The sequence below is a fragment of the Cricetulus griseus genome, chromosome X (assembly GCF_003668045.3).
Source record: "Cricetulus griseus strain 17A/GY chromosome X, alternate assembly CriGri-PICRH-1.0, whole genome shotgun sequence".
Taxonomy (NCBI): domain Eukaryota; kingdom Metazoa; phylum Chordata; class Mammalia; order Rodentia; family Cricetidae; genus Cricetulus; species Cricetulus griseus.
In genome coordinates this window covers 90,703,512-90,775,600 of record NC_048604.1, presented here as the reverse complement: position 1 = coordinate 90,775,600, position 72,089 = coordinate 90,703,512, and the positions used below count along the sequence as shown (strand labels likewise).

The window sequence follows — 72,089 nt, the reverse complement described above, 5'->3', positions numbered from 1 at the left end:
CAGTCTTATAAAATGAATGTCCACCATAAATCTTGAGTGTAACCTTCAGATGGTGCTTGGTAAACAATAGTATTTGTAATACTGTTACTTGGGTCAGTTGCAGTCAGTGATGTAATCCCTTGTAAAACTCTGTTAAAGATTTCTGTATCCCATTCCTGTCTCATATGATGCTTTCTGTACTATTCAATAAAAATAGAACAAAACCCCTTGTGAGGGATAGACACAGAGACAGAGACACACATAGACAGGGCAGAGGAAGTAGATGAGGGAATAATAACAACTACAGATATTTAAGATGCCCATATCAAAACCTACTATTTTATAAACTTCCACACACATTCGTGAACAGTCTGTCTGTCTGTCTGTCTGTTAGTCTGCCTGCCTGCCTGTCTGTCTGTCTCCTCTCTCTGACACACTGAAATGTTGTGGGATATTTGTACACTTTGTAAGGTGTATTGCTATGATTGGTGTAATAAAAATCTGAATGGCCAATAGTTATGCATGAGGTATAGGCAGGACTTCTGGGAAGAGTGAGGTAGCAAGAAGAGGAATCTAGGCACTCGAGAGAGAAATAAGGAGACACAGGGGAAGCAGGATAGGCAGTGCATGACAAGAGACCAGACCTGTAACAAGTCTTCTTTGTCCCACCAGCCAGTTCCCAAATAATGACACAGAGACTTCTTATTAATTATGGAAGTTCAGCCTGTAGCTTAGGCTTGTTCCTCACTAGCTCTTATAACTTAAATTAACCCATTTATGTTAATCACTTGCTATCACATGGCATTACCTCTCTTCCATCTTACACCTCCTGTTTCTTCTCTGTGTCTCCTGACTTTTCCTGCCCCCCAAATTCCTCCTCCTCTTCCTTTCTCTCCCTGGAAATCTGCCTTTACCTTCTGCCTAGCTACTGGCCATTCAGCTCTTTATTGAACCAATCACAGCAATATATCTTCACACAGGGTACAAATATCCCACAACATAGACCTTGAGATACTGGGAGTCCCAAGAGTCCCATGGAATGAGGAAGAATGTGGTGGTCAAGGGACTTCTAGGAATGTGCAACCTGAGATATTTCAGGTGCCATGGCTCCCTTTGATCAATCATTTGCCTAATACTTTAGAGGGGTCTGACCCCTATACCCCCAACGGAAAATAATTAGAAAGTCACCTGGTCTGCCACCTCCAGAATAAGTCCAGTTAAGGCACCTCTGTTTGGACACATAGGAGAGGTCATACGTGGCCACTTACTTATCCAGTGTCCAGGAACCATGTGAGATGTAACTGGGTTTCCCCTGTCTGTACAGATGTATGAATGTGGAGTATTTACCCATTGTTGTCTTTACGTGTGTGCACGCACGTGTGTGTGTGTGTGTGTGTGTGTGTGTGTGTGTGTGTGTGTTTGTGCTTTGTTTCCCTGCATTGATCTATGGCTTTCTCTGTTGTGAGAACACCCTGGCTTAAGACCTGTGCCCCATTCTATTGGGGGCCCAAATACTTTTGTCTTTGACGGGATGCCCAGAGAATGCCCTCCCCCGAAAAACCTCCAACTGTTCTGACTATTCATGGAGCAGGGGTGCTTACTTGTTTCATTGTTTGAATCCTGCTCATGGGTTAGTCCTTGTGTAGAGGGAGGGAAAAGCTAGATCTCTCATCCAGGGCCCCGTGTCACCTAAGCAGAATGCACACAGGGGGAGGGAAAGAGTTCCACCAGGTGAGCATTCCCTCTGCTTTCTGCCTGCTCTAAGCATCTTTGTAGAAGAGGAAAAGATCCCCTGGGCTGAGCCCAAAGGAAAAGAAACAGTTCCACTCCTTTCTCCTTCATGATTTATTTATCCTTAAAAAAAATCTGTATAACTGGAAAACTCAAAACCCACCATTCTCTGAAAAAATCAGAAAAACTACCCCTGGACCAAGCAGGGGGATTGCTACCAGACAACACAGTCTGGACAGAACAGATTTTCCCTTCTGTCTAATACTTACCAAGGAGACTTTAAACAATTTTCCCTAGGTCCTTTTAAGAAGGATTAAAAACAGCTGCTACAAAGATTTCCTTTGTCACCCAGTCAGCATCAGACATTAGAAAAACCCAAACATTTAAAAGTATAAATAGACTGTAGTTTCTGGAGGTAGCTCAAAAAGTGTTTAACAGCAGATAACTGATTGAGAACTTTTGCATAAGCTGAAAGCCACCATCTCTGTCACATTCTCTGATGATGAGACACAGTTAGAATTATAGATAACCAGGAAAAATTTGAGTGTCTTACAATCTGCCAGAAGACTGTCTCCTAGCTGAAAGTTCTGCCTCCAATCAAAAGATGTAGTTGAACTATCTCTCAGATTGACAATAAAGATTCCTGGAGGTATGGTCAGAAACCAACCCCCCAGGACTGGCATAACACCAAATTCATATAATTATTTAACTAACCAGTTCAGCTACCCTCAGTCTAGATTAAACAATGCCTAATAGTCCTGGAAACAAAAAGGGAAATTGCTGTCCACAATATCGCATATGTAGAGACTGTCATCCTAGTGCCATGCCAGTCACCCTAGAGTACACTTTTCCTGCCTGTGAGTAAACCTGGGACCTCTGATTTTCATGAGTTTGGATCTTCCAGAGAAACAGGTGTACACTCTTTTGGATCAGAAGGTTTCATTCTTCATCATCCCATTAGCAGAGGTAAGTCGACCCATCTTTGCTTTTAAATGAACTGACTCAGTGCAAGGTTATAGCTGCCAACTTACACAGATAAGGTTGCCCTGAAGAGCTAAACATTCACCAATCCTGTTTGATGAGACACTAGGAGTTGACTTCCCATCAACTGATAGAAGATCAGAGGTTTACTGGCAAATAGATTATAAAAGAGCCACTGAGGAACTGCTGCAAGAGTTACAGACCTTAAACTACAGAATGTCAGCAAGAAAGCCCAGCTTTGAGTATCAGAGGCTGCCTATGCTGGCTGCCAGCCAGGGGGCAGGCAAAAGGAGCCTGTCTCTGAGTGGGATTGATGCCACCCTTCAGATCCCAACTCCAAAGACCAAGAGACAGGTTTGAGAGTTTCTAGGTGCAGCTAGGTATTGCTGCCTCTGCATTACAGAGTTTTCAGAAACAGCAAACACTGGAAACAGAAAGGTCTCATATATCAGCACAAAGAGAGACACTGAGCCCCTAATCTGAATGGACACTAAACAAAGACATTTGAGGCTTTAAACACAGCTCTGTCTTAAGCTCCAGTGGTAGCACTTCTGGATGTCTCAAAACCTTTCCATCTGTTTGCCCACAAAACAAAAGATATTACAAAAGGGGTTTTAACCCAAACTTTGGAGCCATCTAAATGCCCTATGAATTATCTGTTCAAATGATTAAATCCTGTAGCGACAGGATAGCCCACCTGTCTGTGGTGACTACTGGTAGTCTTAAAAGAACAAAACACACAATAATAATAACAAAAATTACAAGTTAACACTGGGCTAAGAGCTTATACTCACTGTACCCCCCACAATGTGGTTGAGGCCCTCCTCTGAAGTACACCAGAACACTAGCTAGCTAATGACTGTGACCCAGTACTATACCCTATTCCTGGACCACCCTTGAACCAGTTTGAGAAACCCAGCACTAACAATTTAGCTACCCTCTTGCCTGATGATGCAAGCGCTTGTGCATGACAGTCACAGGATGATAGGTGAAACCAGGTACATGGGAGCTGCTGTAGTTTCTTCATCTGAAACAATTTGGGCCCAAGCCAGGTACCTCAGCCCAGAGAGCAGAACTGATCAATTTGACCCAAGCTTTCGGATGGTTTGGAAAAGGAAAGTCCACCACAATATACATGGACAGTCACTATACTTCACAAGTCTATGGTATGATCAATACAGAAGGAGAACTTTTCACCTCAGGGGGAGGACCTTAAAAACAAAGAGAAAATCTTGGTCCTCCTAGATGTTATTTGATTTCCCTTACAAATTGCTGTCCTCCACTGTCAAGCCACTAACCTGGCTGCCTGAGAAATGGCCCTAAAACCAGTGGTACCTATTGATATTCTGATAATATACCCCAACCTGGCACTGCCTGAGGCTCCACGTTAAAGAAGAAACAGACAGCTCAAACCCACAGATTGATAGTAGACACCATAGGGAAAGATCATTCTCATAGAAACAACTAGCAGGACTCTGATAAGTGACCTTCACCAGGCTACTCAACCGGAGTCCTCAAACTTTCTGAGTTGCTCAGACAAAGGTGCGTTATAGCTAGACTAGACAGCCTAGTATGGATGTCTCAGCAGATGCTAGGTTTGTGCTCAAGTAAATCCAAATCAGAGAGCCCTTACACAGTAAGGGGTCTGAATAAGACAGCAGTATCCTGATGAACTCTAGGAAAATTAAATTCACCCAAATCCAGCCTGATCAAGTTGATAAAAATGATGGCCAGTTTTTATAGTCACCTCTTCTAGGTGGGTAGAAGTCACCTCTTCTAGGTGTTTCCACTGTAACATGAAAAATAATAGACCCAGAGTCAGATATTGTGGTTCAAGAGCTGAAGATCAGAAAAGCAAAACAGCCAGCTATTAGCTGTTACTCTACCTCAGACTGAAAGGTGATCCTGGCTCCACAAAACCTCAGACTGCTGCCTCTCCTCAGCGTGGCTGGAGAATCCTGAGACTTCAGTGTTTTCCTACACTCAATGTGACTGGAGAATGAATGCCCCTCTGATACCCTGTTCCTGTCTTAAATACATCTCATGACTACTAGCATCAAAGGCATGTGATCCCAAGTGCTGAGATGATCTTTGTGTGAGCTGTTTCTCTTTAGAGAAACTCAGTCTGGTGTTGAACTAACAGAGATACTTCTTCCTCTACGTCCCAAGTGGTGGGATTAAAGGTGTGTACCATCATCACCTAGCTTCTATAGCTTGTGGCTGACTTTGTTTTCTGAATCCTCATGCAAGCTTTAATAAATCATAAATAATATTTTACCATATTCCATACCTGAATTGAAACTGCTCAAATAGTAGCTAAGAATTGGTCTTTGATTTGACCTCCTCCTAGTAATGGAATCTGACAATGGCCATCTATCATAGACAATATCTTTTAATTAATATCAAAAGCTTTAGACATAGATCAAAAACTTCATTGTACATATAGACCTTAGAGTTATGGGCAGGAAAAATAAATAAATAAACAGGACATTAAAAGAAACTCTAACAAAACTCTCATTAGAATGAAGCAAAGGATAGGTAGACCTCCATCCTTGCTTTGTTTTACCTGCTGCAGAGATTTACTCCCTACAAAATTATATTTGGAAGACCTCCCCCATTGCTTCCTAGGCTCAGAGACCAGCAGTTGGCAGAAATCTAACAATTCCTCTCTCAAATCAGTATAGGCTCTCCAATTCTCAATAAAGGCTATTTATCAGACTATCTGAGAGGCCCAGCCAACCTCCAAGTCCACCTCCAGTGGTGTTCAAGTCTGGTGATACTGTTTGGATCAAACAGGTAGCCAAAGGAGAACTAAAACCAATCTGGAAAAGACCTTATGTGGTGATTCTCTCTATTCCTTTGGCTGTGAAGGTAGCTGGCATTATATCATGGATCCACCACACCCAAGAAAGTGAAAACCATGAATGCTGTCAAATGGACTGTCTCTCAAACTATAGACCTAACAAAAATAAGGCTTCATCTAGGCCCTGGACCATTCTATTTCCTGCCCCTTTACCTCCTCTTAAGTCTTATGTTTGGTATGAATACAGGGTCATGGTCCAGTGAATGACCACTGCTCTCAGGCCTGGACCTGGGAACTAAGGAAGACAGATAAAGAGAAGATATAAGTTAATGTTGACTACAGACCAGCAGCCCATATTCATCTTGACCTTTCCTCACTAATGCCCACTTTAAATGCCTGGTCGAACTGGAGAAAGAAAAGATGTGGGAGTTGATCTTTTGAGGTAGGAATACAGAGTTTACAATTGCATGTCCTGCAGCTGGGTCCCTTAGTTGTCAGAAACAAGGGAGTTCCCATTACAAAAAACACAGGCTTCCTGAAAATACAAGGATGAATACATAGAAAGATAGGCCCCTTCAAAGAAATAAACAATAGAAAAATGTAATCCAATGGCCATAAAATTAATAATCTATAAATTCCTTTAAAAAATTCTGTCCACTGGGAAACAGGGAAACCTGGGGATAGAGTTAATCACTCCCAGCCAGAATTTGGCCAAGATTGCTCATTATACTTAGACACTTGGTCCCTGTACTACGTAAGGATAGGAACTAACCAGACTGTCAGTCCATTGATGGATGAATCTCACTATGACTGGGAGCAGCCCAAATTAATGTTAGAGGACTTAACAAGGGGCTGAATGAAACTTGTCTAATATCCAAAAACCTTTACTCTAGGTATTTCCCCTTATTCTGATGTCTGCTGTTCTTCCTATGGGTTAATTCATTTGGACAACAACATTAGCAAATCTCTGAGACTACCTGGTGGGCATGTATGAATGGTTTGACTAAATGTGCCTTATCTAATGCTGTCCAACTAAGTACACAGGTTATTCAGGGCCTACAGGTAGTAAAAAAAAAGTTAGATTACCTTCTATGAGGTCAAGAAAACTGTGTCTGGCTTTTGGAAAACCTGTTTCTTCTATGTTAATTGATCAGGGATAATTAAAAAATATTGCCATGGTTAGGGAAAAAACTCTCTCTCTCTCTCTCTCTCTCTCTCTCTCTGTGTGTGTGTGTGTGTGTGTGTGTGAGAGAGAGAGAGAGAGAGAGAGAGAGAGAGAGAGAGAGACAGAGACAGAGACAGAGACAGAGACAGACAGAGACAGAGACACAGAAAGAGAGACAGAAAGAGAGACAGAAACAGAGAAAGAGATATTAGTTACCTGGGTTTGATTCCCAGCACCCACATGTCTGTTTGCAACCTTCTGTAACCCCAATTACAGAGAGAGGACACCCTCTTAAGCCACCACAGACACTGGGCAGGTATAATGTGCACAGACATAACATTCAGGCAAAGTACCTGGTATGTCAAGTTTTCATAACAATGGTGTTGTCAACAAACAGATGATCAACTGAAGAAAATGCATAGGCTTAAACCAAGTGTGGTGGTACTGGTCTGAAATCTGAGCACTCAGGAGGCTGATGCAGAAGAATCACAAGTTTGAAGCAGACTGGGAAGGAGGGGATACATCAGAGAAGCCTGAAATAAGAAAGATACCTTCCATTTATGGTGGAGGGAACAAGATCAGAAGAGGTTAAGCCTCACCTATGTTTCAGAGCCAGATAAGTGAGAGGCAGAGGGGCCTCACTGCCATAAACTAGCACCCTTTCCCACATTTCATATCAACTGCCTATGATATCACTTGCTGATTCAAAGGACCCCCAAATCCACCTCAGATCAATCCCTTCAGATCACAATAATCCTATGACAGAACAGCTCCACCTGGAAGCAAAACAATTAGTCAAAGACCCTTTGTTGTGAGCATTTTACCCTGGAGTGGGGGACTAGGCAATGTCTACCTCCTCCTCCTCATAAGGTCCAATGACAAGGCAGAATTTGATTCCACTTAAATTCACCCCAAGGTATTAAGGAGGTTATTAAGTTTACTTACAGAGTACTGGTGAGGGCTTCTGAACAGGAGCATTGGTGAACCCAAAAGCAGTTTCACTGGAAGGTCTCCACCCAGAATACATACTGGCCTTTCCCATGGCTGCTGCTATTGGAGCCCCTCTCAAATAATCTGCAGTCTAAATACTAGCCCAGTCTAATTACTAGCCCCTAACCCAGATCCTGAATCCACTTGAAGTTAAGTCATGCAGAGTTATATATACCTGGCTGGGAGAGGTGGCTGGATACTCCCTCTGTTAGGGAATGTCAGTAGTCAGCAAGCCTGGCTGTACTGAGCTTTGGCAAGCAGACACCGTGGTTATCATGAAGATATCAGTTGCCCCACTTGGAAAATAGTGCAATATAAGACCCTTAAAACCCATCCTTTAGCTTACCAAATCTCCATCGTTTGCTTTTGAGACAGTCTCCCCATGGACAGGCAGGCTGTTAACTTAAAATCCTCCTGCTTCAGCTTCCCAAGTGCTGGGATTATGGCTGTGTACCACATCCTGTTTAAATTCCCATTTTAGTGTGTGTGTGTGTGTGTGTGTGTGTGTGTGTGTGTGTGTGTGTGTGTGTGTATGCACCCATATGTAGTACATGCATGCAGTTGAAGGCGTGTTTGACAAGAACAGAGGTTACCATCAGGTGTTTTCTTCTATGACTTCACCTTACTCTTTGAGACAGACTCTTCACTGAACCTGGAGCTCGATGATTAGACTAACTGGCCAGCAAGCCTCAGGGATCATCCTGCCTCTGCCTATTACAAACAAATGGTACCACTCTCAGCAGTTTTTTTAAATCACGGTCCTGGAAATCAAAAGCAGGTTTTCATCCTTACAAGCAAGCACTTTACTAACTGAACCATCTCCTCAGCCCCTAAACCCTCACTGTTTAAAAAGACTTATTATTTTTGTGTATTGTGCTTATATAAGCACATGTGTGCAAGGGTCCTCTGAGTCAGAAGAGGCTATCAGATCCCCTTGAGTTGGAGTCACAGGTGGTTGTGAGCACCCAACAAGGGTGTTGTGAAACAAACTCAGGTCCTCTGGAAGAGCAGCCACTGAGCTTAGCAGATGAGATCTCTCTCCAGCCCCATGATGCATTACATTTTCTTATTAGCAAAATAATTGACAGATGGTAAAGACCTAATATTTGTCAGCCAGCCATATATAAAATTGCCTGTTTTATTATTATAAACTGATTTTTCATCAAACTTGTGCCACATTTTGGTAACATAGAAATTACTGTGGGGGTCTGTACACCAAATGTGAGGTTTTCAATTCATTTTATAAATGTTTTCATGCTAAAGTGGAAAGCATGATGAAATTTTAGCTGGGAGGGCTGTGGAGATAGCTCTTCCATAAAAGCACTTGCTGCTGCCTGTAAGTGCTAGCTAGACAATCTGAGTTCAATCCTTGGAACACACAGAAATGTGGAAGGAGAACTGATTCCATCCACAAAGATGCCTTTTGACCTCCACCACATGCCACGATACAGTCACACACAATCATTTTTTTAATTTAAAAAAAATTAACTTTAAGTTGGGTGAGGTGGTGCACAATCCCAGCACTTGGCAGGTGAGATAGGTGAATTTCCGTGAGTTTGAGACCAGTCATGTCTACATAGTGAGTTTCAGGACAGCCAGGGCTACACTGTGAGGCCCTGTTTCAAAAAAAAATAGCTTTAAGCTGTTGGCCTGAAGCAGAAATAGCAACAAATTATTCTCATCAAAATAGAGAAAAATGGGTCAGTGAGATGGGAAGGCAGATATAGGTCCTGACAAACATGATGATTTGAGTTTAATCCCCAGGATTCATGATTCATATGGTGAAAGTGAAGAACTGACTCTCACAAGTTGTCTGTCTTCTCTATATGAAGACTGAGGTACACTTGCATACACACACACACACAAATTTAAATGTAGTAAGAATATCTTAAATATGGAAGAGAATGAATTATAAACTAACCATTGCCATCATCCAGAACTAGTCCTTCTCATCTTTCTCTTCTTATACACAAGATGAATGAATGAGTGTGTCATTGTGCTAAAAATTGTTATTCAGTTTTTTTTTGGTAAAGTTAAGTACATTATTATAAGTTAATGTTTTAGGAAATAGCAGCAGCAACAGTAAGCAATTATACTCCTGGGTATTTTGTTTTTTTGCTTTTTAAAGATTGACAGCCTTTACAAGTTGGAAGGGTCAGCTGTACCTGAACTGTTATTCTAAATTTGTTTGAAATTAACTAGAATAGACAGTAGTGCAGCCTTTATGAAAATATTGACATTTCGCAAAATAACCCACAGAAATAGATCTACCATATATATGATCAAGCAACCTCACTACTAGGTTTTTTTTTCCCAAAAGGAAATGAAAGCAGTACCTGAAAGAGACATCTACTTATGAATGTGTTTTGCAGAATTATTCACAACAGCCATATGAATGGATAAGGAAAATGTGATATATACTGGATTATTTGGTGGTAAAAAAATCATATTCTTTGCATATGGATATAACCAGAGGACATTATGTTAAACAAAATCAATCAGGCACAGGAGAAAATACCATGTGTTCTCCTTTATATGAGGAAGCTAAAAAGTTGATCTCATTCATGTAATGTTTTATGGTTATGAGAGCTTTAGAAGAGGAGGTTGCAGGAAAGATGGTTAGCTGGGTATAACTCTCATTTCCTACAGCACACAGGTTAGCTATTAATGACACATATGTTTCAAAATAACTAGAATAGTAGGATTTTGAATGCTTCCAACACAGAAAAAATAACCTTTTGAGGAGTGTGATATGCCAATTGTCCTCATTTAATCATTGCACATTGTATACATGTATTGAAATATTAAGTTTTCCCCATAATTTTGTATCATAATTTCACAACTAAAAGTGAATATATTTAAAAAGAAAAAAATTAATAATGTATTTTTATAGTAAAAGAAGATACCAGCTTATTTCTTGGGTAATATTTTTCTTGCTACAAAATAGAGTATGATCTGAAGCTTCCGAAAAAACTACAGAAATTCCTAGTTTGCTTAATGTGCTTACAGACATTTTTAAAAATGTGTCTGTGATCAAATAGAATCCACAAGAGCTGGTATTATAAGGTGGAGCAGGTTTTTAATTTTTTCTTTTGTTATTTTATATGAATGTTTTTGCATAAATGTCTGTACACCATGTGCATGCAGTGCACTTGGGGACCATAAGAGGGCATTGGATCTCCTGGAACTGAAGTTAAACAATTGTGAGCAACCTTATGGGTGCAGTGGATCAAACCCTGGTCGTCTGAAAGAGTAGCCAGTGCTCTTAAACCCTGATCCATAGCTCCAGAGCAGTGAAGAAGGGTTTTACAGGTGCTAGTTTTGATCTTTGGTGAGCTAAAATGCATTATAATATACCCAAGGAGGGTGTTGTCAGGTCAGTCAGTGTTTCTCAATGTGACTTGTGAATAAAGCTTAGCTAATATTAGAAGCTGACTTCCCCATTTTTACCTTCACTATTGATTTTAATAACGCTAAAATTTTACTTCATCTGCTAAAAAGTAACAGAGCCCCCATTCCTCTTATTATTCAGCTCCTAGACCTGTTTCCAAAATCTTGATGCTTTACTTGTATTTCTTAGGTGTAGTAAGACTCATGCTCCTATTGTGTAGGCTGTTTTTTTTTTTTTTTATTTTATTTTTTTCAAACCAACAGACCACAAAGATCTTCTGAAAAACCAGGTTGACTTGACGAGGGTTTCTGAAACTGGCCAATCACAAAGTCCTCAAAAACTCTGACAATGTATTTGTTCTAAATGCTAACAGCAAAAAGTTCTGCTTTTGTTTAAGCTTCGCTTGCTTGCAAAGGTCATGAAAGACCTATATAAATTTCTCTCTGCTGTGGCTGATGGCTAATTACATTTTCCTGCTCTCAGGAGGGTCCCAGCGGTGAAAGTTTTTTACCCTGCAATATCTTGGTGTTAGCTCCTGGTTTTTGCCATCATAGCATTATCAGGAATTCACTCTGGAAAAAGATATATGTGCCGGGCCATGGTGGCACCCACCTTTAATTGTAGCACTCGGGAGGCAGAGGCAGGTGGATCTCTGTGAGTTCAAGGTCAGCCTGGTGGACAAACCTACACAGAGAAACGCTGTCTCGAAAAACCAAATAGCAAAAAACAAGAAGAAGAAGAAGAAGAAGAAGAAGAAGAAGAAGAAGAAGAAGAAGAAGAAGAAGAAGAAGAAGAAGAAGAAGAAGAAGAAGAAGAAGAAGAAGAAGAAGAAGAAGAAGAAGAAGAAGAAGAAGAAGAAGAAGAAGAAAAGAAATGAAAAAGATATATGCTTGAAATGAATCAATCCCATGTCGTCTAGCACAAGACACCAGAAGTTTTGAAAACTGAGTAATACACCATCCTCAGAGACTCAGAGACTACATATTGAAGGAAGACTTAAGCAAAAACAATTTAGAGCTCAGGAATGGTGGCAGCATGCCTATAATCCCAGCATGTAGGAGGCTGAGATACGAGAATCACAACAAACTCAACACTGGTCTGGACACAAAGTCAGATACTGTCATATGTATCAAACAATATATAAAAATTCCAAGTTCCCTCAGAGGGACACATTACAACAGTTAGGTAGTAGAAAGACTGGCCAAAAGGTCTCACTTAGGGCTGACAGACACAAAGAGTGTTCTAGAACATTCCTAGGAGGCGGCAAAGGCCTCTCGGCTACCATAACCGGATATCACTAACACACAGCGGAAGTGCTGGACTCTCTCTCCGCGCCATTACTGTTGCCGCTAAGCACGGAGCGTCCTGTCAGGCTGCGGAGGTAACTGTGTAAATTGGGACTTGTTTATTTGTTAAAATGGCTTTATCTAAAACCCAGCCCTTGTCTTTAGAGGACTGTCAGTGTCTCCTTTGTATGGAATTCCTCATTGAGCCTGTAACTTTGCCTTGTACGCACACAATGTGTAAGTCATGCTTTAAGGCTCTTCTCCGGAAAACATTTTTATCGTGCCCCTTCTGCCGCACCTGGGTCTCGTCATGGGCTCGGAATCATACTCATATAAATAGTCTTATCAATAAGGAACTGTGGGAGAGAATTCAAGCTCAGTATCCAGAGGAATGCAGACGTAGGGCCCCTGGGGAGGAACTGCCATCATTGCCTCTCAGTGATGCTATGCCAGTTCGAGTGCTAAGTAATCCCGGGGAACTGAGGAAAGAATATGAAGAGGAGATGATGAGGTTGGAGGCTGAGCGCCAGGCCACCGAGGAAAAACAAACCAGAGCTAGTCAAGAATACATAAAGCATTTATTGGCACAGGAAGTGGAGGAGGAAAAAATTTGGGCAGAAAAGCTCAGACTGGAAGAACAAAGGCTAAGGAAGGAGGAAGAGGCTAAAAAATTAAGCATGGATGAACCAGCAACATCCCCAAGAAAGAAAAAAAGCAAACAAAAACATTGTGACAATGTCCCAAAGTTTCACCTTCCTCAGTCTTGGCTTCAGTCAGCATCACAGTTTGACACTGTGAAAGATGGCAAGAAAACATCTGTGAAAACTGACAGTGATTGGAAGAGCCCTACAGGACAAGGAAAGAAAACTGAAGAAAATATGCTAGCAGCTACTGTGTCAAGATCTCCTGAGATTCCAAACCAAGCTACTGTAAAGCCATATTATCCATTGTTTTATGGCTATGATGTGGAAGTGGGCACTTTGGAAAATGAGGCAGCAAAACCAAGCTGCTCTAATCACAACCTTTATGTCCCACCTAAGAACATTAAACCAAAACAAGCTACAGCTCACTCTTCTGCTGAAACAGAGAGTGGAAGTAGTGCATCAGGCGTAACAGAGGAAATTGGAAACAGCACAACTGAGGCAAAAGGTGAAATGTCTCACCCTTCCAGCAGTAAACATACTTCTAAAAGAAAGAATCGGGAATCTCCAACTAAAGCAGGAGGTGAGCCTGCCACTTGTGAAATGCCCCCCAAATCTTCCTCAGATGAAGTGGAAACACAACTCTTAATTACCAAAAGACTGATAGATTTGGAGAATATGTATTTTGAGAAGCATCAACAAGAAAAACAAGATAGACTGTTTGCATTGGAGCTTCAAAGAATGCTGGATGAAGAAGAAAGAGGAATGCGGAGTGGAAAGTCTGCCTGCTCTCCAGACACTTCAGCAAAAGGAGAGAGTTCCAAAGATAAGGCCATATGAAAGGTAAAGTAATATAAAGTATCTAAGATTTAAATAATCACCTTTTTAAAAGATGTAGTTGAAGCATTTAGCTAATGTTAGTGTGGAAAAGATGGCAAACTGCTAAAGAGAATGAAAATTATAAACAAAGTTTTCACTGCCAAGTAATTTGCAGACAAGTGTTTTACAAATGTCTTGAGAGGTAAACAAAATAATGCAGGGTAGAATGTTTTGAACCCCTAAAAGTGCATTTTGAAGTTGTCTTTCCTATGATAGACCTATAAATGTATCATTAAATATTTAAAATTGTCATTTGATGGGCACAGTCTCACTGTCTTTGTTGTTTTGCTGTTTTTTGAAACAGGGTCTCTTGAGATCCTACTGCCAGCCTTCTGAGCACTGTATTTACAGATGTGTACTACTACATCAACCTGCATTCATCATTGATGGACCTTATGATTACAGAGAAGATAAGTGTGCTTCTGTAAAACTCAAGTCATGAGCAAGGGTGCCTAGCCTTTTCATAGTTTCATGCTTTTCATAGTTGCTCTGTTGTTAGCAGGGGTGATAATAAAGTTGGATAGTTCTTAGGAATATAAAATGCTTTGGGAGTACTAAACCTCTTGAAGTCTTGTAATGCCAATTCATTAATCACTTGCTACTCAAACAAGCTGGTTAACAGTTTTTTGTTTTGTTTTGTTTTGAATGGAATAAAGGGCCAGGTAGAACTCACTGTAGTTTGAGGCCAGCCTGGTCTGTATAGTAAGTTCCAGAGAGCTACATAATGAGACCTTGTCTCAGTCAAACCAGACCAACAAAAACAAAAAAAGAATCCTTAAAATGTGATAGAAGGGCTAGAGATATAAGTTAGTATAGGTAAAAGTTAGTAGGAAAGTGCCCTGAGTTCAATCACTGGTTTGGAAAAAAGAAAATAAAATAAAAGAATAGGAAGATAGGAATGTACTCCAAGGTACCTGAAGTAATTACATATATTTCCACATAGTATTCCTTCTGTTGATACTAAGTTTTATATGTATTGAGACAAATTATAAGGTATTTAGTGGCTGGGTTTAGTGGCCCATGCCTGTAATCTCAGTACCTGGGAGACGGAGACAGGAGAATCACAAGTTCAAGGTCAACCGGGCTCTATGGCAAGATCCTGTCTCAAAAAAGTTTTACAAAATAGGAGTTTGGAATTTAGTTCAGAAGTAGCATACTTGACTATAAAGCATTTAGACCCTTGGTTTGGTTCCCAGTGCCAAAACAGAGAAAAAAAAATAAATGTCGTAGTTGGTTTTCAGCTAGTGAAGTATACCTCTAAATATTTCCAGAGAGGATTAGTATGTGGAACAGTGACTGAAGAAAAAGACCTGACTAACTAGACTAGGATCCCAGATGGGAAAAGTTGAAGAAGCCAGAAAACAATAGATTCCAGACTTTACCTGTCAATGTGAACCTGACAATAGCAACTCTCCAGCGAACATCAAGATCTTCAGCACCTGACAGGGACTGCTAGAAGCTTCCAGAAGACACTGTTCTGTCTATTGGTTGTGTTTAATTAATATGAACATTTAGCAGACAGTTCTAACTTTTCTAAGAGATATTTGTTGTTTTTTTTTGCCTTTTAAGTAATATTTTAATAAGTTGTAATTAGCTTACAAACATTGTAGGTTTCCTCATATTTTCATACATAGTTTTGGTTGACCCCACTCCTACCTTCCTCTCCCTCTCCTCTCCCTCATATCCCTGACCCCTAACCCATCCCCTCCTCTCCATCTTCTCCTGGATCTTTACCCCCCAACATGCACACACTTAAACCTGCCCTCAATATTCCCCCTTCCTCTTTCATATCAGGTGTTCTAGTGCCCTCCCCATCTTAAAGCTTCATTTCCCTCCATCTAATGGGCCCCTTTCTAGTTTTCATGACACTACACACACCCACTCCATCACAAATTCACATATATAAAACTTAGAAGATAGAATTCATATATGTAGTGTTTGTCTTTTATGCCCTATGGCCAATCTATCTTACATTTGTCAGTTCTTATCTCAATGTGTTATTCTCCAAATTTTGTAATGAGATTGTTAGTCTTTCTATACTTCATGTTATTCATATAAATTTTATTGGATATAAATATAATTGTAAATATAGGAAGATATACATACCTGGTTTTATTTATATATATATACATATATACATATATATATATATATATATATACATATATATATACATACATATATACATATATATATATATATAATATATATATATATATATATATAATATACTACAGCTGGGGAACACACCCAGGACCCTATGGATATTGGGCAGGCACTCCACCACTAAACTATACTGCTAGTTCTTTGGTGCCAACTTCAATTTTAATTTGCCTTTTCTCATAAAAAAGTGTCCTTTGAGCAATGATTGTGATGATAATGTAGTATTAATTGGAAACTAACAACATTTGCCTAAAACAAAGATATATCTTCTTATCACATCACTATTGTTTCTAAGAGCAGTATTTCAGGGTAGACATTTTTGGAGCTCCTCAAAATAAAACTTCTGTATTTAAATCTTCTTAGACCAGCTCATAACTAAAATTTTTAAAGGGGCTATACTTTGATATATTTAGCATTTATATATTTGTCTGTGAAGATGTCTCCCTGACTGAAGTTCATTTTAGGATATGTTTTTCTCTATTACCCTTGTTCTTTCTACCATATGTGAATTTGTTAGGCCAATAAAAAGGTCATTGCCAGTTATTAGAATGTACTGATTACCTTTTCACTTTGGTAGAATATGAAAATGCTTGATTTTTCAGCGAATACTAAAGCTGTGCAGATGTTAAGAATATGAAATTAAAGGAATAAAAATAAAATGGTTCTCATCTCTCTTTTTTTTCTTTGAGACAGGGTTTCATCTCAGACTGTCCTCTAACTTGCTATGTAGGTGAGGATGACTTCATCATTATTGTTGAGACTATATAGCCCTAGCTGCCTACAGCTCACTATGTAGACCAAACTGGCCTCAAACTCAGTGATCCACCTGCCTCTTCCTCCTGAGTGCTGGGATTAAAGACGTGCGTCACAATGCTGAGGTTGACTTTAAACTTCATCCCCCTGTCTACCTCTGGGTTGGGGGATTATAGGTATGCAGCAGCACACCCAATTTATATGGTGCTGGGAATGAATCCAGGGCTTAATACATGATAGCCAATAACCCCTGTAGTGGAACACATGCAGGTCCCTGGGTTTAATCTATGATACCTAAAAGAAAAAAAGAATGGGTGAAGGAAAAAATAAGAGAATTAAGAGGTGAGGAGAAGGGTGAGAAATTGGGGATAGGGAAGGCAAGAAAAAAAATGGAACGTTTCCTTTTGAGTTCCCAGTGGGTGTGATACCTCCTGCTATATTTCTTGAATGCATGCTGTACTTCTCAATAGTACCCTGCACACAAACTGCCAGCAGGCCACTTCTGAGCTGCTAGAACTTGAGCAAGGCACTTAACCTGTATGTACTTCAATTTCCTGAGTGGCTAACCCTATGGGGAGTTACAGATCCTGCCTCACCACGATACTTGAAAGAAATATGATCTCATAACAGCTCAAATGCCTGACTAGCATACAATTGCTCCAGATGCAGAAACAGTTACTATTTTTAAACTAGATGTATCCTGCCCAGTCCATAGCACAGAATATCTACTAAATACAAGAAGGAACAAATGGTTCTGAGTTTCCTAGTATATCTTATCCCTGGACACTTCTTTGTGATATTTTCAAATTTAAACCTTACCATAAATCTCTGCAGATGCTATAGACTTTCATGAATTTCTTTATCCCCTTTCCATCTATCTTCTATCAACAATAAAACCTTGGGGAGGAAAGCAAAAAACAATTACAGAAGCCAGGCAGTGGTAGCACACACTTTAATCCCAGCACTCAGGAGGCAGAGGCAGGTGGAACTTTGTGAGTTTGAGACTAGCCTGATCTACAAAGTGAGTTCCAGGACAGACAGGGCTAGAGAAACCCTGTCTGAAAAAAAAAAGACAATAAGCAATCATACAGAATTGATGGGATTTTAGACAACATACTGGAACTAGTCAGGCTTAAAAGAATGTCACTCAAAAGAACATGCCCAACTGTATAAAAAGACATGGCTGTAATTTTTAGCAGACAGGACTCAGAATCAACATGGTAGGTTCACAATTCACATCGTTGTAAAAGGATTTATTGTTTAATCATTCTTTCACCCCTCAGCCCCATCCAGCCACTCACTCTGCTTTTCTGATCATTCTACAAAGCTGAATATAGTCCCCTTTATGGAGGATGAAAAGCAATGTGAGCGTTAGTACTTTTCAGCATGGCTTTACTAGGCACTATGCCTCTATGCAGGGAGTACTAGCTTGCAACAAGTGAGATTTTCCTAGGGCTCCACGGAGTAGTCCTTTTTCAAGGTCACTGGGGCACTCATGGACTTGAAATGCCGCTTGCCATCTAAATACAACATGGACTCTGAAACACAAGAAAGACACCTCTGGAGAAATTTGCAGCACCTTGGACAATCGTACAGATGAATGCCTACTTTGGAATAGTAGGACAGCACTATATGTGCAAAGGCAGCAACAGGGATGCACTTTGGGCCTGGGACTACACAATGATCCTAAGAGAGCAGACCGTGACCATATCCTTTTTGTTAGCTGCACTACTCTTTCATTATCAGTGGCTGTTTGCAGTTCACACCAGCTCCCTGTACAACAGCTGTGAGAAGCAGCAACAGCCACTCCTGGGGCCCAAAAGGCATCCTTGGCTTTCAGGGTTACAGAACTTCAAAACCCAACTATCCCAAAGACATGTTCCAGGGCTAACAGACTTGGAGACACTGCTGAGGATAAAGTAAAAGAGGAGGGGTGGAAATATAACTCAGTGGTAGAGCACATGTCTAGCTCATGTGAATCCCTGGGTTCAGGGATAAATTAAAAGACGAGGGCTGGGTATATAGTTCAGTGGCAGAAAACCTGCCTAACAAATGAAGAGCCCGGGGTTCAATCCCTTGCCATGGAAAAAAAGGAGAACTATTTTCTTGAGAATTTCTTTCATTAGGAAGAAGCAATCATCACAACTTACCTCCGTATGTTTTGGGGAAAACCAAGGGTACTTCTCTTTCTGACATGAATGTGAAATGAAAGACGTTGGTGGTCATATGCTCATTACTCCCAAGAGAGGCCACTTCACTATGTACTCTGACTTGAATGTAATTGTTCTGAGTAAAGCAAACCTAACAGACATAAGACTTAATCAGTTGCTTTAGGAAGGATGAAAGAAGCCAGTCATAACAGAAACACAAAAGGTAAAAAATTCTTTTCTAAACCCAAATGACCAAAAAAAAAAAAAAAAAAAAAAAAAACTAGTTTTCACCTTTCATAACAAACGTACCTGTGAAGAAAGAAAGAGCAATGAGCCAACTTCAACGGGTTTCTGAAACATTATATCATCTACTGTTACCACAAATGGCCGGGAACCACTATTGGAGAAAGCCCAAAATTGGAGTCAACTGCAAAATTCAGGCCTAAAATGTTTCCCTTAACAATTAATTCATTGATGCAAAATAACAACAGTAAAAAAAAATAAATGTAAAGAAAAGGGAAAATTAAAAATGCATCTACTATGAAGATGGTATTCATTAAAGCAAAACTCTGGGACTGGACATGCTCTAAATACACTGTATTCATGTATGGCATTACCTAGGAATATATAATAAGTTTTTCATTAAAAAAACACAGTATCTGAGATATTTGACTTTGCTTTTAGAATGTTGGCCCATTAATTAAAGACCTCCTTAAAGATTACAGCAACACAAAAAGGGAAAAGAAGTAGTGATCTGGAATCTATATGGTCACAGTGTCATCTCAAATTTACACACACACACACACACACACACACACACACACACACACACACACACACGCACGCATACACAAACACAAATAGTTCTTATAAAAAGCATAATCCTAAAATGTAGTTCAGAATGGTTTAAAATGTTTCAGTGGAATAAAATAAATTGCTTCTCAGAAGTCAACTTAAGTTGAACTCACCCAAAGCTACAAGCAGTAGCCCATGCAAGTTCATATGCTTTTCTCATAAGAAAACCACCAAATATTCGATTGAAAATGTTCCGCTCCTATAAAAAATTAATTAGTATTAATAAACAAAAGTTTGTGACTACCCTTATATAGAGAACAAAGAAATTAACAATACCATGGGAATGGTCCATTTAAAGGTGTGTCAAATTTTAGACAGTTGGGAATGCAATTCAGCACATTCAGAAGATTGCTCACAAAGTTCTAGTACCTGAGGATGACAAATATCCAAGCTCTTGAGTTTTGTATCTTCCATCCACACTGAGTTAGGAGGCAAAATTCGACTGTGAAAACTTATAGTCCTGTTCAAGTGGAGATGAATTAAACCCAGTTACTGTCATTTTTTCACTGCTGAGAGGATACAGGTTAGAAATGCTCTCCCACTCAAGTGTGGCTCTGGAGAAGACCCTGGACTCGAATACTTTCTCAACTTGCATCCCCCAATCTTGACTTCCAATCTTGACTTACTTTGGATCCAGTGTGCTAAGAAACATCTCATGGATGGTATTCCTCTCCTCAGGACTGGGAGCCATTTTCAGTAATGAAGTGGAGCTAAAGGCAATTCTTCGTCCCTTGTTCACTGGAGTATGCAAGAATGAGGAAGGATGATCAGGAAAGTCAGCCCACAGCATCTAGGGTGCCTTGCAGCAGACAAAGTATGTCTAAGCTTCAAAATCCCACCTGAATAGTATATATAATTATATATATAATATATACATACATTAAATACATACATTTTTTCCCAAGAGAAGGCTCCAGAGACTGAATAAAATCTCCAGAGATTGACCAGTTCAGGGATGAGGCACTTTTCTCATATGTACAAGGCCCTGGGTTCCAACCCCAAACCAAAAAAGAAATCTTTTTCTATTCAGTGAATATTTTCTTTTATTTTTAAGACCTTTTTGGTTTTTTGTTTTGTTTTTGTTTTTAGAGACAGGGTTTCTTTGTGTAACAGCCTTTGCTATCCTGGAACTCACTCTGTAGATGAGGCTGGCCTCAAACTCACAGAGATCCACCTGCCTCTGCATCCTGACTTCTGGGATTAAAGGAATTTGCCACCACTGCCCAGCTAAAGACTTTTTTAGCAATGGTGTGATTCAGTTTTATTTTATGTGCATTGGTGTTTTGCCTGCATATATGTCTATATGAGGGTGTCCAGTCCCCTGGAACTGGAATTACAGTTGTGAGCTGCCATGTGGGTGCTGGGAATTGAACCCAAATACTCTGAAAGAGCAGCCAGTGCTCTTAACCATTGAGCCATCTCTCCAGCCTGAGTATTTTCTTTCAGATGGAAATTATATCAGTTTACTAGGAGAACATTGGTTATCATACTGATCTAGAGCCCTGACTTGACAAGCATTTAAGCCACTAAGATATACTTCCCATTTCATAAAACAATATCTACCCATGTTCCAGTAGATGGCCCTGCCCCCATTTACATGCTGGCAGCACTAAGTGAACTCAGTTTTAAAAAGAGTACATGAAGTTAAAAGGGAAAAGTGGGCAGTGGGTAAGGAAGGGAAGGAAAATAAGGGTGGGAATTTGGGTTGGATTTGATCAAACCACACTATATGCATGTATGAAAATCTCAAGCAAAAAAAAATGAAAAGACAAATTGCTTCATTTAATACTTTCTTATCAATAAAAGTGTTCAAACCATGAACTCAATGAGACAAAATATTATATTTTTTACTATAAAAACTTCCTGATATGAGTAAGACATCTGACTGTTATAAGGGAGCCAAATCATCTTTGATATTCCATTCCACAGTAAAATTCATATGCTTTAAAATTTTATTTTACTTTAAATAAGTTAACATACGTTCTCCTTGTTTAAAGAGCTCTTCTTCTTCTGCATTTTCAGGGATGAGTGGATTTACAAATGCCGGCCTAAAAAAAGGAGAAAATATTAGTTTAATATGTGGGCTTGATAGCTCACCTCTGTAATCCCAATGTTAGGTATGTTGAGACAGGAGGATGTCAAGTTTAAGGCCAACCTAGTTTAAAAAAGCGTATGCTATTTATGCTATCATCTAATAAAAAATTAAGATGAACTACTGCCTACCATTTTGAAAGTCTTCATTAGGGCTATATTTCAATGATGGTTACTGGCTTGGCAATGTAAGGCCCTGAGGGCCAGCACTGCCAACATGAAAAGGTCATATTTTGTTTTTGTTTTAGGTAATGCTTACTGATAGTCTCCTACATGGACACTGGAACAATTAAGTAAACCTTCTCCTTCTAGACCTAACTATATACTAGAAAGTTCACCTTATAAAAAGGATACAGAAGTTGGGCATGGTGGCACATGCCTTTGATCCTAGCACATGGGAGACAGAGGAAGGAGGATTAGGAGTCTAAGATCATCATCATAATGAGTTTGAGGCCAGCCTGACTTCCGTAAGGCCCCATCGCACTAAAAGAAAAGGGAAAAAGAAACAGCATACAGGTACTTGCCACAAAGTTAAACCTGATTCTAGTCATCACAACACAAATATGGCTTTGGAATGTTCTATAAGACAACTTACTTGGAATCTACAAAAATCTCAATGTCTTCAAAGGAAAGAGAGGTACTTCTGATAAACAAACATACTAAGCAAATGAAATGCAAGACCCTTTAATGCAGCAGTTCTCAACCTGTGGGTCTCCACCCCACAGGGTCTCATATCAGATATCCTGCATATCAGATATTTGCATTATTACTTATAACAGTAGCAAAACCATAGTTATTAAGTAGTGAAGAAATAGTTTTATGGTTGGGGATAACCACAAAATGAGAAACTGTATTAGAGGGTCACAGCATTAGGAAGGATGAAAAACACTGCTTTAGTAGATCCTGAATCTGGGCTGGGGCTTCACAAAGACATTTTAGGGACCTCTGGTGAAATCCAAATATGGATCATATATTAGATAATATAACTGCTCCACTATTAAATATGTTAGGAACTTTGTGATACAAATGCATTGAAGTCATGAGAATTACTTTGTTCTTAAGAGACATATAATAAACTACTGAGAGTTGAAGTCAACAAAAATGCACATTGAAATGATCCATGTGTGTAATTTCAGAGGGTAAAAGAGGAAAATAAATGTGGTACCATATTAACTGGGGACTTTAGGTAAAAGGTATATGAGGATTGACTGCATCATTCAACATTCTTCAAAACAAAGAATAAAACAAATAATAACTATAATTAGTCAACATAAATGATAAATTAAATGAAAAATAAAAATTTCTTCAAAATAATAAATGAATTCCTCATAATTAAAAAAATAAGGAAAAAAGAGTTCTTCACTGTAGTGAAAGAATCCAAGATATACATCATTTGTGAATATTAGATTTCAAACCAAAACACAAATTTATATATAATATATATATATATATATATATATTATATATATATATATATGACATGAAATTGGAAATGAGACTATCTGGGAAAATATAGAAGAAGGATTGAGAAGAAAAAAGATGGCTGGGGTCAATATGATCAAAGTCTATAATACACTTGTACAAAAATGTCTTAATTGAATCCATCGTTATGTATAGTTGAATGCATTCTGTGATGGTCAGTGTTGTTAATTTGACAGAATCTGGTCTCACATGGAAGACAGGCTCCTGCATAGATACGTGAGGAATTATCTAAATTACATTAGTGTCTAGGTATGCCTATGGAAGATTACACCAATGGAGGTGAGAAGAGCAGTCCACTTCAGGTGGCACTGTTCACTGTCTGGGATTCCAGACTACAGAAAGTAGAAAAAGTGATCTGGACTGATGGGGGAGGTCCTTCTGTGTATATGATTGTCTTATTGGTTGATAAAGTACTGTTGGCCAATAGGAAAACAAAATAGGTGGGACTAGGAGTCAAGGAGGATTCCAGAAAATGTAGGAGAAAGTGTAGAGTTACCATGTGAGCCCGGGAAGACAGGACACTTCCGCTGGCATCTGATAAGACAAGTCTTATACACACTGGGGTGGGCATAGGCCCTATCCCAAATGATATGATAGACTCTGATGATCCCCTATGAAAGGCATCACCCTCCCTGGGGAGCAGAAAGGATATGTACTAGGTAGGGTATTAGTTGGGGGGGGGTAGGGGAGGAGGGGAGGCAGTGGGAACTGGGATTGACATGTAAAACAATCTTGTTTCTAATTCAAATAAAAAAATAGCTGTCTGCCAAAAAAGATAAGTCTTATAAAATTTATAGATTTATGATAATTAAGACTGAGCTAGCAGATGAGAAATCCTAGTCATTGGCCAAGCAGCATTTGGCCTAATATAAGTCTCTGTCTGTTACTTGGGACCTTAATGTGGTAGAAAGCGCCCACGTGGCAGCAGGGTTTGGGCGGCTTGGTGGAAAGACTTATTGTTACACTGGACACTAGCATTCATTCACTGTTATGTTTCCTGACTGTGGATGCAATGTAACCAGTTGCTTTAATCTCCTGCTGCCTTGATTTCCCTACTATGATGGACTGTGCTTTTGACCTATGAGCCACAGAAAACCCTCTCTCTCCCCCTAAATTCTTTTGTCAGGGTACTTCACCATAGCAACAGGAAAAGTTACTAAGATATTGTGCACTACAGGAACACAGACATAGACACAGACACAGACACAGACACAGACACAGACACAGACAGACAGACAGACAGACAGACAGACAGACACACACACACACACACACACACACACACACACTGTATAGGACCAGCAATGTCACTTAGCTCATAAAGGAACTTGCTGACAAGTGTGATGACCTGAGTTTCAATCCCCAGACACCCAGGGTAGAAGATGAGAACTGACTGTCTTCTCACCTCCATGTATGTGCCACATCACGTGCATGTACATTTTAATAAATACATTTTTAAAACACTTTAAAGCACTGGTTCTCAAACCTCCTAATGTTGTGACCCTTTAGGTGATTCACAGCCATAAAATTATTTTGTTGCTATTTCATAACTGCAAATTTACTACTGTTAGGAACCATAAATACCTGATATGCAACCCCCAAAGGGGTCACAACCCTCAAGTTGATAACCACTGCTTTAAAGAAACAAAATAACTGAAATGGGAAACTTGGGAATTTGAAATGCATCTGTTGGGAGTGAAACCTCAAACAATACCCTTGGTGTTTGCAAAGGAGACTCTGGCCAGCCTCTGGTCACAGAAGGTCAGCTGACACTAACAGGAGAAGACAGGTATTATCCTTTGTTTGGATCACAGTTACTAAGGTACTTTTTCTTTTTCTTTAGAAGGGGTCTCACTTACCCCAAGTTGGACATAAACTAACAATCTGCCTGTCTCAACCTTCCAAGTATTAAAATTGCAAAAAGCATGTGCCACTACACCTAGCTTAAGGGAGTTTTCAATCTTAACTTGGTGTTCCAAACAAGCTTCTACATAACAGGAAAAAAATCTCATTACTGACTCCTACATTGTGTTTCTAATACATATGTGATTGGGTCACCAGATTGTCCTGAGCAAATAGCAATAGAGCAACAATCCCCATACCCAACTAAATAGCCCTCAGTTCACAAGCCTTGGGCAAGTAACTGTTTCTGGAAACCAAGTACTCAGTTTGAGAGTAAAAACACTACAGCCTGTATAGTTAAATTTCACACCAAAATGTCCATTTAAACTCCTGAGGTTTTTGCTAGCTTTATACACTGAGGCATAGAAAAAAGTGACAAGATATTACTAATATACTTTCAGCGCCTACATTTTTGGAGTCAGATATCAGTTCCCACTAAAAGGAGCCCCAAGATTCTATAGATAAATGGCTGACTCCAGGGCTTCAGAAGGAAGGGTATTAAGATATGGGAGAGAGTACTGGGAGAGACGACTAGAATTGTGGAGCATTTGTGGGGAGGGAGAACTATGTAGAAACCTAGTGTAGTGGAAATTCCCTGGAATCCATAAGGGTGACCCTGCCGAAGGTCCTTATTAATGGGGGATAGAGATCCCAAATCATCTATCTTCTATAGCCAGGCAAGGCTTCTAGCAGTGGGACTGGAACATCAACCCGGCCGCAAAAACTTTGACCTACAATCTGTTCTGCCTGTAATATGTGCTGGGGTAATGGTGGTGCAGATCTTGTGGGATGGCCCACCAATGACAGGTCCCGCTTGAGGCCCACTTGATGAGAGGTAGCCCATGTCTGATTTTGCGTGGATGGCCAAGAATCAGAGGCTAGGTAGCCCAGGATCTCGGATAGAACTAAACACAACTAGCCAAAAAAGTCAATGAAATGATTCCTAATGGTATCCTGCTATACTCATAGATCAGTGCCTAGCTCAATTGTCATCAGAGCAGCAGCATCCAGCTACTGATGGGAGCAGATGCAGAAACCCACAGGGCAACATTAGGTAGAGCTCGGAGAATCCTGCAGAAGAGGGCAAAGAAGGATTGCAAGAGGCAGAGGAATCAAGACACCATGAGAACACAGCTCACAGAATCAACTAAAGCAGGGCTTATACTAGCTCACAAAGACTGAAGTGACAAATATGGACTCTGTATAGGTCTGAGCTAGGTCCTCTACAAATATATTATGGTTGTGTAGCTTGGTATTCTTGTGTGACTCCTAAAAATTGGAGTGGGGGCATCCCTGACTCTTTTGTATGCACTCAGAACTCTGTTGCCAAGTCCACCTGAAGGTCTGTGCCCACACTATTGTATCCTATTAGGCCTTGTTAGGTGGATATCCCTGGGAGGCCTACTCTTCATTGGAAGGGAAACAGAGGAATGGGAGGGCTTGGGGAGAGGAAATGTGTAGGAAGGGTCTTGGAGAAGTGAAAGGAGTAGAAACTGCAGTCAGGATGAAATGTATGAGAGAATAAAAGGGGGGAAGGTGAGCCTAAACCATCTTCTCATACCAGAGGGCAGGAATGTATAAAGGACTAATGGAGTAGATAAGCACCCCTCTTAGCCCTACAGAGAGAAGCTTCTTCGTGTAATGGCCAAAGGTTAATGGAGACCCATTACCACTCAAAGTGCAGAGAATAAGTGATGGCTGAGTGCTCATCACTAAATGGCAAGTCTCTATCAGCCACTGGAGGCTCAGGGTACTATGGAAATTTGTTAGCTTTCTCTGCAGTCTTATGTAGTTTTGAAATTTTTCAGGAATTATGAAAAAGCAGCAATTACCCTTTGTTTTCAGAATCCCGAGCCACCATTACAAAGGTTGCATCCAATACAGGCCAAAATGCATCATCCTTGTGCAGCTAAAGAACAAAGAAAAGTAAAATAAAGTTATAAGGAATGCATTTACTGGGAAGACTGACCACAATTCCGATGGTACGCATTATTATTATCTTAGGTTACCATATAGTATAATCAACAACATCTGTGTGAATATGGCTAAAAATGTCATACCCCTAAGAACTAAAAGTTCTCTAGGTCAAGGTGTTATCCAAATGTTATATCAATGTCAAAATTAGAACCCACTATGACCTCTTTAAGACTGAAAAAACTGGCCAGGTATAACGTGCCCGTTATCCTAGCAACTTGGGAGGTTGAGGCAGAACACAGCCTGTGAGTCTGGGGCTAGCCTGGTGGGTTTCAAGCTACCTTGAGTTATGATTATAGCCTTGTGTGACTGTGGTTCCCATCTATCTATCTATCTATCTATCTATCTATCTATCTATCTATCTATCTATCTATCTGACTGAAAAAACTTTCCAGGGTGTTCAACAGTCAAAGATTTGAGAGAAAATTCAAATAGAAAAAAAAAAAAACAATGCTAAGAGGAGAGCTAGTATTTTGACCCATGCCTTTCAAGGGTAACCAAGGCCCAAAGGAAAAGAGAAGCCCTGTAAAAGGGCCTTACAACTCCAGTCATGATCAGAGAGGCCATAGGGAATCCAGGGGTTAGACTGGAACTAGGCCTGTCCTGCAGAATGAAGTGACACTGGACAGGGAAAATATAACTAAAGGATGGAAGAATCGGTAATATTAAACTGGACTAAACAGACACAAGGATTCTGAGTACTATGCCAGTTTTCAGGATCTACTCAAATGGATGTCATTAAACATACGGTTCAAGGAAAAATAAAGCCAATACATTCCAGTAGTCTCTGGTCAAATCTGTGGTGTTTTAATAAGCCATAAAAGTCCAGATTCTCTATCCTACTAGCTCTTCAACTCTTATTATGTTACCATTATTTTCATAAACATCCAAGTAATGGCTACTTCAGTGTATGATAAATGCTCTAGGTCCTCCTGTCTTGATGGTAAAACTTTCTCTATTGTTTGCTTACTTATTGTAATTTATTTAATTCTTTTCAAATAAATTTATTTATTTATTTAAGATCCAGGCCTCAGTTTCCCCTCTCTCCTTTCCTCCCATTCCTCCCAGCCCCACTCTATTTCCACCCACAATCTACTCCTCTTCTATCCCTGTTTAGGAAAGGGAAGGTCTTCTATGAGAATCAACAAAGCATAGCAATATCAAGTTGCAGTAAGACTAACCTCCTCTCCATGTACTAAGGCTGGGCAAGGTGACACAGTATAAGCAGTAGGGTCCCAAGAAAGCCAGCAAAAGAGTCAGAGATAGCCCCTGTTCCTGCTGTTAGGAGTTCCACAAGAGGACCAAGCTACACAACTGTACTGTATATGCACAGTGCCTATCTCAAACAGAAGAGAAAATTAAGATGTTCAACATCCTAAAACTGTCTTATTGGCACGCTCTGCTTTTCTTATTTTAATTACTTCCTGTATACATCTTCAGAAAGTATACAGGACACACCCAAAACATCCAGTTAAAGTACAGAACTCAACCTCATAAATTTAAAAACAAAATTTAGCCTGCTACAATTATATTTTACAAAAACAAAAGAAAATGGTCTGAGATTTTATTCATATATTAATGTAATTACATCAAAACCCAAAGGGAAAAGAGAGTTAGCAAACTTGTTGTGTTCAGGGAAACTAAAAGGATTCCATAAAGGCTACAAGGACCCCTTAGAGGCTACTAGTCTAGTAGGAGAATCCGTTAACACTGAACAAAAATTAAAGAGGTCATTGTGTGACATGAAAATTGAAAGCTGGGTGGTGGTGGTGGTGGTGGTGCAAAGACTTAATCCTAGTACTTGGGAGGCAGAGGCAAGGGGATGTCTGTGAGTTCAGGCCAGCCTGCTCTACAGAGCAAGTTCCAGGACAGTCAAGGCTACACAGAGAAGCCCTGTCTTGAAAAACCAAAAAAAGAGAAAAAAAATGAAAAAGAAACTACTATGGGTGGAACAAAATAAGGCAATAATGCAGAAAAAGAGGGCAGTAGGAGGACAACAAAAACAATTCTGATTGAAAATGGGTTGGGCACCCACAGCTAAGCACTGAACCATACTCCTGGAATTCAGTTGTGGAGAAGGAGAAGGATTGAGCAAAGGAGCCAAGATGGGGATGGAGAGACCTTCAGAAACAGTGGACCTGACCTAGTGAGAGCATGGAGACACTAGTCATAAAGCTGGGGAACCAGCATTGGACCAAGCCAAGCCCTCTGAATGTGGCCACCAGCTAGGAGGCCAAGACAGTCTATGAGACCTCTAACAGTGGAGCCAGTGTTTATCCTTAGAGCACAAATGGACTTTGGGACCCCACTCCCTATGGAGGGATACTATTGCAGCCCAGATACAGAAAAGAGGGCCTAGGCCCTCCCCCAAACGATATGACAGACTTTGAAGGTCCTTGGTGGAGGGTCTCACTATCCCTGGGGAGGAGTCGGGGGGGTTGGGGTGGGTTGGGTAGGGAACATGGGAGAATGGGAGGGTGAGGGAATGGTGGGACGGATATGTAAATATAAGTAATTAAAAATAAATAAGTGAAAAAAAGAAAATGGGTCGGGCAAGATAGTTCAGCAGGTAAGACCTCTCTATAAACAGGGAAATTACTTAAGTAAAAATGCCTTCCCTCTGAAGTGAAGTGTCTTCAGTTCAGTAACTGCTCCCCTTTCAGGACTAAAGCTGCGTAAGTTTTCCAGGTTTCTCCTCAAACAACTAGAGAAAATCATTCAGACCGCTCAGATAATTCTTAGACAAAAGTTCCACTTTTTAACTGGAGGCCTACATATGTATAGTCTAGGTAAATAAATGTTCATTAAGGGGGTTCATGAGTCTTGTCACCTGGACAAGGATGCTTTTGATCAATTTCTTTTGTTTTGTATTTTGAGGCATGGTCTCATGTAGCCCAGGCTAGCTTTCTGTACTTGCTATGTAGGCAATGATGATCTTGAACTCATGATCCTCGTGCTTTGGCCTCCCAAGTGCTAGGATCACAGGCAGGCATCAACACCCTCAGCTGTTTAATAAATTCATTATAAAATTAGAGACAGCCCTAAAGGTAACATCTGCATCACCCTATCCAAGGTTCAAGGAACATTATGGAAGATAGTATAAAAAAATTAATAGTCAGAAGATGGAAAGGAAGACTTTAGAAATTCTATCCTCCAGACATGGCATAGCTGCTGTATCCATGAACTCAAAAAAGAGTTGGTGACTACACAAGACTGTACACATCAATATTCCACCATGAACAGGGGAGGGTCTCATGAAACCTCACCTCTCCATAAGGGGCTACTGGCAATTAATGATTGCTGTAAAAGGGGTAGTCACATGTCTCCATGGCATAGCCATTGGCTAAGTTGTCCATTTTCCAGTGAATAACCCTCCACCCATGCTTCTGCATGGAAACCTAATTAATCCCAGTAGGTAACCAAAACTCACATGAAAGGGGGATGACCTGGGGAGAAAAAAGGAGGGAAACAAGAGAGGATAATGGGGGTGAATGTGCTCAAAGAATGTGATGGCATATGAAACTGTAAAATAATAAATGCAATTTTATGACCACATAATTACTTAAAAAGTTCTAGCTGGGTGGTGGTGGTAAACACCTTTAATGCCAGCACTGGGGAGGCAGAGGCAATTGGAACTCCGTTAGTTCAAGGACAGCCTGGTCTACTGAGGGAGTTCCAGAATAGGCTCCAAAGCTACACAGAGAAACCCTGTCTCGAAGAAACCAAAAAAGAAAAAACCAGAAAAAGAAAAAAAAAAAGTCCTATGAGTTCCTAAACAAGATGCTTTCTCTGGTCAAGTTTGACAAACAGACCTGATGTTCCAAAACACTTTAAAAAGATAGTCAAATAGGCAACAAACTTCAGCACATTTAAAAAGGTGTATCCCAACAGCTGCCAAACTCCAGAGAATTACTAATAACGGTTCACCTGTGAAGAATAAAGTCCAATTTTCCAGTAACTATTTAAGGTGAGATGCGGGGACCCTACTGAAACAGTTAAGCAACCAGTCGAGGAGTTGTATTTCTCTTCAAAATGGACCAGAAGGGACCATTTCAGATGATCTGAGGACCTGGGATTCATAGTTCCTACTTCTGCAATTATTATTATTATTATTATTATTATTATTATTATTATTATTATTAATTACTTGTGTCACAATTACCTGTGCTCCATCGGGTAAATCCTTTTATTAACTGCCATCAAAATTCTTGAAGACATTATATTCTTTTATCTAAATTTAATGTGTTTAGAGGTGGGCTGATGCAACTGGGTCTTTATTTCCTGACTCAACTGCTTTGTTTGAACTCTGGTTTCATTAGTGTTCCTAAAGTTTTCTTCTGGTCTCTAGTGACCTGTTTTGTTTTGTTTTGTTTTGCTTTGCTTTGTTTTTTTGTGTAGGAAAGAAGAAACACTATAGGGAAGGGTCCTCCACCATTAGGCCACCTTATGCAAGGAGAAGTGATTTTCCAGTTCTCTAGTAACAAAAATAAATCCTTCCATCAGGCTGATTTTATCAGGTATTTTGTCACAATAACAAGAAAAGGAACTGGGGCTGGAGAGATTTCTCTATGGTCAAGGACACTTGTTGCTTTTGCAGCGATATGGTGGCTCAAAATCATCCATTCATAACTTCAGTTCCAGGAGACTCAACAGGCATGCACACAGTGCATGTATATGCTCAAAGGCAAAACTTTCATACACATTTATGCACATAAAGTAAAACAAAAAAATCTAAAAAATGAAATAAAATAAAAACAGAAGTAGCCAAAAAGAAAACTGGTATCAAGAAGAAAGATGGTTGTGACAAACCAGACCATGTTGTTCTTGGGCATTTGGAAATGACTTACAGAAAGAACTGACGATGTTTACAGCATCAGACTTGTTTAATGGACCATTCTGGTAGGAGTTCAGCAGACCAGAATGTTATTGGAATTGTGGATAGTAAAACTATGCTTCTGGAGTTTCAGGTGGGAATAAGGCTTCTATCAGGAGGCCATTCATGCTACATTCTGGCAAAGAATCCGTGTGTGTGTGTGTGTGTGTGTGTGTGTGTGTGTGTGTGTTGTGTGTGTGTGTGTGTGTGTGTGTGTGTGTGTGTGTGTGTGTGTGTGTGTTCCGTAATTTGAATGAGCCTCAATTTAAAAGTAATGAGATAAAGACAAGTTTAATGGTATACACCTTTAATCCCAGCACTTAGGAGGCAGAGGCAGGAGAATCTCTGTGAGTTCAGGGTCAGCCTGGTATACCTAGAGAATTACAGGACAACCAGGGAGACACAGAAAAGCAAAACAACAATAAAAATTAATGATATCAAGCCCTATATAGGTCATCTGTATCATCACCCAACCCAAGGAACACAGTAGAAGAAAAATGCAAAAAGAATGTAAGAGCCAGAGGGTAGGAAGGAATGCTGTGAAACACTAGACATGTCATAGCTGTTGCATTTGTGAACTCACAGCAGCTCTGGTTACCTGTACAAAATTGTACAAGATTGACTGTCAACATTGTTGATCATTGATGGGAAGGAGCTAAGGAGCTACCGGCATTTAATAGCCCTGGGCATGGGAGGAACCATCATTTTCAGGGGTATATCCACTAGTATGTTGCCTATGCTCCAGTAAATAACCCCTCATCTAAGCTCATGTAAGCAACTCTGATGAAACACTGGGCCAGTCATAAAGGAAGGGGACTTTTTGAAAAGGGGATCAAGAAGAGCAGGAAAATGGGCAAAAATGATCAAAATACATTATATGCAGATATAATGTGTACAAAGATGCCACACCATAGCTCAGACACTGGACATGGAGCTACACAGTTTAATGGTTGCTCTGCTGGGTTTCAGTCTTGTTACTTTGTAGGGAGCCGTCCCTGCATTCTCCATTACAAGATGGCGCCTGCATCCGGCAGGCACCGAATGTAAACAAGATTATTGCGCAGGCGCTGGGTAAATTTCCATTCCTTGATCTCTGCCTATTCCGTGGCGTCATATGGCCTGATGAGCTACAGCCAATCATAGGGTGACACGTCCCAGGCGGCGGCTGCCAGCCTTTATTAGGGGACGGGATTCTTGGCTCAGTGTCTCCGCTCTGGTAAGCTTATGCTCTCCTCTCAAGACGCATTAAAGCTTTCCTGCAGAAGGATCCGAGTGTCCCGTGTATGATTTCTTGCTGGCGAGAAATACAGAGCACGCGCGGGACATATGGTGCCGAAACCCGGGAACATGTGAACATTTCCAGCACCTCGGAGACCCCTCTAACGAGGCGGATTCAGAACTGCAGGGTGGTAAATTCGGAGAGGTATGTTTTTTCTGGACTTTGGCTTGGGAATGTTGCTATTTTGGGAGGTTAATATAGAGGCTTCTATGCTTTTACTAGGAGCTATTTTGACTTTTCTCACTGTTGTAGCAATCTTAAAGAAGTCCAAAATTACATATCAGAAACCGAATGTGGTGAGAGATGGGGCGCGCCTAACAATAAAATATAAGAAAAAAGGACCTCCCGGGATGTCTAGTGACAAGGGAGTGAATAATTTGTTAAGAGAAACAGCAATAAATAAGAAAAAAGGACCTCCTGGGATGTCTACTGACAAGGGAGTGAATAATTTGTTAGATGATTCTGTAAATGAGATTAAAGCTTTAAATCTTGATAGCTCTAATGACTCTAAAAGCTCAAGAGATAAAGTTTTAGAAGAAACAGCTCAGCTAGGTGAAAAAGAAACAAAAATGGAGGGAGAGAAAATAGGAGATAACCGGTCACACCCCGGTAAATTTAGGAGAGATGAGGACTCGAAACCTAGCCTCTGCCCTGCAACGAAACTGAAAGCCTTGGAGCTGAGCAGCTCAGACTCTGAGATTTTAGACTCTAGCAAGGAAGCAGAGCTAGAGAAAGAAGCAGCACGATACCACCCCGATAGATATCGGCTGCCAAAAATGCCAGCGGGTGTGCTTCCATCAGCACCCCCACTATTTGGTACCGACTCCTTTTTACCATCAAAGGAGCGGAAAAAATTACAGATGGCTTTCCCAGTCTTTGATAGGGGAAAAGGCCGTGCATGTTATTCAACACTGCTTGGAGGCCTGGGATGCCTGGAAAAAGCCTCATATCCTAAAGTTGCTCAAGTAATTTATGTATGCTTGTTTTAAAATGTTCTATTTCCTGGTACGGCCATTTTGTAGCTGGTCACATGACTGACGGTAGCCATTTTGCTAAAGTTAAAAAAAGGATACTTAGACCGCCATCTTAACTAAAGGTTACCGCATGGAAATCAGAAGTACCATCTTAGAAACAAGTTTTTCAGTTAAGATTTAAAATGTTAATGCTTCTATATATTACAGAAAGACCTTAAGGGAATTTAAATTTCTTTTTAAAACCAGTTTTCAAATGTTTAATTTTATTAATGTTTTTACTTAAAGAGCTTCAATTTAGAATTATTTTTAAGCAAAGCCTGACAATGTAAAGTTCTTGTTTTGTAAAAGATGCTAATCTATTATGTTGGTAGCACACACCTTTAAGCTCAGGGTGTTGGTGACACACGCCTTTAAGTTTTGGGCGTTGGCGGCATACGCCTTTAATCCCAACACTAGGGAGTAAGAGACAGATGGATCTTTATGAGTTCAAGGCCTGCCTGGTCCAACAGATCAAATTCCAGGACAGGCTCCAAAGTCACAAAAAAAACCCTGCCTCAAAAAGAAGTTAAGCTACTGTTTAAGGAAGTTCAGCTGTATTACAGAAATAAGACTTTACCTAGCCACCTGTATGCTTCTTAAAAACAGATAATGGGCCGGCTTATACCTCTCAAAAGTTCCAGCACTTCTACAGACAGATGGAAATTACCCATCTAACTGGCCTACCTTATACAAGGCATTGTGGAACGTGCCCATCACACACTTAAGTCTTATTTAATCAAACAAAAGGAGGGAATGGGAGCATCCCTACCCTCGGTGCCAAGAGTTGCAATATCCATGGCACTCTTTACCCTTAATTTTCTAAACACCGACGCTCAGGGCCATACAGCGGCCAAGCGTCATACCTCAGAACCTAAAAGGTCTAAGGAGATGGTAAAATGGAAAGATATCTTAACTGGTCTTTGGAGAGGCCCGGATCCTATTCTCATAAGATCCAGGGGAGCGATATGTGTTTTTCCACAGGATGAAGAGAATCCCCTGTGGATCCCGGAAAGACTCACCCGAAGAGCCCCTTTGGACCCTCAAAAGTCGGAACTCCACCCTCTCCCCGGGAGTTGAGAGCCGCTATTATCCAGATTAACTCCTGTCCTTGACGGAGGGATTGTCATCATAGATAGCTTCAGCTGTCTCCTATTTTAAGGAAATGGGTGGAGGTGGGATTGTTTGGTGCAGCCGTTTGCTGCGGATTGATGTTGCTTCTCTGGCTGGTCTGTAGGCTCAGGGCTCAAACTAAGAGAGACAAGGTGGTTATCGCCCAAGCGCTTGTAGCTTTGGAACAAGGGGCTTCCACTGATATTTGGATAACTATGCTTAAGCAATAGGCCGCTGGCCAGACAGCTCTTGCACACCCGGAGCCTAGGCTCATTGCACAGGGTAGAGTGCCTGGCTTGAGCAGCCCATGAGGGATGTCGAGCAAGGCATCGCACAGAGAGTTGCCCAATATGCAGGCTTCTCTGGGAGGCATGTTGTCCTGCATAAGGGTTGCCTGCCCTAGTCTCCCTTTCCCAGAAAAACGGCAGAGGACAGGTCGAGAGTGCTTCGGGTCAAGCTAACAGCCTAGTCGCGACTCCCGTACACAGTCTTAATGTTTGATTTTGGGAAGGTTCAACCTCTGCCTCTATCCCTCAACATATGGGTGACCTATTTGCTTGTAAAAATATAAAGCCTTATCATTAATTAATAAAAAAAGGGGGATCTGTAGGGAGCCGTCCCTGCATTCTCCATTACAAGATGGCGCCTGCATCCGGCAGGCACCGAATGTAAACAAGATTATTGCGCAGGCGCTGGGTAAATTTCCATTCCTTGATCTCTGCCTATTCCGTGGCGTCATATGGCCTGATGAGCTACAGCCAATCATAGGGTGACACGTCCCAGGCGGCGGCTGCCAGCCTTTATTAGGGGACGGGATTCTTGGCTCAGTGTCTCCGCTCTGGTAAGCTTATGCTCTCCTCTCAAGACGCATTAAAGCTTTCCTGCAGAAGGATCCGAGTGTCCCGTGTATGATTTCTTGCTGGCGAGAAATACAGAGCACGCGCGGGACATTACTTTCTTGTTCTTCTCTTTTGAAATTTGAGATGGGAATGCTTAGCATATATCATTTATAACATTAGTATTGTTTTTTTTTTATTTTACATAAGTTCACAGCTTCAAAATTTTTAAAAAAATAGTATTTAATTTTGTGTGTGTGTGTCCATATGTGTGTACCAGAGGCATCAGATTCCCCTGGAGCAGTCTCAGTCTCTCTCTCTCTCTCTCTCTCTCTCTCTCTCTCTCTCTCTCTCTCTCTCTCTCTCTCTCTCTCGGGGGTGTGGGGGGTATATGTGTGTATAGATGACTGCTGATGCCAGAAGAAACCAGAGGCATCGATCTTCCATTGTGACATATCCAGAATGGGTTCAGGAAGTCAAACTCCAGTCCTCTGTAATAGTAACCACTCTTTACTGCTGAGCCATCTCTCTAACCCCTAAGTTCCTGAGATGCAACTTTAGAACAGAGCTGAAACTGTTAAGAGGACTTAAAGTTAGACTAAATGCATTTTGTTTTATGAGACAGCTATGCGCATTAGAGAATCCCAGGAGAAATGATACAGTTTGAATGTGAATGTGTCTGACAGGCTCATGTGCTTGCTGCTTTAATTAGGACTCAAGTCTTTTAACACTTGATCTCCAGCTGGTGGCACTATTTTGGGACATTGTGCAAGCCTTGGGATGTGGACTCTATGCGACTGAATTATTTCACTAGAGTGGACTCTGAAGGTTATCCTCACTTCTGCTTCTGGACTGTGCTCTCAGACTTGTCTGCTGGCTGAGAAAAATGCTACCATCCTAACCTGCACCAATTGACTGAAATGCCTCTGAAATGGAGCCAAAGTACATCCTCTCTCCTTTAAGTTGCTTTTGTCAGTGTTTTGGTTATTTTTCCATTGCTGGGACCAAAGCAACCTACAGAAGGGTTTATTTGGGCTTACAGATCCAAAAGGCTGTACACCATGGAGGAGAAGCATAGCATGGCAGCAAGCATGGTGGCTGGAATAGTTAGTTGAAGGCTTACTGCTTGAACCACAAACAGGAAACTGAGAGGCCCGTCTTTATGTCTCACAAAGCCCACCCCCAGTGACATCCTCCAGCAAGGCCACACCTTCTAAACCTATTTAAACAATACCACCACACTGGGAACCAAGTACCCAAATGCTTGAAACTGTGGGGGGCAGTTTCTCATTCAGGCCAGCAGATAGGTATTTTGCAACAGTAATTGATACTGAGGGTAGTCAGGGAGTTAAACATCTCACTATGCACTTGCAAGTCTTCAGAACTAAGAAATTGCCTGGATAAAATACCAAAATACCCATTCTGAGAAATACTGCAAAATATATGGCAATCATTTATTTATGTGTCTGTCTCCCTATGATATAGTCAGGTTCTTGTGGACTAACAACATTTTCCTTCACATTTGCACTGCCAATTCTAAGCACAAATACTGGCAGATAGATATGCAATCTTCAAAAACTAATGAATGAGGCATTTCATGAATGGGCCCTTCCTGAATATAAGCTTTAAGAAAAAGGACCTTTGTGTGTCTTGCTCACTGCCATATACCCAGGACAAAAGAGATGCTCAATAATTATGATGGCCAAATTGATTTCATGAACATATTGGGAAGTGGGTTGGCTGACTTAAACCCAGGTACTGATGTAAATAAATATGTTATCTAGTGGAATAGAAAAGATGTTTGTATACCGGTTTATAGGGCAGAGAGTAGCAGGTGCCAGGAAGGACAGACAGAGTAGGTCTTGAAGAGGGAACAAATGATCCAAGCTGGAAGAGTCAAAGAAGGGGTCGAGCAAGATGTGACCCTAAAGCACAGTGGGAATGCACAGAATCAGAGCACAAGGCATTTCAGGTAAAGAAAAAGGCATTAACAGACACTTGCTTGCTACATATTTACATTATGATTTACTGAAATTAACACTTGCTAGTGTCACACACTAGGAATGCAAAGAAATGTAGCTTCCTACTCACAGACTACTCAGTGACCATCAGTGAGCACTAAGAAGGTATACAGGGCTGGGATGTGGCTCACTGGTTCAGCACTTGTCTATTCTACACAAGGTCCTGGATTCAAAACTCAGCATTGAAAAAACAAAAAATAAATATAAAGAAGATACATAAATGGTAAATTAAAGGGAATAAAGTTGGAAAAGTAGATTGCATCTAGTTTATAGAGCAACTTGGGCACTACCTGATCAAAGGAATATGCATTCAAACCCAATGGTCAATGAAGGTTTTTAGAAAGTGGAATGACATGATCTAAGATTAGCTTTGGAAATTTTACCTGTTAAACATAGGCAAACCCAGAGATAAAGGACAGGATAGAGAGGCATGTCTCTGTATCTGTCTCTCTGTCTCTCTCTCTGTCTGTCTGTCTCTCTCTCTCTCTCTCTCTCTCTCTCTCTCTCTCTCTCTCTCTCTCTCTCTCTCTCTCTCTCTCTCTCTCTCTCTCCTGTATCTTTTTTCTAACTTATTTATACAAGAGTTAAATAGTTGTGATTCCCTGGAATGCAGGCCCTAGGCCAGGAGTCTGCACTGCACAGAAATGAGTAAGGTAGAAATTAACCAAGAAGTTTGGTTAAGTGTCTACAAATCGTAAAAGCATCCACAGCAACTTTATAAGTGTATTGTTTTAGTATTCTTAAAAGGACAAAAAAACATTACTGTCAATTATATACAATTCAATCACTTTGCCATAGTATTTAAATTTTAAAAACATTACTGGTAGTTAATGCAGACACTTAACTGGTCAAAAGTGCTGAGAATTAAGTGGCTGTTGAGGATGCAGCCCTATATAGAGACATCCATATCAACCCCCCCCCCCCAATCAAAGCTTGAGGACCATCCCATGAAAGGAGGCAGAAAAGCTGTTAAGACTCAGAGGATGTGGAAAAGTACTGTACAATGCTGTCTCCTGTTCAGTATCTAGCCACTGTACTCACAAAGTCACAGCGGCCTGGTTACCTGCACAAGACCACAGCAAAATACTGGTCCCTTAAACATTCCATCAGGGATGGAGGAGGGGTTTGGGAAGACTCACCTCTCCCTGAGCAGTCATTGTCAGTTAATTACTACCAGTGGGGAAGGAATTATTTTCTTCATTTGTGTAGCCACTGTTCCAGTAAATACCATCCCCTCCGCCCCCACTCATGCTCAAGCAAGCAACCCTAATTAAACCCTAATTAAAGTGGGTCACAAAAGTGACATGAAAGTATGAAAGGTCCTAGCTGGAAAGAAGGGAAGAAATGGTTCAGTGGGACTCGAAGGTGATTCAAAATAAATGCCTTATATGCATGTTTAAAATTATCGAAGGATAAATTTTCAAAATTCTAAAACAAATTTACCTGCTTTGCCAAACAACTACTATACATAGCAAGCTTCAGATTTTTTCTCAAGTCTTAAGCTTTTTTTCCGAAGAGGTAAAATGCTTTAGAATTCTAGAGTAGAAAAAAAAAATCTATCTGAATTGTAAGTCTACTGACTACCACAGCATAATTAAGTAAATCACTCTTAAATTTTCCACAGTGAAATACTGGGGATACTCTAAATTATTTGGTGTCTGCATTGATTAACTTCTGAGTTGTGCTCATGAGAGGAGCTGTTTTATCTGCAACCCAAATAATATTAACAATGGAGGGCTGGGTGTGTAGCTCAGTTGTAAAGCACTTGCTTATCATATGCAAGAACAGGAGTTTGATCCCCAGTACCAAAAAAATATTAGAAGAACTGAAGTGTCTTTCGCCCCAAAAAGTATGAGGAAGGCCTAACCTCCAGATATACAGGTGGGAATTATTTGAAAAAAAAAAGGGACATTATTACAGCCATTAGATAAAATGAAAGCCAGGTATAGTAATTCACACATTTAATTCCGGTATTTGTTAGATAAGGCAGGAGGATTGCTGTGAGTTCCAGAACAACTTGTGCTAAGAGTGAGGCTCTTTTTCAAAAAAATGAAGCCAGACATAATGGCACATGCTTATGATCCCAGCCTTTGAGAGGTAGAGAAGCTGGAGGATCAGGAACTTGAAGTTAACACAGACTACCGGAGATGAACTGATCTCAGAAAAACAAAACAAGAACTTCCAACTGCTTCCGTAAGTTTGCCTCACCAGTTATGCTGATGGCAAAGCCACCACAAGCTAGTCCTCCATTGGGTACTCACACATTCTTGACGACTAGTACAAGGCCAGCCCAGGTCACATGAAACCCCATCCCCAAAAATTACAAAAAGAGTTCATATTGGAGCAGAATGGGCCTTCAATCCAGTAGGATTAGCTATTAGTAAGAGAAAAGTCATAGAAATACAGACACATGAAGACCTTGTAACGTGTACTGGCCGGTTTTGTGCGTCAACTCGACACAAGTTAGAGTCATCAGTTGAGGAAATTCGTTCATGAGATCCGGCTGTAAGGCATTTTCTCAATTAGTGATTAATAGAGGAGGGCCCAGACTATTGTGGGTGGTGCTGTCCCTGGGCATCTGGTCCTGGGCTCTATAAGAAAGCAGGCTGAGCACGCCATGGGAAACAAGTCAATAAACGGTTCCCCTCCATGGCCTCTGCATCAGCTCCTGCCTCCAGGTTCCTGCCCTGTTTGAGTTCCTGTCCTGACACCCATTAAGAATAAACAACAATGCTGAAGTGTAGGCCAAATAAACCCTTTCCTCTCCAACCTGCTTTTTGGTTGTGGTGTTTCATTGCAGCAATAAAAACCCTAAGACACAATGACAAAAGCAGAAAAGCCTCCTGAAACCAAGAAGAGTTAAGCAAAGATAATTTCCTGCAGGATTCAGATGGAATATGACCCTGCTGACAGCCTGTTTTGGGAATCAGAGCCTCCAATTTCAAACCAGAAATTGCTGAGATTTTAAAGCCACCAGTTTGTGGGACTTTGTGGCACAGCAGCCCCAGAAAAGTCACATGGTAATCAATCCAATTCACATCTAGTATAAGTCAGACTTTTATGAAATACTCCTGGGCAAAATCATAAACAAGCACCTTAATGTACACCTGTACATGATTACAAAGTAATATATACTAAATGTAAGTAGTTGATAATGTGCCCCTTTTTGTGTAAAGAGAAGATGCTACCTCTCTTTGAACTATTAATTGTTTTGGAGCTGTGGGTTGTATACCTGTCCATGAATATAGACAGCTTTTGATCAAGTGAGACTAGCTTATTATATTTGAAATGAGGGATCATCAGGTACACACCTGGAACATTTTCATCTTCACTTCCATGGATGTCTTTCCAACCCAGCTAACATGGCCAGTGAACTTAATGTCCTGCTCAGGGCTTAAGCTCTGTTTACACATATCTGCAAAACAGAAAGACAATAGCCATGCACACCGTATCAGTAAAATCTGTACTATAAGTGAACAATGTCATTTGAAAAGCTGACAAGTTATACTCTCTTTTTCTTCAAAGCTAAAATAATGTTGACATACAAAAAATCTAAAAATTTGAGACCATGCAAAGACTATAAAAACTAGAATCAAGTTAAACTCTTCTAGTTAATTATATAAGCATCATGTTAAACATCTAGATAGTTTCATATATATATTAAAATCCCCTGTAAAGGACACAATTTCCCCAATCCCAATAGTTCTTTATCGTTACTGAAAACTCTAAGTATGCACAGAAGCTGATCTTACTTACCAATCTTGTCCACTAGGGCTGTCACTATTGATAAAGGAGACATCGTAACAGAATGATTTCTGTTGTGCATGTAGCAAACAAGAACTGTAGGAAACCAGAAATAACAGAAAAGCAGAATTATTTCTTCCATTTACAATTCTCTCCCTGAAATTCACAAAAGGTCTTATTTTCAATAAAATCCCCTAATACTCGAGCTAGAAACAAAGACTTTTTTTCTTTTGGTTTACTGAGACAGGTCTCACTCTGTTGCCCAGGCTGAACTGGAACTCACCATATATCCCAGGCTGGTCTCAAACATGTGGTGATTCTTCTACCACATTTTCTCCTAAGTACTAGAATTGCAGATGTGAGCCTCCAGGCATGGTGAAGACTTTTTTTTTCTTTTTATATGTGTAGACATCTATGCATGTATTTGTACTGCATTGGTACAGGATCTTGTAGAGGTCTGTCCTAGTTAGGGTTACCATTGCTGTGATAAAACACCATGACTAAAAGTAACTTCGAGAGGAAAGTTTTTTATTTGGCTAATGCTTCCATAATACTATTCATCATTAAAGGAAATCAGGACAATAACTCAAATAGGGCAGGAACCTGGGGGCAGGAGCAGATGCAAAGGCCACAGAGGAGTGCTACTTACTGGCTTGCTCTTCTTGGCTTCCTCAGAGTGCTTTTCTACAGAGCTCAGGACCATCAGCCTAGGAGTAGCACCACCCACATCAGAGTGGGCCCTCCCACACCAGTCACTAATTACAGAAAATCCACCCCCAGGCTTGCCCACAGCCAAGCCTTATGGAAGCATTTCCTCAATTGATGACTCTAGCTTGTGTCAGCGTGACATAAAACTGGCCAGCACAAGGTTCAAAGAGGGCACTGGATTTCCTGGAACTAAAGTTCCATACAGTGTGAGCTGCCATGCAGCTGCTGGAAATTAAACCTGGCTTCTCCCCAAGAGCAGCCAGTGCTCTTCACTACTGAGCCATCTATGCAGCCCCTGCCTCAAGTCTCTTGGGTGCTAGGATTTCACACCACTCTGCTACAGCTGGCATCAAAGATTTGTATAAATTGAATCAATATGGAGATCCTTTAATCTGACTGTTCCCCGGTTTTCAATTTAGTAAGGAAACCAAATTCCAAAGTCCAGACCTGCCAAGGACCTTGTCACTACCCCAAGGAAACAGTGCTAAATGAGAGGAAGAACCTAGCACAATCTGACAGTATCAAGCAAACATCCCCAAAAGAGAGGAACTAAGCACAAGGCCTCAGCTACCTGTTTGCCTCCTGATTCTTCCACAGTCATGAAGCTATTGTTTTACCTACCTATCCCAACCACACTCTTGACTCCTGCACTCTCCTGAAGTCCTGTGTATACTTTCTACATCATAATACACATTCTGCATTTGTCAATATGGCTCTATGTGCCTTAAGAATATGAACTCATTTAAATTTGTATTACAATTACGCATTGGTTGGTGTCCCTGCTTTCCCCAACATGAACCACTCAAATGTGTCTCACCCACCCTCAAGACAAAACTTGCTGAATAAATACTTGCTGAATGATAGCTAGTCCTCCCATCCATATATCTGTTAAAGGATACACTGGGGCATGAAATGTTAAAGGCTAGAAACCCCATTTAAAAGCCTGTCAGGTTCCCAGAAATCTTGTGAGTCTGGCCTGTGTCATAGTAGTAGAATGGGAGATAAAAAGATTCAAGAGGTAAGAAAAAGATCTGACACGACTTGAATACATGCAAGTTTCTAGCTTAGATGAATGGAAGAAAAAGCTGCAAGAGGAGAATGAGTCAATTGCATTGCAATATTGTTGCTTGCTTGTTTGTTCAGAATTAGGAATTGACAACAACCATGCTGAACTGGCACTTTATCACTGAGCTATAACTCCAAGATGCAGATGTTGAATTTGAGAAACCCAATGGGATATCCAAAGGAAGACATCTAGTAGACAGGAAGGAAAGCAATAACTCAATAACTCAGGGGAGGCCAGGAAACGTAGTTTTAAAGGCAACCAGCATAAGAGTAGCAACTGAAGGGCTGAAAATAGATGGGTTTATTTATCCAGCATGTACAATGGTAGCCTTCAAAAATGCAGAAGATATAAACTCTGGAACAGTCAACATTTAAAGAGAAACCTATGAGGAAGACTGGAAAAGTATAGTCAAAGTGTCAAGAAGAAACATCACCAGAAACCAAGAATGTGGGGAACAATATCACAAATCATAACAAAGATCAGGAAAGAGCGGGGAATGTTCTACTTAGTAGAACATGCAATGAAGGAGACAATGGTGAGTGTGGTGAGAACACTTTCAAAGGCTTAACATAGCAGACTGAAGTAACCAACAATTCACGGTGAGGGACAATGAAACAAAAGGACTTTTCTTATTCTTTCCAGAAAATCAGCAATGAAGGGAGGGGGAAAGAAAGTCTGAGAGGGTTTTTAAGGAAAGTGGGTTTTATCTGCTTTTCATTTTGAGATGGAGAATCTTGATGTTTATAAAGCGTAGGAAAAGTAAAGTTGTGAAAAGGCTTGTGATACAAATAAAAAGGCCTAAGTGATATGGCACTGGCACATTTCCTGAAGAAGGAAGCAAAAGTACTAAGAGAACAGGCCGGGGGGGATTGGCCATCGACAGGAACTAATCAGAAAGAATACAAGGATGGGGTCAGCAAGATGGCTCAGCCACTAAAGGCACTTGCTGCTAAGCCTGACAACCTCAGGTCAATCCCCAGAATCTACATAGTAGAAAGGGACAACCAACTCCTGTAAGCTGTCCTTTGATTGCCTGTACACACACACACACACACACACACACACACACACACACACACACACACACACGTGCGTAAGAATTTAAAAAAGAAAACTGAGGACAATGGCAAAGGAGTTTGTGTATATAAGGACAACTAGGAAAATCAAAGATACAGAAATGTGTGTAATTTGGAAGACCACTAAGAATTTTTAACTAACCTAGAGGTGAGGGATAGTTATATGTAAGTGGGCTTGCATCTGTACTTTAAGAGACATTGGAGTCTTTCTTCAAGTCCTGTCCTAGCAGTTCAGTCTAAAAGCCATTAGGAAGGAATAAGAAGGGCAACATGCAGCAATAATCTCAAGTGGGATGAGCAGGATACTCGGGTAGAGGGTCCTGCTGCAGAAAGGACCATTTTTTCCAGGGTATCAGAATTTAATGTAAATGGGTTACATGGTGGAAGCTGGTCAGGCTAGTAAATATATTAAGGATGATGGAGCTAACTGAAAAAGAGAATTATAAAGGGAAAGTCTGGCAAGGAATGGGACATTTACAAGGTCTCAAAGTGTCCTTTATAACGATACTAATTTACTACAAAAGGGAAAGGAATAATTTTAGAGAAAACATGTCAGATACCACATTCATTAAGCAGAAGTTTACCTTATCAGAGATTGGACAAATAAAAAGTTAAGCATCACTTGATGAGCCACAGTAAGAACAGAGCATCCCTTCCATGGTGTTCCTGCCAAAGACACAGATCCTGACACTAATCATGAGAACTTTCTGTGGACTTGTCTATAAGAATCTGTAAGAAAAGCATCCCGCAACCTTCAAAAGTATCAGCATACGAAAACCAAGACTGGGTATCTATTCCTGAGAAACTACTAAATGCAACCTATACCCATTCGTGCAAAGTGCACCTTTCTTTAATAAATGACCACTAGTGAATACTGACAAGGCCCTAAGAATTAAACAGTGTTAAGCTTCTGATCTTGATGGTAGTGTTATAGTTATGTAAGAGATATCCTACTTTATATATAGGGAATATATACTAAAATACATGGTAGTCTGCAATTTAATTTCTTACATAAGATTCAGAGAAAATAATTCTTTATATGCTATCCCTAACTGTCTTTAAAACTCTTTTAAAATCTGGGTGGGAGTGGTATATGTCTTTAATCATAGCACTCAAGAGGCAGAGGCAAGTGGATATCTGTGAGTTTGAGGCCAGCCTGGTCTACAGAGTGAGTTCCAGGACAGCCATGGCTGTTATACTGAGAAACTGTGTTTCCAACTACCCCCCAAAAATCTTCTTTTAAAAATTTTAGTGGCCCAGTGAGTTTATTTGGTGTGCTTACATGGGCATAAGTGGGGGATTATTTCCGTGAACAAGCAAAATTTACAAGTGACTACACCAATGAAGAAAATTTCTCTTCCTAACCCAGCAACCACTAATTGTCTGTAGACCCTCAGGGAGGGGTAGGACCTCATAAGCCCCTCATACCTAACAGCAGTTAACTGCATATAGAGCTTCCAGGAGAGGTGGGACCTCCTAAGCCCTTTACCCCTCTACAATGGAATGCCAAAGGGCCCAGTCTTATATAGGGTTTTGTAAGGCAACAACCTGTTGAAAGTTCAAGAGTGTAATGGCCATGTCATGCCTAGATAATAGTGTTCCCTGACATTGAGGATAAAACTACATTTAGAATGCATGCCTAGCATGCTTGGAGCTCTGGGTTCAATCCCCAGCATCGATACTAAATTTGAAAACTAAAAATCATCATAAAGAAGGCTCATTTGGAAGGCAATTCCATTAAATAGAAATCCACATTCATAAGAAAAACAGTATGACAATGAAAACTCTTTTTTGTCCTTCTAGACAAAAGTATAAAGAATAAAATGGCCCTTTCTATCAGGGATTCACTGTCTACCTTTAACTTTTTTAGGAATACAAATACCAGTACCTCCTAAGCTGTCAAGGTCCTCCAGAATCCTGCCGAATCTGAAATAAAGCAAAATGTGAATTAAATGAAAATCACAATGACTTCTCTTTTAAAATTTCATAATGTACTTCGGGATAAAGAAAGGGTTCTCAAATTGACTACAGTGATAGTTACCCAAGTCTTTCACTATACTGAAACTACACAGTCATATACTTCAAATAGGTGGACTGCAAGGTTTATGAATTTTATCTCACAGTAGTTATTTTAAAAGGAAAAAAATTACAACAAATGACAATAATGAAAATAATACAGTGTTACCTTACTGTGTTTTGAACAGTCAAATATTTATCTCGTAGTCCAGGATCACTACCCAAAGGTAGGAGAACTTCAATGTAACTGTCCTTCATTTTCCTGGGTGGTAGGGCTTTCTGTGATTTAGCCAAAAAGTTATGAAGTAACTTCCTTTCCTCCATTGCTTTTACATGGTCTCTGAGAAGAAAAGGTGAGGCTTTATAAAACAGGAACAGTGCTGTCCCACAATTCCAGTGTTCACTCCCTCAAACAGGTCAGTCAGACATAATACATGGAAGAAAGGAGGGAATCAATGCCCACCTAATCTTCAATTCCTTCACTTCCTTCCCATGAAGCACTTAGTGCAATTGAACATTTCTGATGTTAATTTTAGGCTTCTGGATATGAGTTTCACACTGAAATAGCTGGTACTGGACATATACATAAGAAACACATATTCAGTGATAGAAATACACCTAAATGTATCACATATTCAGCTGATCAAAAAAAGAAGTTTATTCAGGAGCTGGAGATATGGCTCAGTGGGTAAGAGCACTGGCTGCTTGTGCAGAGGTCTCAGATTCGATTCCCGGTATCCACATAGTGGCTCACAATCATCTGTAACTCCAGTTCCAGAGGATATGACACCATCTTCTGGCCTCATCAGGCACTATACACACATGGTGCACATACATAAATGCCGGCAAAACACCCCCACACATAAAAATAAATAAATCTTTTAAAAGGCTTATTCACACTAGCACCATACCTTGGTGGTAGAACACTTGCCTATCATATGCAAAGTCCTGAGTTCAATACTGAGCATGAGAGAGGAGAAAGGCAAACAATGGGGGATAACTCTCAGATTCTGTGTCCTACCATGTTCATATTCGTTCTCATATTCTCGTTCCCCTCTTCCTCTCTCTTTTCTCCTGTCTCTCTCTCCCTGCCCTCTCATCCCTTCAATTTCCAAAGAAACAAATTTGAAAAATATGAATGATATCCAAAAGAAGTACGCCAAGGAGAACAAAGGGTAGAAATGGAAGAAAACAGTTTTTAAAAAACAGAAGGGGGGAAAAGAGAAGACTAAAGAAGAAGACAACAGAGAAAGCAACAGAAAACTAAAATGTTCGCAGCACCATTACATAAAAAGTCCTTCCAAATTTAAATGATAAACTATTATTGCCAGAAAGTTTAGCTTACAAAAAATATTAAAGGCAGAGAAACAAGTTAAATGGTAGTAGATAAGCCGAGAATGTGCAACACTCTTGATACAAACAACTTAGTCCCGTGAAAGTCAAATTCATGGGGAAAAACAGATGTAAACCACCAATTATTCTAGATTGGGGAGGGGGTAAAGAGTCAAAACCCACCAGATGTAACTTTTAAAATTTTTGTTGAATATTGATGTTGTTTTAAAAACTTGAATCCTAGTCTGGCTACCTCCTCTTGCACCCCAAGCAATCTCTAGACTTCTTCCAGGATACATACCACCTGAATCCACACAGAGGTCTCTCTGCCCCATCTTCACCACCCCACTCCATATCCAGATGTCAGAAGTTCTCCTCCAGGGTCTAGCACGGTGAGTACCCCCAACAACCTAATGTTTGTTCTTCTGTAAGTTCTTAGATCTACCCTGGTTCTCAGAGACAATGCCTTGGCCGAGTATGGCCACTCAAACCTGCACCACAGCCAACCTCTAGACTTCTTTCAGGAAGCATCCTATCTGCAAGCCCCTTCTGTGGACTAGCCTGGTGAGTGCCCCTGACGTATTTATCCAAGCCTTTTCCCCAACCTCCCAGATTGAGCCTGGGTTCCACAGACAGTGCACCACCCTAGTCTTGCCTTCTCTGCCTTCTAGGCAAGGGAGCCCTAGGCTTGGGCCAAGATCTGACCTACCCATTGCCCAAACCACAGGACTCTCCCAGGCCATACACCTTTGAATAAAGGAGTCAAGTTACACAAAATAGTAAAATCAGAAGACTTCAGTTCAAGTTCCAAGTCTTGGCTGTGAGTTTCAGCTTCACTGTACTCAAAAAAAAATTGAATAGAAAAGTATGCCATAAGCATGTTACAAGTTGTCTTCCGAGAATCAGTCAATATAGGTTTTGAAAATGCACAATAATAGTAAATCCCAGTGTTCATGGTGATGATGCATCAACTGATTAATACATTACAATGTTGCTCTTTTTCCCCTCCCTAACAGGAAAGCCCCCCATCTCCACACAGGGCTCCCATCATACAAGGGGATCAGCAACTGGGCCTAAATATCACTTAGCATGATCTCTTGGGGATGAAATACCAAAGTGCATACCTCCAGTTTGTGGATACTCCTACTATCTCCCGTAACTTATCCCGAACTGAAACAAAAATAAAGGCATTACTTCATGAAACAAAGAAACGGGGAAAATGGGTTAGGGAAAGATGCTTAGGAACTAAGTTAAGCTGCTCATGCACTCAAAAGGTATCAGATTCACAAATTCCCATTCAGTGCTATAACAGCTCAGGGATGGGATCAGGCCTCTGCCATCTCAAAACGGGACATAACTATATTGTCTCCTTAGTGCAAAATAAATGTACTTTTTTGACAAGGTTTATTTAAATAAATCATAAAATTTCCACCCAAAGGGCTTTATCAAAGTCAAGAGTTGAGTCCCTTTAGGATAGAACTCTTTTGTGCATGTATGCACTCATGTACAGGCCAGAACAATCATAGGTATCATTATTCAGGTGTGATCAATTTTGTTTGTTTTTTGAGACAAGGTTTCTCATTGGCCTGAGGCTTACTTAGTAGGCTAGGCTAACTGGACAGTGAGCTCCGAGTATCCATGATTCCACATCCTCGGTGCTGGGATTACAAGCGTATGCCACCAAATACATCTTCTTTACATGGGTACTAGGGATCAGCCTCAGGTTCTCATGCCTGCATGGCAAATACTTTACTAGCTGAGCTATCTACCCAGTCTGGGAACAAAGACATTTATAACAAGATCTCCACCCATCTTCTTATAGGCAGTATTAGACCAAATGACTTAGTTGAGAAAGTAATACTAATATCCAAAACTGAGCTTTATTGCAATTTATTTCTTATATATTTATACTATCCTAATTAGAGCAGTTTAAGGCAGAAACAAATGAAGCAAAGACTTAAGTCAAGGTAAAGCAAACAATGTGATTTAATTTTAATTCTACTATGCAAGAGTGAATTAGCTTAAAACAAAATATAAGTGCTGAAGGGAAAAATCGATACTAATGACCACATACCATGATTCACATGTATAGATGAGCATGCTATATGGAAAGGGGAAAATAATTAGACAATCGGCAGTCATTTGAAATTAGAAAATAAACATACAAAATTTCAAATAATGTGTTTTTTCTAGCATTTCAAAATATATATTTCAGTCATGAGAAATTAAATGTACTTATACTTGGTCCTTCAACAACTAAACGATCAAAACCAAATTATGGTAAGAACAACATACAGTCTCATGAAAGCAGTGGATTTTCTATTTGACTGTTGTGTGTACATCGCATACTTGGTACACACACGAATTATGGTTAAATCATAAAGAATTGCAAAACATAGCCATCAGTAAATTAGTCTTATTTCTGAATTTTCTCCCAAATAAAAGAATGTATATAAAAATAGCCCAAACACTATACAGACTACTGATGCTCACTGACATGAATAGTTCTCACTCATTTTGTCAGTGTGAAGGGCAGTAGGTGCTGAGAGCCAAAAAAATTCAATTTGAGATATATTCATGTTCTCTCTTTTGCTAAGAGCCTTTAAAGAGGTGACAATTTTAATTTGTATGAGTATTTCTAATTTCTAAGACACATCACATTTAATATTTAGTAAGGGAAACTAAGTGCAATTAAGCATCCATTAACAAAGTCCCTCTAACAAAACTACAGCTGAGTGTTTGGGTTGATACAAATGGCAGGCTCATTTCTTCCTCATGACTATATCTCTGTTCCAGTCTTCTGCAGCTCTACACAGGAAGTGGAAAAAAAGAAACATCTCAGTCCCCAAAGGCTACTAAGAACACCTCAGATTCTCACTCTGATTTCTACCTCTAGCTATTATGCAACTCTCTTCATTATGTTATATATGTGATGTTTACGAAACACTGACAATTAACATGTATGTCTCAGGGATAGCAAGATGACACAGTGGTTAAGAGCACGTACTGCTCTTGTGGAAGACCCTAATTCAGTTCCCAGCACTTGTATGAGGTGGCTCAGAACCACCTGTAACTCCAAAGAGAAAGGACGCTTCCACATGCACATGTATTCTTGTGCACACCTCACCCCACCCACACATATATGTAATTAATTACAAGTCAATCTTTAACATGCACATTTCATTACTGCTGCTATGATTCCATGCACAGCCCAAGGTAAATGGGCTTGCTCATCATGGAGGCACAAAAGGTAAACACAATCACGCTTGCCTTCACGCATGTGTAAGGGTCCTTGTTTTGGGGTGTACTGGTATCCTTGAGTCAGTCCTCTGCCATGAATAAAAAGCCCCCTGTTCAAGGTACAAAGCCTGGAAAAGAAGAGAAAGCATACGTAAGTTTCCAGAACTGCTTCTCTGGGAATCTGCAAGGTGTCATCTCCTCCAGAGTACCCAATCACACACCAGCTTTAGTACATTCTTTGTTCTTTATTATCACACCATATTTCCTCAATAAGTAAGATCAACTCAATTACCAGCTAATCATTGTTGAACTTTGAATCAGCCCTTTGCACTCAATGAAAAGTACTTACTAGACTTGTCTCGAAATTTCCTAGGACCCTAATGAAAGAAAATAAAAACTACGTACTCAAAGGAGCCTTACCAATCCTCTCTAAAATAAATTGGATAAACGGATAAGCTGATGTTAATTCAGTGTTGCTTAAGTGTTGACAACCATAGACTTATATACACTTACATTCTTCCATATTGGTAATAACATATATCAATCTGGCATGGTGGCAGATCCCTGTGAGTTCAAGGCCATCCTCATCTACATAGTGAGTTCCAGGACAGCTAGGGCTAAATAATGAGATCTTCTCTCATCTCTCCCTCCCCTACCCCCCTTACACACACACACACACACACACACACACACACACACACAAACACACACACTCACACTAGAAATTAACAAACTAATCTGTGAAAGCTGAAAACTAACTGAAGGGAGAAAGAATTCTAAACACTGTCAAGTTATTCTAGCTCAAGTTACTAGCAAATTCTTACTACATAACATCAGGATAATGACTAACCAAAACATTACATTTTCACCTTTTCTTAGAGCAAGTTACTGAGTTACAGCATTCAGTGAAAGTCACTCAGTAAAAATATTTTGTAAAAATCTACCTACATATAGTTGACAATTATGTGCTGCTAGAATAAATCTTTTACCATTCACCAAGCCAATTATTTCAACTGCAAAAGAATATATAATTATGCATACTTGCTCACTGGAAATTTTAACTCCTTAGCCACCTTGTCATCTTCTTTAGCTGTGACACAATCCATGTTGGCCCACTAAAACAGAAATGCTCACTGCAGGACTTTAGTCTTTATGCCCTCTTTATTCTTCATCAATATGGCTGCCAGTCACTTGACATTTTTGTTTTCACACAGTAACCTTTCCCTTTTCTGTACTTTTCTACACGGATTAATGTTCTAGTCTTCTTGATCTTTGCCTTCAAATTTGAATTTTCTCACAACATGATTTAGATGTTCTGTTTTTCATCATTGTATACATTTTTATATAAATTCAAATCTATTACTCGTAGAAGTAGGTTATGTATCCCTGTATCCTGCTATCTCATAAACCAGGTTTCCGAAACAGAACACACCAAATTTTAAAGAACATACATGGGATAGAGGGTGATAAAGTCACAATCCTGGCAACCTGAGTTCAATCCCAAGGACCCACAGAAAGGTAAAAAGGGAAGAACTGACTCCACAAAGCTGGCATGCATGCACACACACACATACATCATGCAAGTATTTATACAAACACACAATAATATTTTTTAAATAAAAGCCACTGCAGAGATTGGGGAGATAGCTTAGAGGGTTCAAATGTCCACAACCATATAAAAATTCAGGTGTGGCTGTTTGGGTGCCTATAACCCCAGAGACAGGAAGACTAGCCTAAATGACGAACTCTAGTCTCAGTGAGAGCTCCTGTCTCATGGGAATAAGGCCAGGAATAGAGCTGGATACCTAGTGGCCTCCTCTTGTTTTTGCATGCAAAGAGACAAACATACTTGCAAACATACATGCGCACACACCTCCACCAATATGCACACACAAATATGAAGAACCCATTGCAAAAAGAAAAGCTAATCATTTCCATTGCTAACATTAACTGAAAGACAAAATGGCCCTGAGTTCACACCCCAGTAACACAAAAAGGGGTAACTGAATACAGACACCTGAGTCAACCTATTTGCAAAGTCAGTCTCACAGCCATAAGTTTTGTATGCAGCCTTAAAAGATGGGAAATATATTCAAAGGCAATTCAAAAAACTATGAAAATAAACTGTTTCAACTCAGCAAATAGCTGAGTTGGTTGAGTGCTGGGTTCAGTTTCCAGTATACATAAAATCAAGGGTGGTGGCACATGCCTGCAATTGCAACATGAAAAAGGTAGAGGTATGTGTCTGTATGTGGATATGTGGACATGCATGTTGGTGTGTGTGGGTGCCTGTGGGGTCCGGCAGAGGGCAAGGACTCTTCTGAGCTGGAGGTACAGGTGATTGTGAGCAGTCTGACATGGGTTCTGGGATTTGAACTCAGATCCCCTGGGAGAACAGCAAGTGCTCTTAACCACACAGCCATCTCTCTAGTCCCTGAACTGTGTATCTTCAAATTTAAAAAAGGACTTATAGAACAATGATATGAAAAGGGATGGCTGTTTAACAGCTGTATCCATATATTAGTGTTTTGAACTGACTCACCTAGACCAACTTCTAATCTCATAAGCTCCATTAATGATAAAGGAGTGCACCTTTTTTATTTTCTGCATCATAGTAACACTCCATCTTTCTGTTTCAGACATACAAATAACTCACCACTGTGTTACAACTGCTCACACCATTCAATATGGTACTGTGCTATAGGTTTCCAGTCCAGGAACTGTAAGTTATAACATGTGGTCTAGGCTGTGTCATCTGTGTTTGTGTACGCACACTCGGTGGTGTTGTATAATGACAAAATCTCTTAACAGCACTGTGCTCTTCCTTATCTCTGATAAGCCCCCAGGAGCACCAAAACAAAATCCCTAGGCTTTTAGAGGAAACTGTCATGGGTCCTTTAGGATACTCAGGCCAAAGGACCCTAAGATTGAACATTTCTAAGGAAATAGTACAGAGAATTTCAGCCTCTCCGTGGCTTGCCTAGGGAGCTACAGAGTCACCTGAAGTTATGAAAAGAAACAGCTTGGCTGCATCTTAGGTTCTAAATATGGAGAAAATGGCAAAAATTGTCAGTATATTATCAGATAGTTCAAGCCTTGGGGGGTTGTTAGCTCAGTGGAAGAGGACTTGCTTAACGTGAGTGATGGCCTGGGCTACACCTCAGCTGCAATTGCACAGGCATAGTTATTCATATGCCCAGAACTCTGAGAAAATACCTCAACATGGAGACTAAATCAAGTGACATGACTCATATGTGTCTGGGAAGAAGCTACACAAGTGAACACCAAATAACCTCATCAGTTCAGACAGCCTATACTCACGTAGGGATTACTTCTCTACTAGACATTGACAGAAGGTTCAATAGGACTAACAAGAAAGGAACACAAAGGTATAGAGTGCAAGGAAGGACTTCTGAACTGCTAGAAGAGCTCAGGAAAGGTGTTGTGGGGGTTAGAAGGATAGCTCAATAATTACAACCACTTCTTTAAAAAAATTTTTAGATTTTCTTTTTATGTATATGGGTGTTCTGCCTGCAGGTATGTCTGTGAATTACATGTGACAGAAGAGGCCAAATGAGGAGGTCAGATCTCCTGCAACAGGAGTTCTTGAACCTGGTTCCTCTGGAAGAGCAGCCACTACCCTTAGTCACTGAGCCAGCTCTCTAGTCCAGTGAAGAGTACTTCTTGCTCTTGCAGAGGACCTGGATTTGGCGACCAGCACTCACATGGTGGTTCATAACCATCTTTAACTCCAGTTCCAGGGGATTCCCTCATGACCTCCACTGGCAGCAGACATGCTTATGCAACACATGCATGCATACAAGCAAAACACTCATACACATGAAAATAAAGTTTTGCAACACTTTTTAAAGGTCTTATGGAAGAAGGCACAAGGGCAAGGCAGCAAAACCTGTAGAAGTCTAAGGAATCATGCCCTTCTTTTAATGGCTTTGAACCTGTCTTCAAATAGTTTGACAAATGTTAGGTGCTGGTGGATGGTGAGATAACCCACTTGGTTCACCTGATAGCAAGATTCCTAGGAAGAATAAAGGCAGATCAGAGACCCCTATCGAATTAGTGGGACACATGTCAAGGTCAATCTCACCAACAGCAGGATGATTTCTGAACCTAGAGCAAGCGTCATCTCTTGGAAACCAGGCAAGAGAAAAAAAATCCCTGCATGTTGTGGGTTAGGGACAGCCAGATATGCCCTACAGTCTAAAGACCTTAGTCCTTAACTATGCCAGTTGGAAAGTGGTCCAAGAAAGCACTTTCACTGCAAGCACCTTTCTACTTCTCAAAGCCATGTTCTAAACTGGCCATGATAATGTACATCTGTAAGTCCCAATAGATTTTAGAAAAGTTGAAAGCTGAAGCGCTGTCAGGGGTATGAGGCCGGCTAGTTCTTCTTCTCCCAAACCAATGAATAAATATACAGATGTGAACCGGAAGTGGTGGCACATGATCTTTAACCCCAGCATTAGAAAGCTGTAGGCACTCTTTGAGTGTGAGGCCAGTCGGGTTGATATACACATCGAATTTTAGGGCAACCAAGATTACATAGTGAAACCTTGTCTCAAAAATAAACAAGGGGCTGGAGAGTTGGTTACGTGGTTAAGAGCATTTGTTGCAAAAAGAACCTGGGTTTGATTCCCAGCACCCACATGGAGGCTCACCACTTCCTCAGGCACCAGGCATGCATGTGGTGCACAGACGTTCATGCAAGGAAGACACTCTACATATAAAGTAATAAAAATAAATCTAAAAAATAAAAACAGATGAATCAACTTGTGAGAGCCAAACGGTACTCTACAATCTTTGCACATGTGATAACCTACTTAAGTCAGATTCCAAGTGTGTCAAGTGTGTAACCTCCAAAATGTTTTTCAAAGAGAAAAGGGCTGGCAAGGCAAGGCAAAGTGGAACTGAAAATACTGACTGGCTTGTTTTCGGAAAGGAGGCTACCCCAAGGTTCCAGCCACACCCCTGGTGAGCAAAGGGATAGGAATTTCAAGGGAACACCCTGAGTCTTCCCTTTTAAGAGTGCCAGCTGTCACTAAAGCAGGGCGGCACTCTTCCAGACTAGGCTGTCTGGTGGGCCCAGCTCAGGGCTGCGGGTGCTTTTTCCTGTAAAGCCAAACACCGCTTCTGTCCCGCCCAAGGCTTCTTCCGCCCCGCTCTGCGCGGCAAAGGCGTGGGCATCCCAGGACAGCGCCCCTCTTAAGCCCTTCCACACACTGCCACCTACCGCATCGCTGCCCGCTTCATGGCAATCCACTGCCTAGCCACGGGTGGACAACCGAGTCACTCGCACTCTTGGGCAGAGGCAAACAGGTGACAGAAGAGCGTTGAGTGTGAGCCTGATTCCAAACACCAAGAACTGCACAGGACCGAATCTTGCTTGCTTCGCCACCTTGGAGAGTACGCCACAAGAGCACCCGGGAGGGGTGGGGCCTCACTGTCGGAAGGGCGGGGCTATGCTGCCCGGAGGCGGGACTACCGCGTAGAGAACGAAGGTCCTGATTGGCGGGTAGCTGGAGACGCAGTTAATGGAACTTCCCATTCAATCAGCTAGGTGGGGTCCTAGACTAACAGACTGGACTCTTCCCTCCTTTGTTAAGGAAATGAACCACTCCGCACAACTCGTCAGAGCGGAGTGATGTACTGGCTGGGTGAACCTCTGCTGGAGTTGAATGATTTAGTCCTTGACTCTTGCAGGTTTATTGCCAGTCCGTGGTTCTTGCCCTTGGCATCATCTGAGCAGCTTTCCAAAATATGGGTACCATGCTTGTTCTGCGAGCAATAGGTAGACTGAGGCCAGAAAATAGCCTCCAATTAGAAGGCAGCCTGGGCTAAAGTGAGTTCTAAGCCATAAGAAATATTGTTCCTGTTTTTATTTGAAGTTTTGGTTTTAAAAAATGCTTAGGGAGAAAAACTAAGTTGAAGAGAATTTTTGAAGGGTGGCCCGTGCCTGTTATCCAGGCAACCAAGGAGAGTGAAGCTGGAAGATCACAAATTCACAATCTGCCTGGCGACAGAGAAAGTTCCAGTCCAGTACCAAATGAGGAGGAAAAAAAGACAGAATAGATGAAATCTTCAGGAATTAGGCATGATGGCACATTCCTAGAGGAATCGATTGTGAGAAGGTCTTAACAGGAATTCCCTCACCCAGGCCAATGGCCAGGTCCTGAGTCACAATCTACTAATATAGATGTTCGAATTAGTGACCATTGGTGAGAGTAGGAAACATTTTTTAGGAAAAAAAAAAAAAGGCCTGAGCAATGAACCCCATAGACTCCACTACAAATGATATTTAAAGTGGGCAAAGTTTCAATACTTGGCTCACTTATCTTAGTTCTAAAGTCAGGGAAGCCATGTTAAAACCAGCCAACCTAGCATTCATATGTGTCTCTATCTCAATTTTTAACCAGGCTGGAAAGACAACTCAGCAGTCGTGAACACTTGCTGCTCTTGCAGGGGACCAAGGTTCCATGCCCAGCACATACATGCAGTGCAAAACTATCCCAGGGGATCTGGTGGCCTCTTCTGGCTTCTGCACATACCAAGTCACACACATAGTACACATAAATACCTACGTACATACAAGCAAAGGCTCATACACATAAAAACATTTTTTTTAAATTCTTTTGATGTCTTAGCAACCCTGGTGTCTCATTGTTGTTCTTATTGCTATTGTAAGGCATTTATGCATCACAGTTTGAAAATCAGGGATGGGAGGCAAAGTAGTCACAAAGCCAGACAGGAAACATGTAACAACTGTGTAATGGTGAAAATCCCTGTCCTTACACAACCCATCTGCCAACTCACCATTTTTCTTACTTGTGTTCCACAGGTAATGAAAATTTCAAAACACCTAATGATAGATTGACAGGTACATTATCAATGTCTTTACTACAAGTAGAACAATGCATAACAAAATCTGATTATATGTTATAGTTTAGTCATGTCTTATGATCAAAAAATTTTAATAGTCATATTTCCTTGAGATGCTGAACCATATAGATTTTGGGTATCTGGTTTAAATAAATAATTTTCCTTAGAGACTATGGCATCCACTTTCAAACTAATTTATGTTATAATTTCATAGGCTAGAGAAACTGTGTTTTTAAAATTAGCTTACTTCCCATATTATATAGCTAATCCAAAATTATCTACATGAACCAGATGTGATGGCACATGTCTGAAATATCAGCTACTTGGAGACTTGAAGTGAGAGAATTACAAGTTCTGAAGCTAGTCTGGGATTTGTAATGAGTTCAAAGTCAGCCAACACAAAATAGTGAGACTCTGTCTCAAAATAAATTAAAGGGAGGCCATGTTGCTGAGATGTTAGCTCAGTGGTAGTATTTGCCTAGCATGTGTAAGGTCTTGTATTTGAGCCCTATTGCCAAAGGGTTTGGAAAGGGTACAGAATAGATTAGGAGACCATCCTAGTTAATTTTCTATTATTCCTGTTAAGGAATTATTATTCTATTATTTCTATTAGTCCTGTGAATGAACCATCTTAGAAGTAGGTTTGAATGTCCATCTGAAACACATTATCTTTCTCAAACTTTTATTTATTTACAGGAAGAGATTTTAAGTTTTTCATCATGTGTGTGTATCTAGAGGTGTGTGTGTGTGTGTGTGTGTGTGTGTGTGTGTGTGTGTGTGTGTGTGACAACAGGTGCCTGTGAAGTCCAGAATTGGAGTTACAGGTGTTTGTGAACCATTGTCAGCCAACAGATGTGAATGTTGGGAACTGAACTTAGTTCCTTTGTAAGAATAGTGCCTGCCTATCTTAGTCACTATTCTATTGTTGTGAAGAGATATCATGACCAAGGCAACATCATGACCCTGGGAGGTGCACAAAAGCATATTCCAAGGACAATCCTATGCTTTGGAAGACTGAGGTCACAGGACTCTTGTCATGTTTTCTTACAAGCAATCAGAATTCTTCTCACACAGCTTCATTCATACACTGTATTCTAACGATCATTGTGTCAGGGTACATGGTGGCAGGCAGACAAACATGGTTCTGGAGAAGTGACTAAGAATTCTACATCCTGATCCATAGGCAAATACACACACACACACACACACACACACACACACACACAGAGAGAGAGAGAGAGAGAGAGAGAGAGAGAGAGAGAGAGAGAGAGAGAGAGACTAGGTCTGGCATGGCTTTTGAAGCTTCAAACCCCATCCCAATGACACATTTACTCACACAATCATACCTCCTAATCCTTCAAATATTGCCACTCACTAGTGACTAAGCATTCAAATATATGAGCCTACGAGGGCCATTATTATTCAAAATACCACAATTCCATTAACTTCTAATCCATTTTCTAGCCCTCTCATTGTTTTTGCTTATATATTTTTATTTGAATTTAAATATCATTAATTACATCATTTCTTCCTTCATTTTCCTCCCTCTAATCCCTCTACACATCTTCTTCCTCCCTCTCAAATTCAGAGCCTCTTTATTTTTATTATTATCATTACACACAAATATATGCATATTTTTTACACATACATATATATATGCATACACAAATATATAAATATAGCATGTTGAGTTTATTTAGTGTTGCTTGTATGTGGATGATTTTATGGCTGACCAATTAAAAGGCTCATTCATGGGAAAGACTAATTCACCCTTTCTCAGCATCCCTTAATTGCCTGCAGTCCTTTGTCTAGTGATGGGGCCCCTTGATATTTTCCCCTCCCACATTAGCATGTCAATTAGTGTTCTCATTGTTTAGGCAGTCATATTGTTGTAGTATGTGGGTACACCTTCCCCATCATTATTAGCAGATGCAATCTCACATCAGACTTTGTGGCCTGATGGTTCCTACATTCTTCCCTTTCATTCTTCCTCAGTGTTCCTGAGCCTTATGTGCAGGAGTTGTGTTATCCACTGGGGATGGGCATTCCAGAATAAGTTTTCTGTATATTTTAACCAGTTGTGGTTTTCTGTTATTGTTTCTATCTGATGCAAAGAGAAGCTTCTTTGATGAGGAGTGAGAGCTACATTTATCAGGCAAAGATGCCCTGTGAACAAACACATTCATTAAATAGCAGCCAAATTAACTGGATTCTTTCCCATTTGCTACCAGAGATCATGATTTATAAAACAAAACTGAAAGCTGTAGCTCAATGGTTGAGCATTTGCTAAACATGTGAAAGGTCTGCAGTGGTTTGAAAGAAATTGGCCTTCATAAGCATCTATGTTTAAATACTTGGTACCCAATTGACAGAACTCTTTGGGAAGGATTAAGGGGTGTGGTTTTTTGTTTGGAGGAGGTTGTCACTGGGAACAGGTTTTGAGGTTTTAAGGACTCATGTCTTTCCTAATGTGCTCTCTTCTTTGTTTGCTATATGAGAAGTGAGCTCTCAGTTGTTCCTGCCACCATACCTTTACTCTGACATCATGGACTCTAACCCTCTGAAACAATAAGCCTAATCAAGCTCTTTATTTATAAGTTGTCATGGTCATGATGATAAAAACCCACATGATTTTTATTGGTCACAGCAATAAAAACCCAAACTTACACAAAGTCCTATGTTCAATCTCCATAACTCCAAAATGAAATTTAAAAAGCAAAAGTGTAGGTGCAGTTTCCCTGGATAAAAACTGTTTCTCTAGGGACTAAAGAGTTAGCTGAGAAGTTAAGAGCTCTGGCAGCTCTTCCAGAGGATTCAAGTTCAACTTCCAGTACCCACACGGCAGCTCAGAACTGTCTGTAACTCTAGCTCTAGTGGATCCATTGCCCTTACCTCCTCAGGTACAAGGCACTGCAATCAAAACACTTATACACATAAAAGAAAATTGATTTTAACAAAAACCAATGATTTCTCTGAAGAACTTTGATGAATAGAGTAGGTCACAAGTTACCCATAACTATCCTGTATCCATTAAGCCTGGCAAAAAATAAGTCATGTGGTCAACTGACTATTACCAGTACTCAAGCCAGTGTTCTAACACAGAGAAATCACATTTAAAATTTCATAGACAATGCCTGGAGCTGTGAATGTCCTTAAACTCTAATAGCAAACATAACATGCATAACTGCACTACTAGATATGGTAGTTGTACTGTGCTTGAGGACCAGTATCCAGCACAACATTCAAACTGATAGTTCAGAGAAAGAATGAAAAGTAGTTAATCTGATAATAATCCTAGATTAAACATTATTTTATAAACAGTTTCACCCATGATCAAGAGATCATGGCTGGTCCATTTAAATATATTTTTTTGAGATTTCATACTGTCCTAAGTGATTATCTAATCCATATTGTCAATCATTATTGGACTGGAGATGGAGGTGAGCAGACATAGGGTCAAAAAACGAATGAGTTCAGCTTGACTCAGCTCAGCAATCATGCATGCATTGAATTTCAGAGCCGTAAAGAAAACCTTTACATCCCAATCTTCTGATTCATATTTATTTTAAATTCATATTTAAATTCATATTTAAATTAATATTTAAATTCATATTTATTTTAAATCCACACTGTCCATGTTCCTGGTGGTTTCCGATCTCACCACTTACTTCCTTTCTTATTAATTACCCATTAATATCAATATCAATATATATTATAACAATTTTTACAAGGAAATGGATTAGAGAAGTTAGAAGCCTTGCCTAAAGCAATACTGGCAGAACCAGTACTTTGGTCCAAGGATCCTAAGATGAAAACAAGATATTTTCAGTCACCAATCCTGTCTCTCATGGTCAAAACAGAAAATTTGGGTGAGAAAACAGGACACACTTTCCAATTAATCAAGTTGTGATGTCTTTAAAAATAAAAGAAGTAGTGCAAAAACAGAAAAATACTTATCAAACCATTTTCATGAATTAGTTTAGCAAATTTTATTAGCAAATTGGGGCAAAGACAAATGGTAAAAATTCCATCTTGACTTTCCCTCTGGCTAAATTTTATGGAATGAATCTAAAACCTATATGATAATATAGGGGAGAAATATTTCCTGGGAATCCATCTAGGAAGGGAAAATGCTGGAATTGGCCAGGGACTCTAAAACACAGTTTCCATTAAATCTGTCCCATAAATCTACACTGCCATTCTGTGACCTTTCTTCCAGAATTTCTTCATTTTTATGGCAGCTATTTAGGGAATCCACCCACATAATGGTTGTGTGTGTCTAGAAATGTGCACGTGAGTGCAGGTGCCCATAGAGGCCGGATGAGAGAATCAGATCTCCAGGAACTGGACTTATGGATAGTTGTAGACCTCTTGGTATGGGTGCTGGAAAAACAACTCAGATCCTCTGGCAAAGCAGTCAGAACTCTAAACCACTGAGTCATCTCTCTGGGGTACACTCTTGTCACTAAAAGCAATGCTGAGCTAATAGCTTCTTTCTGGAAGCTACCCTTGAAACAATACAGAGCAAATCTAGTGCCATTCTTGTATACAGACCTTCATGTGCTTTACATTCTTGCCACATTACTACTTCTTTTCCACCATTTCCACTTAACTGCTTATTTCAGTTACACTGTAGTTTCAAGCCCTACAACAGGTTAGTATCGACAAGGGATGTTCTAGAAACTTACTCCATACACACAGAAATGCAAGATGCTATTACATGTGCCTGTGGAGGATGTACCCACCACTGTAATAACAATAACACTGCCTCTCATAGTTCAAGTGCTAGACAAATATTTCCAGAAATACATTACAGAGACAGATCCTCCCAAGCAAATCTTTTCCAGACTTACCTTAATTTCCTATTTCATATGTCACATAGGAGGTTCATCACTGATTTTGCCTGGGATGATTTTGCCCTCATCATTCTTTCCCTTTGTTACTAAGTAGGAAAACCACTAGTGCCAAGCATTGCTGGGACTAGGGTTAGGTGAGTGAGGCATTTGCCTTGATTGCAAATTTTGATTTTCAAAAATATTACTTAGAAATATTTCTATCTTTACCTAAGGTTTTCTCTTGCTGTGATGAAACACCATTACCAGAAGGAACTTGGGGAGGAAGAGTTTTATTTGGCTTATATCATTGTTCATCATCAAAAGCAGTCAGAGCAGGAACTCAAACAGGGCAGGAACCTGGCGGCAGGCTTTTGATACAAAGGTCATGGAAGGTTGCTGCTTACTGGCTTGCTCCCCTTGGCTTGTCCAGCCTACTTTCTTATAGAACCCATGAGCAAAAGGGCAGAGATAGTACCACCCCCCATGGTCAGGCCCTCCCCCATCAATCACAAATTAAGAAACTGCCTTATACCCTGATCTTATGGAAGCTTCTTCTCAGTTGAGGTTCCCTCCTTTCAGATAAAATTCATTTATGTGTCAGGTTGACATAAGACTAGCCAACACAATCTTCATTATCTTTTTTTTTTGAGTGTTCTCTTAAATTTTGCAACCAAAGTGAAAGACACAAATTCCTCACCCTAATCTTAGCTACATTTCACATGTTAAAATGATAGCTTAGGCCAAGAGCTTGTATTATCCAAGAGGCCACACTCGTTTCCCTGATGGATTATAATTATATTTCCCAGCTGGCCTTGAACTGGAAATCCTCCTGACTCAGCTTCCAGAGTATCTAGGGTTACAGTTATATCACACTATGCTCTTATTTACAATTCATTTCAAATGATAGCTTCTAATTCAAAGACTTATCTGACCATCCACCCCACCCCAGAAAATCCTACCCTCACATACAAAGATTTTGTTGAATTTCATCAAGGTAGAGACTGTCACCTTGAATCAGAGACATGAACTCTAGCGACCAATTTCTGCCTTGTTCTAGAACATACATAGCTAATCACCAGATAGAAATAGATGTAGAAACAAGGATGCCAAACATTACAGATGGGGGAAACATAGCTGGAATCTTCCATTTCTGACTAGTCCCAGGACACTACAGTCAAAAGCCTTTTAAACTAAAAACAATGGATTTTTCATTCTAAAGTGGTGGAACTTGAGGGTTTTTTTGTTTTTTGTTTGTTTTTATAAAGATTTTATTTATTTATTATGTATACAACATTCTGCTTCCATGTATATCTGCACACCAGAAGACGGCACCATATCTCATAATGGATGGTTGTGAGCCACCATGTGGCAGCTGGGAATTGAACTCAGGACCTCTGGAAGAGCAGTCGGTGCTCTTAACCTCTGAGCCATCTCTCCAGCCCCGTGGTGGAACTTGTAATAGGTGGCTTTAGAAAACTCATTAAAAATGCCACCATAAGCAATTCTTAAGTTTAAAATTGGTCTGCGATATAGCTTGGCTGGTATAATGTCTGCCTAGTATCAGCTCCCCAGAGGAGCTGCAACTCTAGTGCTCAGGAAGTGGGAGCAGGAGGATAAGAAATTCAAGGTCATCCATCATCAGCTACATATTAGACTTGTGGTCCTAGGCCAGCCTAGGAGACATATGAGTCTGTTGCCAAAAAAGTTTATTCTTAAATGGGCTCCTAATGGGTTTTCTATATTTCAGCTAGTAATATCTAACATATTCAGATAAAAAATAGTATAAGACCTTGCATCCATAAGTAGAATGACAGATGGATTCAGTGATTCATCTGCTGTCTTGTTTTGCAGATAGAAAGACACGCAGACTGAGAAATTCCCTGCATGTCTAACATTGAACATTGCAGGGAGTGGAGGGAGTTGTTGAGAGGAAATAAGAATTTCACATTCTCTTATATTTTTGGTTATGAGCCTAGCCTTTAATGGCTGAGCCATCTCTCCAGCCAGAATTTTACATTCTCTACTAAGCAGAGCATAAGAACCTATTGAGGGCTAGGGAGGTAGTTCAGAATCCTTGCTTTTTTTTGTTTCTAAAAGTCAGATGTGGTAGTACTTGATGTAATCACTGTGCTGGGATTGTAGAAGCAGGCAGAGTCCTAGGACTCAGTGGTCAGCCAGCCTACTGTACTTGGCAAGCTCCAGGCCAGTGAGAAACCATGTCTCAAAATAACAAGGTGGACAGTGCCTACAGAATTACTGAAGGTTGACTTCTGAACTCCACAGTAATGCAAGCACTCAAAGGGAAGTATTGAACCATGATAGATTCAACAAAGTCAAAGGCCATGATTGTGTGACAAAAACTTTGTTTTCTAAGGGTACTAATTTTTAATTTCTAGTAAGCATTTCAAATCTGTCCATCACTCTTCAGATCCACCACCTGTTCTCATCTGGAGTCTTCTTATTAGAGTCACCTAATTGATCTACTCTTCACCTCTCCTGCCTTCCTCCAACATGGTGATTTGAAAGCAAAATATAATCATATGAGTTTTCTACTTTAAAGGCTGCCAACTGATCTTTGAATAAAAACCAGATTGCTCTCCATGGGCCACTGAGACTTGCTAATCCCCTCACTCCCAACCACCAACCTGTGCCATTGCTGTCTTCTCCTTCTCTTCCTCCTTCAGCTCCTCATCATCAGCCCTCCTTCTGGCCTTATCTGAGCTTCCCAATTTACTAGACTCCCCTGCTTCCAAGCTCCTGATCTCATACCCATCATTCCATCTTTAAAGTCCTTTGATTCACTCTTTCCTTGATCAATTTTCTTGATATATCCTGCCCTGACCACCCCTTACCTAACTCCAACTCTACTATGACTCCCAAGCTATAACAATCCTTCTCAGACTTTCCTTTGTAGCAGTTAGAACTGTCTCTACCATCCAATTTGATTTGTCTGTCAAATTTCAGAATTTGAATATCTCATACCCTGGAAGTTATCTCCCAATCTCTTTCCCTGAATAATGAAGTTGTCTTCTTTATCTATGGATTCTCCTATCCTGAGCAGGTCATAAAAATAGAATTATCCAAAATGTGGTGGTCCTTCATGGCATCTCTTTCACTTAAGAGAACACTTCTGAGGATCATCTATGTTATAGCATGTATCAGTATCTCTTTTCTTTTTATATTTTAATTTTTGTTTAGTGTGTATGTTACAGAGAAAGGTACACATGTTTGATGTGTGCATAGGTGTGTGTTTTGTAAGTGTATATGTGCAATTGTCATGGCTCATGCATAGTGGTCAGAGGACAATTTTTGGGAATGGTTCCCTACTTCGACCATGGGATGTGAGAACCTAACTCAGGTCATCAGACTTGCCCATTAAGTCTTTTTGACCACTAAGCCATCTTATGAGCCCCCCCATTTCTTTTTAGAGTAGAATGAAATGTCATGTATACCTTGTTTGGTTCATCCATCCATCAGTTGATAGACTTGTTGTTTCTCCTTTGAGGCTACCAAGAATAATGCTACTATGACTAATCACATACAAGTTTTTAAACCACTTCTTATCTATAACTTGAGGTGATGTTCTTCAAGGTCTTGGTCAGTTCTATTATGTCATGTCAATGGCAGAAGATGAAATTAAGTTATTTGACTGAATTCTGAGAAAAGGAATGAAGGAGGAACAGGTTCCTTGTATGAGCACTATAATGTGAATTGTACTTTAAACCTTGGATGAGTATTTTAATGATTTGTGATACAGCTAATATAGCTATATATTAACTAGTTAATCAGTACTCTGTTTTCCAGCACCAAATAGTTCTATCCAATGACATCTAGAACTTTGCATCCTCCACATTTTCAATTTGTATACATTGGGTTGATTTTTCTCAGTTTTTTTTTTTTTGTGTGTGTGTGTGTGTCAATACCTGATCTCATAGAATTCAGTCAAAACTATGGGAATCTCTCTCTCTCTCTCTCTCTCTCTCTCTCTCTCTGTGTGTGTGTGTGTGTGTGTGTGTGTGTGTGTGTGTGTGTGTGTGTGTGTCCCGTCTCTCTTGTGTGTGTGTGGGTAGGGCTATACTTCTGTCTGTGCACATGGCTGCACATGGCGTGTTGCTGGGAATAGAAGTTAATGCTGTGCAATTCTATCTGTTTTGAATCTCAATTTCTGTTTGGATTCTGAGCACATCCCATAAGGAGCCTGTTCCTCCTTCATTCCTCTTCTCAGATTCATCTGCAAATGGATGACTTATATTTAGCCAAGAGTTATAGATGATGGCATATACTTCTAATCCCAGAACTCTGGAGGCTGAGACAGGAAAATCAAGAGTTTGAAGCCAGCCTGGGCTATATATTGTGAGATTGGAGAGAGGGGTAGGGAGAAAAGCTAGAGTAGCAAGAGAATGCATATAGGAATAAGAAAACTCTATCTTCGGTGCTTTAAAATATATAGAGACAATATAGTAATTCAATTCTACTGAATTCATTTATTGAGTCACTATATGTTGTGCCATAAGCTGCGTACAGAGACTACATGGATCAAAAAAATGGGAATTCATGATCAAGTTTCCAAGCTGCTGTGGGAGTGTGGATAAGGGTATGGAGAAGAGGGGAACTAGAATAACACAGAGAAGGAGTGCTAAACTTTAGGCCACAGAGACAGCAAGTGGTAGCTATGGTTCCCAGCTGTGTGGGAGGATGTGCTCAGTGAGCTAGGGTTGCCAGTGTTTCAAGGGAAGCCAAAAGTGTAGTTCTATGTGAATAGCGTTATTTAAACATTCAGTCTGTTTAGAACACACTGCCACGTTCTTTATGCTTCACAACTTTCTCTGCCTTTCTTATACTTGGCAATTAGAAAAGATTAAAAGGGGAGTTAGGAACGTGGCCATAAAAATATTAGTTTAAAAAGAACATCCTTTATCTGCTCAGCTATCATGTTCAGAGGAACACGCGTGCACACACATACAAATGTAGTTTTAAAAATAAGTGTTTTGGAGATGGCTCAGCAGTTTAAAGAACTTCTTGCTCTATCAGAGGATACAGCTTTGATTCCAGTAACCACTCTGTGACTCAAAGCCATCTGTAACTACAGTTCTAGGGGATCTAACACCTTCCTGACCCTCACAGGACACCAGATAGGCATACGGTGCATACATGTACATGCAGGCAAAACACTCATACATATATATATATAAAAAACCAACCAACCAAACAAACAAATGCACAAGCAAACAAAAAGGCAAGGAGAGCTTCTAATACCTAGGAATTCATCATCAACTAGAAAAAAATGTGAGAATTATTGTATGTACTCTGGTGCACAGTGTGTCACCCTCTCTTGGAAGTGGCAGCAAACAATTCAATTCATTCTATCATGACAGAGCATAGGAGGCATCTAGGTGATGATGCAGAACTGTGGCTTAGAAAGCCACCCAGATAATGTGACATTTGAGGGAATTCTGCACTTAGAAAAAAATTATGAAATTACCCAAACTAAAATTTCCAGTTTCATAAACTCTTTATTAAATAATTTAGAGCTTTCCAAAAGAACTTTTTACACTTAATATGCCGTGCCATACAATTTCATATATCTAGATCCCTGGCTTCTTAAGGAATGCCCTTTGAACTAAAGGTACCAATGAAACATGGCCAGGTGCTCTGTACCATTATAGCCCAGTCCCAGATCTCCTGATAGCAGGGTCACCATAACTACCAACCCAGATGAATCTCTCATGGAAACAACTAGAGCTATGTGTCTCAGCAGAAGTGAATGCCCAAAACAAGAGACCCTCCATTGCCTTACTCTTGAAGAACTTAGTTTGATGCTCTGGGAGAATTAACACACATCTGACAGGGTAGCAGCTCCAGTATAGTTCAATGGTACAGGGCTTGTCTGGTATAGACAAGCCTCTTAGTTCCATCACATCATTAACACACACACATACATTAACAAATAAATAATATCAAACAACAACAATAATAATCATAGTAGAGTGAAGGCAACAGTCTTTGCCACAGAGGGAGCTTATATCTGGTTTCTTCACTTATCTTACAGATGGGAAACAGAATCAGAAATTCTTATTTCCTCTGTTTTGATAATGCTGAACACCCTTCATTAAGCTGCTTTCCAGCAATTATGGATTTTTCACAGCCTAAATAAAGCCTAACATCTAAGAGGATTTCCTGACTCCTTCACTCATGATCAGCTTTTATTTGCCTTCAATTTATTTCACAAAGTCTGTACCTGATAATTTGCTGTGTTGTAATTTTGCTTTGTATTCTTGCTTTAATAATTGGATTATTCATCTGGGCACCCCAGTGATAGTGTTACTTATCAAAGGCAGGAGTCACCTTTTAAACTTTGGGACTAACACAGTTTATCCTCAATATGTAAGATTCCCTTGATTGGGGCCTGGGCATTATTAGTGCATGCTCCTGTAATGGCAGCACTCAGGAGGCTGAGGCAGAAGGATCAATTCAAGGGCAGCCTGGCCTACATGGCAAGACACTGTGTCATGGGAAGAAAACCACAACAATACTTAGTTGACGGCATGGTGGAAGCCATATCTTCAACAGGCTAATAAAGAGAGATAACGATGCTGAACAATTCTCTCACTTTCAAAAGTTAGTTTGATACTAATCTTCAAATCTCAGCTAGATGAATTTACGTAACCAAATTCCATGAGCACAATATAAAACCAAAAGAATCTTCATTACACATAACCTTCAAATTAAGTTGAAAATTAAGTCCATTACAGTGACAGGAAGGATGATTTACTGTATGAGAGAACAGCATCTTATGTGGTATGTCAGCCTCAGAAGTACCCTCCAGAACCTCCTGATGTGTTAATTATATAAGTTTAATCAATAAAAAACATGCAAATCAATCAAAGCATCACACACACACCAAAATTAACCAGACCTAAATCCAACACAACTCAATAAACTGTAACTCAGATTAGGCATTTGGATTTGATGCTGTGAAATTTCACATTAGTTTTTGCACTTTCAATATCAAATTTATTTTATGTACTTATCCACCACCAAAAGCAAAAAAAAAAAAATTCCATGACAAGTTAAAACTAGAAAAGCCATGACTTTTATATCCTCTTTCATAACTCCTGTCCCTAACATGCTTTCAGAGCACCCTAAATTGAATTGATTAACCCATTAACACCTAAATCTTCAAGGTGTTTAAAAATTGAAAGGAATTGATTTTCTTATTGCCTTAAATTTTTTTTCCTCTATAGATTGCTCCTATTCTTGAACTTCAATGCCTCCTACTAAAAGCTTGTTTAACAGAGGAGAGCATTGAGCAAGGACAGAGACAGCAGTTCTCTGTGGCATTATAATGCATGAGAGAACACGAGTGCTGGCAGTGCAAAAAAGCTCAGCTTTTGTAGCTTATTCTCTCTGCGGCAGAGGACCATAAAGACTTCTTTCTTCTGCCTACTTGCAGAGTTGAGGCTCAATGAAATCCTTACCACTTTTCTACTCCTTAGTCCCTCTCAGCCGGAAAGAACCGGATGAATAATATTCTACTGAAGGGCGCAAATAAGAAGACATCTGTAAGACTGTATTTTCCCTCTTTGCTGGGGAAAGACAAGTTATCTAGCTTGTTCCGGCGTCTAGAGGGAAGTCTGGAGCAAACGTTTTGGTTTGTGTTACTTCTATTTTTTTTCCTCCTGCTTACAGCAGAATTTATCCCCTCAGTTTTTCAGTGGAATTTCTCCCCTAGTATACTAGGTTCTTCTAAAATGAAGAAAGAAAACTAAAGCGTCCATTTAACTCCACCTACTTATGTGGCACAGACTTTTTGGATTTTGATAATCTCTGGCCCATTAGTCAGTCAAAACCAGGCGTAGTGTAGGAAGGTGTCTGACCATGAACTCTCACTGAATAGAAGATTTTGTTTTGTTTTGTGGGGAGAGAGGTGGAACCCAGGGTCTTGAATATACTAGGTGCTTAAGCACTCTATCATTGAACTATATCCCCAGGCCTGGGTTCCTAAGGCAGGGTCTCCCTATATGGCCCAGAATGGCCTCCATTTAAAATTTTTCTTGCTTTCACTTCCATAGTGCATGGACTATAGGTGTGTGCCACGGTACCCAACATCATATTTTGTGATGCTGGGGATTGACGCCAAGACCTCGTGCATACTAAGTACTCTTACCACAGAGCTATACCCAAGCCCAAAGAGATTTCACCAAAGATATCCAATGAATTAACAAGTAAGAAAGGTGTCCTTTCATTTACTACTATGGTTTTTCTTTGTGGCTCAGAGCCCAAATGCATTATAATAATATGGATTAATACATAATAATACATAATAATATGGATTAAACAAATGACTAGTAGTAACAGTTCCCATATATTCAGTATTTATCTCTGTACTTACATGTTGAGAATACATAATTAAGGCATGTTAAGTAAATGGGAGATTAGCAGTAGGCAGTATTATTAATTGAGCACTCATTGATCAATTATCCCATGTAATTCTCACAAAAATTAAACATAGAAACTTGATATCTCATCTTACAAATGAAGAAATCATATCTCAAAGGCATTAAGTGATGATCCCCAAAGTCAATATGCCTAACAAGTAATGGCTAGCAAGCATTTTCCAAATTGTTCTTATCAGATGTACAATCCTTCTCCAGCAGCAGGTACAGACTTGGCATTCCAGACTTTCTCAGAGGAAACTGGTGATGAGAGTAGATCTGAGGAACTGGTAGGTTCATGACCTCAGCTGTCTACAACAACCGTCACCATTGGAAACTGGGTTCTGCAAAATCAGTGGATCCAAACTTGGAAACAAGAAATCATCTAGAAACCT

General features: G+C 40.2%; 2 protein-coding genes across 5 annotated transcripts; one reads left to right on the top strand and one right to left on the bottom strand.

Moving 5' to 3' along the window:
- The first annotated feature begins 12,457 nt into the window (after window positions 1–12,457).
- LOC103159657 (E3 ubiquitin-protein ligase RNF168-like) lies at window positions 12,458–13,807 on the top strand. The gene has a single exon (XM_027432701.1). It carries the CDS (start codon window positions 12,458–12,460, stop codon window positions 13,805–13,807), a length of 1,350 nt encoding a protein of 449 aa, XP_027288502.1.
- Window positions 13,808–17,621: 3,814 nt separating this feature from the next.
- On the bottom strand, window positions 17,622–56,998 carry Acot9 (acyl-CoA thioesterase 9). Of its 4 annotated transcripts, none has more exons than XM_027432641.2 (16): window positions 56,779–56,998; window positions 51,561–51,658; window positions 50,365–50,391; window positions 49,415–49,460; window positions 47,128–47,298; window positions 46,831–46,868; window positions 42,105–42,188; window positions 41,660–41,763; window positions 27,075–27,151; window positions 21,748–21,815; window positions 20,394–20,505; window positions 20,137–20,227; window positions 19,881–19,966; window positions 19,222–19,309; window positions 18,913–19,063; window positions 17,622–17,659 (listed from the first exon to the last, which is right to left on the bottom strand). In XM_027432641.2, exons 1-16 carry the CDS (start codon window positions 56,796–56,798, stop codon window positions 17,637–17,639), a joined length of 1,284 nt encoding a protein of 427 aa, XP_027288442.1. In that variant the 5' UTR covers window positions 56,799–56,998; the 3' UTR covers window positions 17,622–17,636. The 4 variants fall into 4 exon arrangements, with proteins under 4 accessions (XP_027288442.1, XP_027288440.1, XP_027288441.1 ...); XM_027432639.1 differs by lacking the exon at window positions 17,622–17,659 and adding an exon at window positions 17,995–18,300 and having other exon boundaries at window positions 56,779–56,997; XM_027432640.2 differs by lacking the exons at window positions 17,622–17,659; window positions 50,365–50,391 and adding an exon at window positions 17,995–18,300.
- Between the last annotated feature and the right edge of the window lie 15,091 nt (window positions 56,999–72,089).

What these genes read in the sequence shown, in the direction of transcription:
- LOC103159657 (XM_027432701.1), top strand. Translation starts at nt 12,458, where the DNA reads ATGGCTTTATCTAAAACCCAGCCCTTGTCTTTAGAGGACTGTCAGTGT.
- Acot9 (XM_027432639.1), bottom strand. Translation starts at nt 56,798, where the DNA reads ATGAAGCGGGCAGCGATGCG. An exon ending in ATCTATACATGTGAATCATG is followed by an intron (nt 49,461 to 50,364) that starts GTATGTGGTCAT and finishes TTTTTGTTTCAG; the next exon opens with TTCGGGATAAGTTACGGGAG. An exon ending in TGAAGATGAAAATGTTCCAG is followed by an intron (nt 27,152 to 41,659) that starts GTGTGTACCTGA and finishes TTTGTTCTTTAG; the next exon opens with CTGCACAAGGATGATGCATT.